This window comes from Pleurodeles waltl, chromosome 1_2 (assembly GCF_031143425.1).
Source record: "Pleurodeles waltl isolate 20211129_DDA chromosome 1_2, aPleWal1.hap1.20221129, whole genome shotgun sequence".
Classification (NCBI taxonomy): domain Eukaryota; kingdom Metazoa; phylum Chordata; class Amphibia; order Caudata; family Salamandridae; genus Pleurodeles; species Pleurodeles waltl.
The window spans coordinates 87,646,494-87,718,582 of NC_090437.1; positions in this window are offsets into that span (position 1 = coordinate 87,646,494).

A 72,089-nucleotide genomic window follows, 5' to 3' on the forward strand; every position below is an offset into this window, starting at 1 on the left:
TATCACGACTCACCAATCCGCCACCTTTTCCGGGGCGGGAGCCCCGCCGATAAAATCACGGCGGAAACAGACATTTCCAATGGAAAACGCTCACCTCGACACACTCCACGCGGAATCGGGACAGCATGGAACCGGAACTCCACATCCTCCCAGCCATTGCCTTCCTGCTCTTCTTCCAGGATCACGAACGTCGCCGCAGACGACAACGGTGAGTACTGCACCTACGACACAGGGGAGGGGGGAGGAGGAAAGGTTACGGGCACACACATACGCCACACACCCACCCCCACCCTCACCCCCACCGAAATACCTACACACCAATGCAGATTGAAAAGTCAGAGTGACACCCCCAAACCCCCAAAACAAAAATGCAAAGACAAAAGGCAATGATTGTAAAAATAGAACTATATTATATCATTAATTAAGTATAGCGAACTTAGCAATATATAAAGAATTATTACACATCTAGAACTATATATATACAAGTAGCAAAAGTCCGGCACAGTTTTGCAAAGTCCAAATGTCCGTGGGCCAATGTGCAGCAACACATGGGCAAAGCCCACACACGAGATCGAGTCCATTGGAGAGAACACTGCTGGGGCATCACAAAAATAAAATACTGGCACCTCAGGGGGAAGGGAAGGGGGGGCACCTCAGCCACATGAGTCCACGACGCCAGATCCACGAAGGGCCTCCATGCCCACTGTGCCATCCTGGGGAGTGCAAAGCCACAGTCTCTCAAGTCTCTACAGTGGGTGGATTGCCCACTGTGCCATCCTGGGGGGTGCAAAGCCACAGTCCATCAGGTGGATTACAGAGTCCACTGGTCATGGAGGAGGCATGGTGGGCAGCGTGCCTCGTGAAGCCCTGCCCGACACAGAACCGGGCCTGCCAATGGGCCAGCGGTGCTTGACAGGAGGGCCCAGCGGAGCGGTGCTTGACAGGAGGGCCCTGTTCAGCGGTGCCTGTCTTGGCGGGACCCTGTTCAGCGGTGCTTCTCACGGCGGGGACCTGTTCAGCGGTGCTTCTCACGGCGGGGACCTGTTCAGCGGTGCTTCTCACGGCGGGGCTCTGTTCAGCGGTGCTTCTCACGGCGGGGACCTGTTCAGCGGTGCCTGTCTAGGCAGGCCCCTGTTCAGCAGTGCTTCTCACGGAGGGGACCTGTTCAGCGGTGCTTCTCACGGTGGGGACCTGTTCAGCGGTGCTTCTCACGGCGGGGCCCTGTTCAGCGGTGCTTCTCACGGCGGGGACCTGTTCAGCGGTGCCTGTCTTGGCAGGCCCCTGTTCAGCAGTGCTTCTCACGGAGGGGACCTGTTCAGCGGTGCTTCTCACGGTGGGGACCTGTTCAGCGGTGCTTCTCACAGCGGGGCCCTGTTCAGCGGTGCTTCTCACGGCGGGGACCTGTTCAGCGGTGTCTGTCTTGGCGGGGACCTGTTCAGCGGTGCTTCTCACGGCGGGGACCTGTTCAGCGGTGCTTCTCATGGCGGGGCCCTGTTCAGCGGTGCTTCTCACGGCGGGGACCTGTTCAGCGGTGCCTGTCTTGGCGGGGCCCTGTTCAGCGGTGCTTCTCACGGCGGGGACCTGTTCAGCGGTGCTTCTCACGGCGGGGACCTGTTCAGCGGTGCTCCTCACGGCGGGGACCTGTTCAGCGGTGCCTGTCTTGGCGGGGCCCTGTTCAGCGGTGCTTCTCACGGCGGGGACCTGTTCAGCGGTGCTTCTCACGGCGGGGACCCGTTCAGCGGTGCTCCTCACGGCGGGGACCTGTTCAGCGGTGCTCCTCGCGGCGGGGCCCTGTTCAGCGGTGCTTCTCACGGCGGGGACCTGTTCAGCGGTGCCTGTCTTGGCGGGGCCCTGTTCAGCGGTGCCTGTCTTGTGTTTCGAGTGAACCACACCTGGCCAATACTTCCTGCTCAGTCAGCATCGGACCTTTCCGTTGCGGGGCCCTCCTGTGATGGAGTCCTGGGGCCCTGGGTCTCCTCCGATACCCCTGGAATGGGGCTGGTGGGGCCCTCATGGCCAGGTCGGCTGCTCCCTGCCTTTTGCGCTTTGCTGCCCTTGCCCTCCTTGGCAGACTCTCCGTGGCCCTTGGCTCCCTTACCCGATGTGGCAGGTGACGGTGCAAGGCTACCCTCCTTGGGGGCAGGCGTATCAGGCCTGTCGCGCCTGCCCTTCAGTTTTTTGCTCCTCTTCACAGGGGGGGGCTGGCTGTGCCTTTGCTGCTGGCCTATGTCCCTGCACAAGGAAAGGGCGGACTCCAAAAACCAGCCATGACGTTCTTGGGAGTTGCTGGGCTGGTGGTGGCTGAGGTGTTTTTGGAACTCTTACGAGATGGAGGGGGTGGGTCAGGTGAGGAAAAGAGGTCCAGTTTATAGAGGATTAGTTTTTTAGGAGCCATGGGAAGGGTAGCTGGAGTGGGTGTGGTTGTAGGAGAGTCAAGTCTGGTGTCTTTGGGTGCAGGTGCTTGGGCTGGAAGCTGACGTGAGGTGGATGGCTGTTGGTTGGGTGCCTGTCTGCGTTTGTGTGGTTTGGAAGCGGGGGTGACAGACACACTGGGAGAGGACACAGGGGACGTGTACATGGCAGTGGGGGTGGTGACTGCACGTGTGCGGACTGGTGTGGAGGGTGTGCTGGTGATGGGTGTACTGGCTGATGGTGGTGTGCACGCAGGTGTGAGTGTAGACGTCACAGGGAGGGAGGAGGGAGACGAGGAGGTGGGGGACAGAGAGGAGGTAGTGGCTGTTGGCATGTCTGCATCTGGATGTTGCTTGTGTGAATGCTTGTGTGTTCTGTGGTGCTTATGTCTGGATGAGCTTCCCTTGGGTGTTGAGGTGTGTGCAGGCTGGTCTGTAGGTGTGGATGGGATAGGCAGAGGAACAGGGGAGTGGGACTGGGTGGAGGGAGTTAGAAGAGGGAGGCTGGAGACAGGGACAATCGCTGCCGTCAGTGCTGAGGCCAGAGCGTTGAACGATCGCTGATGGGCAGCCTGACCCGAATGAAGGCCCTCCAGGTATGCATTGCTTTGATGCACCTCCCTCTCCACACCCTGGATGGCATTCAAAAGGGTAGACTGCCCAACAATGATGGTCCTCAGGAGGTCAATGACCTCCTCACTGAGGGCAGCAGGGGTGACTGGGGCAGGGCCTGAGGTGCCTGGGGCGAAGGAGATGGCCGCCTTCCTGGCCGTGCGGGCACGGGCCGAAGGCCGAGGGGCTGCTGGGAGGGCGGAGCTGGTGCGCTGGGTGGCGGCTGGTGGAGCCCCCCTCGCCCTCCATCTCACTGGTCATGTCGGAGTCCGTTGCATGGCCCTCCGGGGCCATGTGAGATGCAGCTCCCTCTTGCGCCGATGCCACTTCTCCTCCGCCTGATGATGCTAATGCACACATTCACAGAAAAACAAAGAAAATGGGGGGGGGGGGATGAAGAAATAAAGGCAAGTTGAGTGCATGCATTAGGGACACCGTTGGCGGAGAGGACAGACACAGAAGCCCCCTGCACTACGCTGCGTACTTGGGGTACACTACTCATTCCCTGGGACATGCCCTACAAGCCTATGGGCGACAACTGCCCACACAGAATACACAGGTCCATGAATAGCGTTACTAGGCACCCTACAGAGGTGGGGGCCGGGGGCACAGGACCATACCTCATGGAGGGGCCTAGCCTACAGAAATCGCCCTGGCCTAGGGATACCCACAGCCCTCCTCCCCCACCCAGGCACCTCCACTACGCGCAAATAGAGCTGAATGTGCTGCTACTCACCCCCTTGTGTCTGCTGTGATGTCCTCGAGCGCCCATCTAAATCGGGGTAGGCCACTGCCAGGATCTGGGACATCAGGGGGGTCAAGGTACGACTGGCACCCCTCCTAGGTTGGGAGGCCATCCCCAGCAGAGCCTCGGCGGTCTTCCTGCTCCCGCGCCGGATGTCCTCCCACCTCTTGCGGCAGTGGGTGCCCCGTCTGTTGTGGACCCCCAGGGCCCGGACGTCCTTGGCGATGGCACGCCAAATATCGATCTTTTGATGGGCGCTGACCTATGTGACATGTACAGGGGGGGAAAAGAAACATCATCACTTTTCTGCATGCTCGATGTGAGTGGCCCCCCCTCCCCAAACTTGCCAGGTGGCACATGCTCTCATCTGTCGTGCCATGCATTCGTAATTCGCTCCCCTCCCCTCCATCGTACATCCACCCCACTCATCACAGGCATTGCCCACTATGCATTGGCCCCCGTGTACTCACCTGTTGGTCTGGAGGACCGTAGAGTAGCGCATACTGGGGGAGGACCCCGTCCACGAGCTTCTCCAACTCTTCGGAACCGAAGGCGGGGGCCCTTTCCCCAGTCGCAGCAGCCATTATCACTTCCAGACCGAGGTCACAGCAGCACTTGCAGTATAGGTCCTCTCCTGTGGATGCTCAGGTCTCGTGTGATTAAGCAGAGAGAAAATGGCGGTCACGCCCGCGGCGGTGCGTACCGCGACCGCCGGCGCACATCGTCATTGGCTCCTGAAACCCATAGGGTTCAATGTTAACCAATGCTGCTTTGCGCCACGGTCTTCGACTGCCTACCGCCACGGCGTGCCATGCCAGCGCAATTACCTCACTTCACAATGTCACACTTCACAGGTCAGGCAGCCGCCATTTCAAGGGCCCACGTGGCTTAATTCCTACTGCGTCACACATGGCTAGGCCTTGCATCGACACTCATACAAGCTATTCAATCCAGAGAGATTCGTGTACTGTGCAGGCTGTGGGAACTTACCTGTGGGTTGATTGACTCTGTGCTCCATGTTGTCCTTCCTAGGCACCGTCCGCTGGGACTTGCGAGGAGACGGAGGAATGTTCCCGTGTACAGACCGCTGGTGGACCTGCCGACAATGGAAGAACGACATGTCATACTCACCTACAGACTCAACAGTGCCACTATACAGGAACTGTGTGCCCAGCTGGAGCCAGACCTGATGTCACCCATCCGCCAACCCACAGGGATTCCGCCTCTAGTACAGGTGCTGTCAGTACTCCATTTTTTGGCTAGTGGATCATTTCAAACTACAGTGGCCATTTCATCTGGGATGTCTCAGCCTATGTTTTCAAGGGTGTTGTCCAGAGTGTTGTCTGCCCTGATGAAATACATGCGGAGCTACATCATTTTCCCTGAGGTGGGTGACTTGCCTACAGTGAAGGGTGATTTCTATGCCCTTGGACACATTCCCAATATCATTGGTGCCATTGATGGTACCCATGTGGCTTTGGCCCCCACACAAGACAATGAACAGGTGTACAGGAACCGAAAAAGTTATCATTCCATGAATGTCCAGGTGGTCTGTTTGGCTGACCAGTACATCTTCTATGTAAATGCCAAGTTCCCAGGGTCAGTGCATGACGTGTACGTCATGCGAAATAGCAGCATCCCTTATGTGATGGAACAGCTACAGAGACAGCGTGTGTGGCTAATTGGTGACTCTGGTTACCCCAACCTGCCTTGGCTATTGACCCCAGTGAGGAATCCCAGGACAAGGGCAGAGGAACGGTACAATGAGGCCCATGGGCATACTAGGAGGGTGATCGAGCGGACCTTCGGCCTCCTGAAGGCCAGGTTTAGGTGCCTGCATATGACAGGTGGATCCCTAATGTACTCACCAAAGAAGGTGTGTCACATCATCGTGGCCTGCTGCATGCTTCACAACCTGGCTTTGCGACGCCAGGTGCCTTTCCTGCAGGAGGATGGTCCAGATGGTGGTGTTGTGGCCGCTGTGGAGCCTGCGGAGAGTGAAGAGGAGGAAGACGAAGAGGACGACACAGACAACAGGGACAGAGTGATACTGCAGTATTTCCAGAAACACACAGGTAAGAATCTACTCCTGCATTTTATTATATCTGCAACAGTACTGTCTCTCTTCTGTCTGACCTTTCACCCTAATGTATGGTAACTTAGTTGTGAATTTGCCTTCCTATTTCAGTGATGTGGTCCCCACGGAGTGCCCTCTGGTTTATTTCCCCATGGACTACCGCTGTGTGACACTGGTATGTTGTCATCACAATGTATTTGGACATTTGTGGTTGTTTATATCGAATACATTTGGTTTAAAAAAATAAATAGCAGACTCCAGATGGTTTTTGTGCAATAATTGTGTTTATTGAAGTGCAAAAATTGGTGTATAGTTCAAAAAGGGTGATGGGTGATGGTGGAGGCATGTCCATGGCAGAGTCCAGACTCACGTTCGCACAGGTGCATTGTCCATATGCCTGTGGAAGGTGGAGCAGGGGCAGTTCAAGGTTGGACAGGGTGAACAAGTGGGACAGTGGGATGACATCCGGGGGGATCCGTGCATGGCGGGGGTCTTGACATCCTACTCTGTCTTCTTCCTCGATCTCAGGCCTTTCTTGCGGGCTGGTTCATGTTCTGCAGGGGGTGGGGTCCGGGTGGGCCATTGCTGTTGTGTCGGGGCTTCCTGACCACTAGCGCCTGCGGAGGTGGTGGGCTGTTCTTCCTCCATGCTAGTGGCAGGGGCCCTTTGGGGGGCCACATGGTCCAGCAATGTGGTGACAATCTGGTTGAGTGCCACCACGATTGTACCCATTGCGGAACTGATGCTGCGCAGTTCTTCCCGGAACCCCATGTACTGGCCCTCCTGCATGGCCTGGATCTCCTGGAACCTGGCCAGGACCGTCGCCATCGTCTCTTGGGAGTGGTGGTACGCTCCCATGATGGTGGTGAGGGCCTCTTGGACAGTGGGTTCCCTAGGCCTGTTCTCCCTCTGTCGCACAGCAGCCCTCCCAGTTCCCCTTTGTTCCTGGGCCTCTGTCCCCTGGACGGTGTGCCCACTACCAGTGCCCCCAGGTCCCTGTTGTTGTTGGGGTGGTGGGTTGCCCTGGGTGCCCTGTAGTGGTAGACACACCGCTGCTTGACCTGTCCTGGAGACAGAGGCATGGGCCCGCTGGGTGGGTGCTGTGCTGGGGTTTCCAGAGGGGGGTAGGTCTGCTGTGGCCTGTGGCTGCCTGAGGGGAACCGACTGTCCAGAGGTCCCCGATGGTCCGGGCTGGTCATCAGGTTCTAGGTCGACAGAGCTGCTGTCATACTGGGGGCCTGTTCTGGGGGTGGGATGGACATTTCTGGACCCTCCGGGCCGGTGTGTTGGAGTTCGGGCCCTGCAGGGGTGAAAGAGTATGGTTATTGCTTCTGTGTGTGCCATGGCGTGCGAATTGTGGGGGCCCTTGTCCCCCAGTGCTGGCATTCCCTTGTGGGAGGAGTTGTGAGGGTGGTTTGGGGGGGGATGGGGATGTGCAGTGGTCATGCTTAGGTGATGGGTGTCCATGGTTTGTGTTGGCATTCAGGGGTTGGTGTTGGTTTGGGTGGGTTGTGCTGGTGAGACATTAGCAGGGAGGATATGTGCTGGGGGGTTGGGGTTGAGGGTGGGGGTTGGCTTGCTGGTGGTTGGGGGGGGAAGTAGTTGAGATTAGATTTACCAGAGTCCATTCCTCCGCCTACTCCAGCGAGGCCCTCAGGATGCAGGATGTTCAAGACCTCTTGCTCCCATGCTGTGAATTCGGGTGGAGTGGGTGGGGGTCCGCCGCCAGTCTTCTGCACAGCGATGTTGTGTCTTGACACCATCGCCCGCACCTTCCCCCGTAGGTCGTTCCATCGCTTTCGGATGTCTTCCCGATTTCTGGGATGCTGTCCCACAGCGTTGACCCTGTTGACGATCCTTTGCCATAGCTCCGCCTTCCTGGCTATTGTGGTGTGCTGCACCTGTGTGCCGAAGAGCTGGGGCTCTACCCTAATTATTTCCTCACCATGACCCTGAGTTCTTGGTCCGAGAACCTGGGGTGTCTTTGGGGTGCCATGGGGTGGTGTGGATGAGGTGTGGGGTGGTGTTTGTGGTGATGAGTGTAGTGGTGTGTGGTGTTTTGTGCGTAGATGTAGTGTGGGGGATGATGTTGGGTTCCTGTGTGTGTTGTGGTTTGCGTTCCCTGTGCTCTCTCTCTGTGTATTGCGCCTTGTCTCTGAATTTCGATTTGTGGGGGTTTGTGGGTGATGTGGGTGTGTGTTTTATATCGTATTGATTGTGTGGGAGTGGTGTTTGTATGTGTATCAGGTGTGTGTATTTTGAATTATCCAATGTGGCTGTGTTTTGTAAAGGTGTGTGTATTTTGACCGCGGCAGTGTGTACCGCCAATGGGATACCGCGGTTGAAAGACCGCCGCGTCGATTCGTGGGTCGTAATGGCATGGGCGTATTTCTGTTGGCGTGACGGTGGAGGTTTGGTCATCTCCAGTTTATCGCTGACCGCTGATGTGGCGGCCTTCAGTGGAGGTCGGGTTTTTGGCGGTTTGGCAGTTGTGGGTCAGAATGACCCTGGCAGGTTACCGCGGCCGCGGCGGTGTTATGGCGGTCTTCTGACCGGTGGCAACTGCCTTTTACCGGCAGGGTCAGAATGACCCCCTATATGATTTAAAGATCCAAATTGGGGGAGACGATGAACGCACCATCGGTGTGATCTTTTGGGATGAACTTAATTGTGACGTCCTATTGGCTGAAAGCGATTGGCCGCCTGAACACGTCCGTAAGCTCCCACATGGGGAACATGTCAATTTGCCTTCTTTCTCTAATCTTGTTCCGTCGGCGAAAAAGAAAGCCTATGCTGTCAGTTGGGCTCTAGTGCAAGCACCTGCATTATATTGCAATTATGTAGTTCGGGACAGGGACTCTCCATGTCATATAATATCTATCAGGTCTACACCCCAGCCTCAGACACAATGTCCAGTCAAACATGAGGCTAAAGCCCCGGTGAGGGAAATACTCACTCAGCTAGAATATCAGGGGGTAATTGAGCCTAGCGCCTCTGCAACGAATAATCCATTATTTCCGGTTACAAAGCCAGACCATTCCTATAGAATAGTCTTAGATTACAGACACTTAAACAGTCATACACGTACATATGCAATACAAAATTCACATAGCACGGCACTGATAAATAACATAGGGCCAGATGTATAAAAATTTGTTTTTGCGACTTGCAAATTGCGAGTCTGAGTGACTCGCAATTTGCAAGTAGCAAAAACGGATGCAGAATGGTGTCTCAGACACCTTCTGCGACTCGCTATGGGGTCGCAAAGACCCACCTCATCAATATTCATGAGGTGGGTCGCATTTTGCGACCCCATAGCGAGTCCCTGCACTCACAGGGATGGTGGCCTGCTGTAGTCAGCAGACCTCCATGTCTGTGACTGCTTTATAAATAAAGCAGTTTTAAAAAAAAAAACTGCAGCACGTTTTCCTTAAAGGAAAACGAGTTGCAAAATGAAAAATAAACCAAAACCATTTGGTTTCGTTTTTTTCAGAGTAGGCAGTGGTCCATAGGACCACTGCCTGCTCTGAAAAAATATTTTTATTGACATTCACAAAGGGGAAGGGGCCCCATGGGGACCCCTTCCCTTTTGCGAATGTGTTACCACCAGTAAGACACTGGTGGTAACTGCGAGTTGGTTTGCGACCGCATTCGCGGTCACAAAGCAACTCTGAATTGCGATGCGAATCACAAATACGAAGGGAACACCCCTTCCTATTTGCGAGTCGCATTCACAAATTGCGAGTCGGTACCGACTCGCAATTTGTGAATGAGCATCGCAAAAGGCTTTTTGCATGGCGCAAACTGCAATAACTGCAAAAAGCTTTCTACATCTGGCCCTTAGTGCGGAAAAAGTATAAAACAACGTTGGACATCTCCAATGGGTTCTTCTGCCAGAATTTAGCGGAAGAAAGTCGGGACCTGAGTGCATTCTCATTTGGTTCACAAAAACGATTATGCCATTTACCCCAGGGCTATAAGAATAGTCCAGGGCTGTTCTCAGCCCGAGTAACATCAATATTACATGATATTGATCCTGAGGCGTTATCCTATGTGGACGACATTTATCTCACAGACGATGCCTTGAACATTCATCTTGTGAGGGCTGATCCAATAATTTTGGGGTTTGTAGAAGTCGGTTATAAATTCATCTTTAAAAAAAGCAAGATCGCCTTTCTCAGTGTATTGTTCCTGGGATACGAGCTATCAAACGAACGAAAGAGCCTGGCCCCGCACTTCCTAGAGAAATGTGCACAACTGCACCCACCAAATACACTAAGGAAACTACAGTCTTTACTTGGTTTCTTTAATTTTGACAGAACATACATTCCAGACTATGCACAACTAATCAAGCCACTATACGACTTAATACGCCCAGATTTTTCTAGCAGACACTGGACAGTTGAACACACACGCATCCTTAAAGATGTGCAACACAACATGCTGGAAGCTAAACGCTTACACACCTGTGACAATAAAAAGAATTCGGTCATCAGAATAATTGCTGGTGCCCTTGGGTTTACGTATGTCACCTTCAATGAGGATGACACGGTGCCCATAGCATATAAATCACATTTATACTTGAATGCAGAGCAACGCTTTGCACCCATAGAAAAAATTCTAACTGCAGTTCAGATGGCTGTCATAAAAGAGAGGCCACTTACCCAGGGGAAACGCATCATTGCCATTACCCCGGTGCCAGCTTAAGAGGCCATCACCAAAGCAAGCGTTCCTAACGCTAAAGCATTACATCCACGCTGGATTCAGTGGGCGACTTCTCTGACAGCTACTGATGTAGATTATATTTTTGATCCAAAACTTCAGACACAAGAATTTCTCCAATATGAACAAGAGTGCCCGCTCCTCTACTTCTTTTACCTTTAGACAACTATGATACTGTCATTTATACTGATGGTTCAGCCCAACCAGCTGTAGGTACCAAACTTCAGCAGCCGCTTGTGCAGCCGTGAGTGGAGTGGTGAAGGATGGGGTTTTCCACCCTCATAACACCTACACGCAGACCCTAGGGGACTGCACAGCTCAGTTAGCTGAACTCAAAGCCCTTATTTTAGCACTAGAAAAACAGAGACAGGAAGACTGACTTTGATAGTCTGTGATTCATATTACTGTGTTCAGTCTTACAATGATTATCTTAATCATTGGAAACTGAACGGGTTTAGAGATTCTAAAGGGAACACCATAAAACACAAGACATTGTGGGGGAGAGTGGCTGATCTTAAGGATAAGCTGCAGTGCGTCCATGTAGTACATACATTGGGCCACCAACGTGTAGGGGTACACGTTATCACTAATACTTTGGCTGATGAAGCAGCCAAATCCGCAGTAGCTACGGCTTCAGTAGCTGCAGTGACTCGTTCCCATACGAGATTGGATAGTGAAATAGTGACTGCTGTGAAAGCTTCAGCTGAAGGCAAGTCACTCCCAAAAGGATACCCTACAAAATATTCGTACCACATCAGTATACAGAAAGTTGCTTATGCAACACTTCGTGGTGTTGGAGATCGAGCAATCCCCAACGAAGACCAGAGATTAGATTTAGTAAAAGCAGCACACAAGGGTGTCACTTCTGCTCATGCTGGTATTTTGGCCACGGTAACACTCTTACAGAAGAGATTCTGGTGGCTGGGTCTCTATAAACAGACAAAGCAATATGTCCTTTGTGGTGACATCTGCCAACAGATAAAGAACTGTAATATCAAACGCCCACTGCAGATGTCCCTCGTAGTGTCCAGTAGGCCATTACAATGTGTGTACCTGGACCACTGTGTTCCACTGCAACAGGATGGTGCATACAAATACATCCTAGTAGCTGTAGATTCTTGTTCTATATTCCTGTGGGTATGGCCGCAGCGGTCGGCTGACGCTCGAACTGTTATAAAAGATTTGCTGATCTTTATCGGTACATGTCCGGTTGCAGCATTCCACTCAGACCAGGGCCCTGCATTTGCCTCTAAGGCATTCAGGGACACCATGGGGACGATGGGTGTTGAACTCCATTACTCCTCCCATCCCATCCCCAGGGAAATTCGGTTGTGGAGAGGCGGAACCGTGATCTAAAGCAGTCCTTAACAGCTAGAGTATTAGGTTCTGGCTGCAGCTGGCTTCATCACCTATATGGGGTCCAGGGAGCACTGAATAATCTGCCAAGACGGTCCTTGGGGGACGAACTCCCTTTGAGGTTCTCTTTGGGATACCTATGTATGTCCCAGATATTGATGGTTCTGGTATGGTGGCAGCAGAAACACCTTTTGACATAAATTAACGTCTCAATGTCTTACAGGAGCTTCAACAATTTTGAGATGAAATATCATCCAGCAGTGCTGCCACCTTAGGAATAAGGGATATTCCAACAACTTCTACTGGCTGGATTCCTAAAGTTGGGGATCTGGTTCACGAAAAGATTGCTGTAAAGAAGGACTTCAGTCCATCCTACAGAGCACCAGTCTCAGTCTTGGGAATACAAGGTTCCAGAACTGTAATATTTCCACCATTACCTGGTTCCTGAGGAAACAGATTTGTTTCAATTGGCAATGTCAAACTACACCATGTGGCCGATCCTGCAGAGTAGTCCCAGAGGTTCCTTGGGTAGTTCCCGGTCCCCTCTCACTACCCAACAGGAAATTCCTCTTCAGAACAGAGTGACCAACACTACTATGGACTATGCTACAATGTCCAACAATGCTATTAATTCCTCCTCGACCATGTGGAGGGGGGAGAATGAGCTCCTGCTGGTTCCAGTCACCACTTCCATGACAACACCTGGTCAAGAATTGGCCGTATTAAACACCAGTACAACACAGACTGATGGCACTATCTACTATGAGCTTCCACGTGAAGTGAACACATCTACAAGTACTGAACTTGCTCCTGTTTTTGCAGAGACTGGCTCTGGTTACTTCATCGACATTGATGACTTTTCTTAAGACTCATCCACTCAAGTGATTTAAAATGATTCAAAGACACGCAAGCTATATCTATGGCTTAGAACGAACTACTTGATATATCCCTGGAACTATTTATGGTTCTGCCTAACATTTTCTACCTTAATTCTATGGATTGATTTCGTGACTGTTTTTTTCTTACTTATAAATGGTCATTGCATTACTGAACGCGCTATTGTAGCACCAGTAGATGAAGTTTTAACTCCACATCATTCCTCACACAAGGTCCGCAGAGACTTGTCCCCAGTGAACATTTCAGCTGTACCCATTTCTGATGGGATTGTGTGAGACAAAGTTCCTTTTGAAATATACGGGCCTACTGAGGTCATTCAAATTGCTTATGTATCTATGACAGATGTTATCACACCCAGTGTTGTATCTGATGATTGGGATGTCCAGACAGTTGATTCCATGTTAACTGAAATGAAGTACTATTCAGTATTTGAAAGGGATGATGTATATATAAATACAATGAATTATGGGAAATGTTCTGGTATAGTAATTGGGGACACTACTACCTGCACCGTGCAACTAGAAATAGGCTTGTACTTAATTACACACAGTGGGAGCATTTTTCAAAGCCACCGGTGAGGAGCCCAAAAAATATTTAGAAAAATTCACTTATTTTTCTGTGCATGACACAAGAAATCCCGAGTCAATAATAACTTTATTTCGGCTAAAAGCCATAAAAGTATACAATAAACACCATATCATAATTGTACAGTAGACCAGTTATAAGAAAGAAATAAACAAGAAATACCACATAATACATTAAGAGACCCTGAATAAGTTATAAAATTACATAATTGGTAAAACAACGCAAAACAGACATCAATCTTAAAATCTTAAGATCCTAAAATATTAAAATATTAAGATATTAAAATATAATAGGCCATTGCATCTTAACTCCAATAAAAAATCTGCTGCTACATTAAATAATTCTAATCTAAAAACTATTTGTTAAAATGCACAATTATAACAATTCTCTGGTTCTTATAGCCCATGCATTTTGCAAGTATCTCGCAACTGAAAAGACTACCTTATCAGTTGTATCAGTTGCCAGAACGCGTAATGATGTATTGCATTCCCTTATCCCCATTGACCTGCATAGCGGGATAATCCACTTCTTCCTGGGGACTAGATATCTAGGACAAAAAAACATGAAGTGTGCAAGTGACTCTGATTTCTCCTGACAATGGTGACAAGAGGTCAGATTACGATCCTCCATACTCCACCTCGCAGTAAATGTCTTAAGTGGGAGAATCCCTAGTCTGAATTTAATAAAGATGGTTTTGGTGTAAGGAGGATTTACATTATCCATATAGGCCTCAAACTTAGGACTACATTTATGATTCAGAAACTGTAGGGTCCGGCTACCTTGGTTTTTTTTAGACCAAATTTGCACCAGAATAGTCTCCCAGTAGCACCTTGTTATGCGCACTTTTACTTCCTTAGTCAAGTTGCGAGGATCTCTCCACACCTCCTTCATTTTAAGGAGTTCACACATGTCTCTGATATGTCTAAACCAGGGAATATTTGATGCACAATCACCCACTAGGAACTCATCTGTTGCTATTTGGTAGGTGGACAAATATTCAGAAGTCCAGAGACGGACCCAGTACATAAGAGATCTTAAAGCAATTTTATTATGAACCTCGTTTAAAGCTAAATCAAATCTAAGAGGTATAAGAGGGGTACTCATCGGCAGCCGCAAGAAATTACGTATAAAGCGGTTTTCTACAGTCGTCAAACACCTAGAGTTAGAGTGCCCCCAAAGCTCGGCACCATAGATTGAAGCTGCCGCTGCTTTGTACACTGTAATAGCATGTGAGATCTCCCATTCCGAAATATTAGCAATTTCCCTCCCTATCACTGCTGACCTCTGTCTAAGAACAGACACACTCTTCCCAATCTGTGCCGACCACTGTTGGTCATCTGCTAACCTAATCCCCAGGTAGTCAAACTGGCTAACATTCTCTACCGAATGGCCTGCTATAGTCATTGTCCCCTTGAATGATTTATGTGGATTAAAAGCCATGAACTTTGATTTAGTTGGATTTATTTCAAGTCCTCATCTGGAACAAAAACTATAAAAAGCATCAGGTTCATTTTGTAGACCCATTGGAGTTCTTGAAATCAATAAAGTATCATCAGCAAACATTAAAATGGGGACAGAGGCTCCTGCTAACTTTGGAGCATCATGGTTACAGTGCATCAACTGGTCCGCTGCACTGTTGATAAAAAGATTAAACAATGTGGGGGCCAGGACGCACCCCTGCCTGACCCCCCATCAACAGGTATAGCTTCTGTTAAATCACCACTTTGAGACCAACGTACCTGAGCATAAGTCCCCTCGTGTAGGTACCTAATCAATCTTAGTAATTCTTTATCGAGTTGGTAGCTCTCCAAGACATTCCACAGTAAGTCCTGTGGGACCATATCAAAGGCAGCTTTTAAGTCAATAAAAGCCACATACAAGTGGCTCTTATTGAGTGACAGATATTTCCAGCAAAGAAGATTGAACCTGAACCCCTGATCTATTGTACTCACTCCTTTCCTAAATCCTGCCTGGAAGTCAGAAAGGATGTGAGAATCCTCTATCCATGTCTGTAGTCTGTTCAGTACCTGTTTGCAGAATATTTTTTGTCTGACATCAATTAAACTTATTGGCCTATAGTTAGTTGGTTCGTCCCTTGGTCCTTTCTTGAAAATAGGGACTATAATTGCTCTTTGCCACGTGGGGGGGAGTCCACCACCCCTCAGTACCTCATTACTAAGCGCATTTAAATATGAAGACCAAGTTGTCGGTCGAGACAAGTATAAATCGCCTGGGATGCCATCTAGCCCGGGGGCCTTCCCTTTACATACTGATTGGAGAGCCAAAGTTGTTTCTTTTAGAGAAAAGAGATCTAAGTCTAATTTAGGTAGTGTAGCTATCCCAACAGTTGGTGTATAGGAAATAGCGGGCCCATTGCATTTTAATAAAGGAGCAATAATGTTACTTATTTGGGCCACTCTATATAAGTTTTTAAAATGTGACACCCAAGTTTCTGGCTGGATTACAGGGTAGTTCTCCACGGTTTGGGAGCAACCTTTACCTGTCACTAATTTCCAAAACAGTTTAAGATCCTTCTCATAAAGTGCATCTACCAACCCGTTCCAGTGTTTAGTTTCCCACTCTTTTTTTGCATTTTTTAGTACTGTTTTGTACGCAGCCCTGGTTACTCTTATCTCTCGGCAGTTCCCTGCCTTCAGTGCTCCCAATAGCTGTTTTTTGGCCTGACGGCAGGGGTTAGAAAACCACCTCAATGTTCGGACCCCAGTTTAGACCCGCCTCCTTACTACCTGAAAATGTGGTCTTAACCGATTGATCAAAATGCTATGCAAATTAATCAAATCCACCGGTACAGAATCAGTGTGTTTCAAGGGTAAAAGCATTGACGTGACTATTTAATAAATTAATAACTGAAAGTTTGCATCATCTTCCACCAATTCCCATTTCACATTTTTATAGTAATTTGTCATGATTAGGGCATTGCCCTTGACCCACTTTGTCAATGTTTTACAACTAAATAAGGTAGTAGAAAAGGAGGTACACAGAGCTTGGTGGTCACTGTCATTTCGTGGAAGAACAACCATATCAATGAGAGATTTCCAGAGCGCATCATCTACTAAGACATAATCTAGATGGCTCGAGTATGGACCTCTCCTATATTTAGGCAATGCCGGGGTGTCTGACTTTGTGTTCCCATTTACTATTCTTAACCCCTTTGCTTTTATTAGATCCTCTAATAGATCTAATGCCCCCCCCTACTTTCTTAGTTATGTCCTGAACCGGCCCAGATCTGTCCCATGGATCTACAAACTGGGTTCCTTTTTGCTGGTGGTCGTCTCTGCAGTTCAATTGCATATTATAATCTCCTGCAACAATTAAGCCCTGCCCCCCTGGTAAACAGTTCAATAGGTCTGTAAGCATGTTTAGCAAAGCAATCTGAGACCTTTGGGGGCCGGGTCTAACATATATATTTACAAATACTATACGAACAGGTCCCCTTGGACTGCTAAGTTCGACCTCAACAGCTAGTATGTCCCTAGTGGGGGTTGATAGCTCCTTTACCTTTGGGAACAAATCGTGTTTTAGCCAGATTAACAAGCCCCCTGATGCCCTGCCAGATGGTGATGGGAGCGCAGCCTTCTGAAAGGTCCAATAACCTACTCTATTAATCGCAGAAGAGGCCCATGTCTCCTGCAATAAGATAATATGATGTTGGTCTATGAAGCTGCACCACTCCGGGTTAGTTATTTTTTGAAGCACACCTGCCACGTTCCAAGATAGAAGCTTAATTAGTAAGTCAGTTCCGTCCCCCATATCTTGCAGCTTCTCTTTATTCTCACTTAAATAAGGCGTTACTCCACAATCCATCTCCTCTGCTTGGTTACTACAACATACTCTTGGCTCTACTCCCAAGGTACCCAATGACTGGTTACTTAACATACGGGGGCCCAAAATCATTTTGCTGGGTATGTGGTCTCTCCCATCCTTCACTATGGGGGCTTCACGTCAATCCGTGGTTGAAATTGGGCTGCTCCTATAATCCCATCTTGAAGTACATGTGCTGGGGGGCATTGGGATCTTGTATCTCTCTTTAAAAAACAAATTAGCCAATGATTGGGGAATTGTTTGGGCAAGTGACATTTGGGATGAAGTACCAGGTCTCGATCTTTGATCAAGTGCCAAGAGACCCTTTACTAGGCTCTGGCTGCTTAATTTCAGCCCTATAAGGTCTGTTCCTGAGCATTCTCTTGAGTATCTCTGGACAGTTACTATATCATCCCTTATAAAAGACCTACACTTCTTTACCCCCATTATCCAGTAGATTACTTTGTTCTTAAGGGAATCCCCTGGTTCCTTTTGTCCATAGTTTAACTTAGGGACATTTGTCATATATACATCATACTGGCTATGCTTAGTCTGGCTTATTGGGGCACTTCGCGGAGGATCTATAATACTATTATCTAAAAATTCATTTCTGTGCGCCTCCTGATTAGCCCCTTTGCTCCAGTTTATGTCGCATTTATTTGCACCGACCACAATAGGAAGTACACTTTCTTCCCCATGGGAGTTTTGTGTTGCCACTCCAGCCCTCTTTCCCCTATGTGTTCCTGCTGTAAATGTTTCAACTTGTTGAATTTGCCTAGGTAGAGGATTAGGCTCAAGTTTAGACGAGGACTTCCTTATGCCCCCAATTACGGCACATATGCCGTCCAGCTTCTCATATATCATATGGCTGAAAGATGTAAAATACTCTCTGAGGTTCAGAATTTCAGCTCTTATTTGTACTAACTGTGCCTCAACAGGGTGTTCCCCCTGAGTAGCTGAATGCGTTGGTGGCTCCTCAGTTTCCCTTAGCACACTCCTCTCTGGGCCAGAAGGCGCCAAGGAGGCAAGACGTGAAAAACGATTAGAACAATTTATAAGGGGTAAAACACTACCCTGCTGACTAGGCAAACTCAGTTTGGGGCTCTCTGTTAAATTAGTCGAAGCTTCTGGCGTAATGAGTTCTAAGTTAGATCCTTGTGGTGAAGGTGACAGCAACTCTCTGTTCACAGGAGTAAAAAAGGTTTGTATATCGTTGGTAACGGCGGGAATCCCTTTCTTAAGGGACTTAGAGGGCTTGGTAGCTAACAAACTTTCTACTTCCTCTATTAGATCACCAATTTGAGTCAATGTACAGTTTTCGGCAGCATGTCGAGGTACTTTCTTTGCCCCTCCCAGCCCAGTGGGGTTACCACTGGCTTTCCTTTTCCCCATCCCGGTGGGTTATTGGGGACCCTCAGATTAAGTAACGTGAGGAAAAAGCCAAGGGAACACAAAGCAGGTTTATGGGAGATGGATCCCATCCCCAACACCCACGGGTGGAATCCGGTCTTTCAGAAGCTCAAAATAAAATTTGTAGGGACTTAGTCCCACCTCCAACAGTCACAAACAGAACCCAGCGTTTGTAATGTAAGCACTGCATCAAGTTTATAAGAATTTGAGTCTGCCTCAGTGACAGTAACTAAATACTGCTCTTTAATTTACTTTGCGTGGTCTAAGAGTTAAACTCAATCATGTAAGCAGCAGAAAAAAAAGAAATAAAAAAGGGAAAAAGGAGACGCTAAAGAAGTACCTCCTAGCAGCCACGCGCCTGTGTATCACCAAATCCAAAGGCCTTAGTGAAGATATCAGAGGGGGGGCCTTGCCCTGCCTCTTCCTGGCAATGACGGGCAAGGACGGGCCCGCCCTTGGCCCGGGCTTCGCCCGCGCGCGTCCTGCGCGCGTCCCGCGAGCAGGAGCGCGTGCAATGAATTTAAAGGGCCTCCTGGGTTGCCCCTCCTCCTCCGTCTGTCCGAACGCGCCTCCCGTAGAGCGGGAGCGCGAGCAATGAATTTAAAGGGCCTCCTGGGCTGCCCCTCCTCCTCCGGCTGTCTGAACGCGCCTCCCGTAGAGCGGGAGCGCGAGCAATGAATTTAAAGGGCTTCCTGGGCTGCCCCTCCTCCTCCGGCTGTCAGAACGCGCCTACCCGAGTCATATTTTTTTCAAATTGCCCCCATCAAAAATTAGGAAAATTTCCCTAACAGACACAAAACTGATGTATTCAGATGTCTTTGTTTCCCATCTTACCCTTGAAGGTTACGATCAATGGAAGAACAGTATTGGTTTAAAGAGTGTATTGGGACACAAGATTGGCAAATACAGGGTAGGGAAGCCTTGTTCAGAGTGTGCCTGATTCCCGTACAAATGATTTTTTTAAATGACACTGGCCAACAGACATCCTGCCTTGGGTTAGCAAAAATAAAAGAAATGAACACGCCCAGTATCCCCACACCGGCTAAATTTAATGATTAGCAATTCTTCCTGAATAACACAGAAGAAGAGCGAGATGCAAAAGTTCAGGCTGGTAACTATAATTCTTCACTTTCCAGTCCTGGCGGGTGGTTAGTTTGGCCAATAGACAACAATGGATGTCAGGCTCCTTTTTTAAACTCCTTGGGGGGTTTTAAGATTAGCTGGCTAGATCCTCGCTTCATCTCAGGACAACACACGGGATAGTTACTACGTACAGTGTGGGTAAACTTTGTCAACAATGGGTACAGTCTAACACGCTAGCCGCACTTAAAGAACACCTGAACACACTTTCTGAAGATATAGGGCCGTATTTATACTCCGTTTGCGCCGAATTTGCGTCGTTTTTTTCGACGCAAATTCGACGCTAAACTAACGCCAACTAACGCCATATTTATACTATGGCGTTAGAGGCGAATAGCGCCAAAGTTCCCGGAATGTGCGTCATTTTTTAGCGTGAACTCCTTCCTTGCGTTAATGATATGCAAGGGAGGCGTTCCCGTCTAAAAAATGACTCCCAGGCCTTTACGTGGTATTTATACTCCCGGGCAAAAGAGACGCCCGGGAGTGGGCGTGGCTAAAAACGGCGCATTTGCGCCGCTTTTTAACGCCTGGGTCAGGCATGGCGTTAAGGGACAAGTGGGCTCAAAATGAGCCCAGAGTGCCCTCCCCTGCCCCCAGGGACCCCCCCTGCCACCCTTGCCCACCCCAGGAGGACACCCAAGGCTGGAGGGACCCACCCCAGGGACATTCAGGTAAGTTCAGGTAAGTATTTTTTATTTTTTTTTAATAATTTTTTTTGGCATAGGGGGGCCTGATTTGTGCCCCCCTACATGCCACTATGCCCAATGACCATGCCCAGGGGACAGAAGTCCCCTGGGCATGGCCATTGGGCAAGGGGGCATGACTCCTATCTTTACAATGATAGGAGTCATGTTGATGGGGGATGGGCGTCGAAAATAAATGGCGCAAGTCGGGTTACGATGATTTTTTCGACGTAACCTGACTTGCCCCATTTTAAGACGCCCATGCGCCATTTTCCCCCTACGCCGGCGCTGTCTGGTGTACGTGGTTTTTCTCGCGCACACCAGGCAGCGCCGGTCTGCTTGCGCCGGCTAACGCCATTCAATAAATACGGCGCCCGCATGGCGCTTCAGAATGGCGTTAGCCGGCGCAAAACTTTTTGACGCTAAACTGCGTTAGCGCAGTTTAGCGTCAAAAAGTATAAATATGGGCCATAGACTTACAGGACTTCCTGTTAGGTCCTAGGAAACAGTGCTCTAAAAGATTTGTATATGCTATGTATAATGAGATATGGAAACTTTCTCAGAAAGAAGCTGCTGCACGTTTAATGCAGATAGATAAGGAAAACTTGGAAAAGGCTTTGGCAGTTGTCGATAACGGCATGAACACCCTGTCCAACAGAATTGATTCACTCACAAACATAGTGTTGTCTACGATTGATATCATTCAGTCAGACATGTCCCGTTTACACCATGGACAAAGTCAGCTGCGTTCTATTATGCAGCTTAGTTGGACATTGCAAACATTGAAAAATGTCCGTGTTCCATGGAGATGCATTAACGGTAGTGAATTGTTTGCTGCTTTTAATTTATCTGAGAAACAACAGACAATGGCTACAAGGGAAGCGAGTTTCACTATGCTTCATATAGGAAAGTTGAAAAAATTGCCTTTTGCGATAGCAGAGAGTCCTTCGACTGTCTGGCTCATACATGGCATTACTAATCTGCCCATATCTACCTTTCATTTTTCGAAATGCTTGAACCATCTTGCCAAGGACAGGTGTGAGCATTTGGGCGATAGCTATATTAAGGGAGAGTGGGTGTTGCCTTTTGATTATAAATGTTTGAATGTCGAAACAGAGGTCTTTCTTAGCGGAAGTGAATGTGAGACTACTGTTAGTCATTCGATGATCTGCAAGCAGGTGTCCCTTCAGGCCCACTGCAATGCGGGGGTCGCAAACTTGGCCTGTTTTCTGAAGGGTACTCTCATTTCTTTGATTCGATCAGCATTTTATGTACTTTCCATTGGCAGTTATGTGGTGCTGAGCGATCAAAGCTGTTGCGGTATGCGACCGGGCATTGCCTACACATTTTCAGTCTCTAAGGTCGTTACGTGTTGTGGACATGTTTTATTCCCCCCATACCAGAGATAAAGGTATCAGAAATGTAGCCTCACATTGATACTATTAATGTAAATTATGACAAGCTGAGTAGGCTAAAGGCGCTACTGTTTCAGAAACAGGTCGCATTGACATCTGCTAGAGAGACGTATGTTCTCCAGTTTGCGAGATCATCAGTCGAGATACAATCCCTATTAAATACCAACTTCTCCAAGCACTTTGGTGAGCTGGTATCCAGAATTTTCAACGCCTCGAGCACTACTGAGATTGTCCATTTCTTTAAGGCTGTCAGGTCTGGATTTGTGTCTGTCTTCCAGACTATCTTCGGAGTCAACCCGTCGCCCATCCATTCACTATTTTCAAGTGTGTTTGGTAGCTTTCCTGTAATTTTGGCATTATTTGGCAGAATACTACTGCTATTGTGTCTGATTCGCAGTGGTTGTTTCTTTACAGCTACACAGAGCAATGGAGCCGCTGCCACCAGCACAACTGTGCCGTAAACGCATGGTTCAGATCTTTGATGTTTCCTTGCTAGAGGAACTAGAGGGTAATTGGTCGTTGTCATTTGGCCACTCCTCTGGTGCATGCAGCCTGTCTTTCACTACGTATGGTGCTTCTTCGAACATTTGCCAACAGTGTGTCTTGCTTCTTGCCAGTTTCTCCTGTGGACCAAGAACTGCTGATGTCCCCGATGAGGGTTCATACATGGTCGTGCCCCATGATACTGAGGCTGATCCGCGAGGCCACTCATGAACACTCAGAGTTGGCTCTTCCATCTACGGACAATGGCACTGATGCAGGGGGACCTGCACATGAGACTATTGCGCACTTTGGCTCCGTGAATCCATCTGCCCAAGTGATCGATCTTACATCAGATGATTTGGCCTCATTTTTTGATGACTTTTTAACAGGTGACTTCGGAGCTAGTCTTCAAGATCATGACTATAGTTCCACGCCACAATGATTGGAAATTGTTTGTCTAATTAACATCCAATGTATGATCTTACTTTGGCCTGCTGTGCTTGTCATGGTTGACTTTAAGTCTCTTTAGTATGTTTTATTTTTTTAACATTTAATTTTAACTATGTTTTTAACTTTGGTTCCATGCTTTGCTTTTAGTCCAGAGCAGCTTTTTTTTAGCTTTTTGGATTCCCTCACCTTCAGTGGCGTTCAGTAATGGCATCATACTTGTTACGGTAATGGGGAGGGTGTAGTGAATCCTAGTTTGTTTTAATTGGATAACAGGAGTTAGCTTAGCCTTTGGCTTGCAGACTCGTGCCCCCGTCACCTAGTGACTTTTAACCTACTTATCTTGCTCTGTCTTAGACCATTTATTAAATTAATTCTTCTAAGATGGCTGCCTTATTTACAGTTAGACTGTTTTGTTTAGTGTTATGTTATCAGTGTCACCGCGGAAAGGCGTCAACTCATGCGACAAAGACAAACAAACTGTAGGTGCTCACATTAGAAATTACCGTCCCAAGCATGCAGTGTTATCTATTGTTTTGGAACAACCAAGGTCAGGGGTCCAAGTAGATCTGTATAAATACATCACATCATAATCAGAGGGATTCCGACCAGATACCATTGCTGCTATCGATGCTGCACGTCGCCTTGATGCTGACCCGGACTTTGTGTTCTTCCGAAGTCTGAGCTCGAGACCTCATTTCAAGGCAACCAGGGTTGGGGGCTCCTTACAGGGATATGGCATTGGCAGATTAGGTTTAACATACCAAGCTCTCCTTTAGGTAGGAGGTTAGGCTTATCACGATAGGGTATTGGGACATATTATACACTTTATGTCTTTCCATGCTAATGCAAGATGGTGGGGGTCTTCGTAATCATGACTCTCATCTTTACAATTCTATTTCTTACATTGTTCATGATCCTTATCATTGCAGCCCATGCAATTTACCATATTGTATTAAATTAAACATTACTGCATCTTCGTTATTGCCTGTGTTTGGATGAGACATGATATATATCTGTGAGAAAGGGGTAATCTCTGTTTAACCACGACATTCCCTGAGATGTCAAACTTCTGAGTCCATGCGTAACGGCTGCCACAAATCACCTTTAACTGTTTAGGTTATTGGTGAGGTACTGCTTGTGAGCCAGAAGGGTTGTGACTACAGTTGCGACTTGTTGTAGGATAGGCATAGTCATCTACAAACATAAGTACTGTCATCCTTGAACCAGCAGTCTTGCCCAGAGCAAGAGTCCAAACTACGACAATGTTGTTGACTTGGGGGACTATTGAGAGTGAGGAGTTGAGGATGATGCAGAGGTTGTGTTCGTGGTCAGTGGGTGAGGGGATGGCTACGAGGGCTGCGGGCCACCAGGAGTTGTCCCAGGTGGAGGGGGTGGAGCCCAGGATGAGGACCTCAGTCTTGTCTGCTTGAGGCAGTTGTCTTCAATCCAGGCGGCAATTGCCTTCATTCTATTGTGGAAGTTGTTCTTGGCTGTTGATGGTTCATCGGTGAGGGAGAGAATCAGCTGGGTGTCTTTGGGGTAGGAGACAATGTTGCGACCATGGTGTCTGACAATGTTAGGGAGAGGGGTTATGTAGATATTGAAGAAGGTGGGCTCAAGGAGGAGCCCTGGGAGACACACCGCAGCTGGTCTCCATTGGTTTCAAGGTGAATGGTGGGAGTCTGACTCTCTGGGTTCGGCCGATGAGGAAGGAGCAGATCCACTCAGGGGCTTTGCCATGGATGCTGGGGTCATGTAGTCTGGTGCAGGGGGGTGTAGGAGGCAATGTTGAAGGCAGCTTGGAGGTCTAGGAGGATGAGGGCCGCTGTTTTGTGGTCAAGGAGGTTGTGGATGTCATTCATGGCTGCTAGGAGTACAGTCTTGGTACAGTGGTTGCTCCTGAATTCGGATTGGGAGGGGTCCAGGATGTGGTTGGTCTCGACAAATTCAGTGAACTGGGCTTTGATGCCCTTTTTGATGACTTTGGCTGGGTAGGGGAACAGTGAGATGGGTCTGTAGCTTTTCAGTCTTCCTGGAAGGTGGCAGCCTCGATGGAGCAGTTGAAGGTGCGGCACAGTTCGGGGGCGATGGTGGCGCCGGCTCCATTGAGGATGTGGTAAGGGCAAGGGTCCGAGGGAGCCCCGAAGTGGATTGATTTCATGATCTTGAGAGTGTCTTCTGAGGTGACGGAGATCCAGAAGGGGATGGTCGGCAAGGAGGCGGAGTGTTTGGGTACAGTGGCGGTGGGCCGAGAGGGTGGGTCTTGGCTGGTGAATCCATCATATACGTCCTGGATCTCGTAGTGGAAGAAAGTGGCAAGGTTGTCGCAGAGGTATTGGTAGGGTGGGATGTCTGTGGTGTCTGTGCTGGGTTTGGTGAATTCTTTGACCATAGTGAAGCGTTCCTTGCTGTTGTGAGCATTGGCGTTGATGCATTCCTGAATGGCTGCTTTTCTTGCTGTTCTGATAAGGAGGTGGTGCGCGGTGACGGTCGTTTTGAAGGCTTTGTGGTCTGCTGTGTTTTTGTTGTTTCTCAACTTTCTCTTGAGTTGTCTGCAGGTGTGCTTGGATTCTTGGAGGTTGTGGGAGGATCAGCTGATTTTGTTGTGGTGTTGATTGTTAGAAGGTTTCCTGAGGGGGTCCAGAGTGTTGGCACAGTCGGAGATCCGTTGATGGAGTTTGTGGATGAAACTTTGGTGTCTGTGGTGTCTGGTGGTGGGGCGTTGCAGACAGCTTCAGTGAGTTGGGCTCCAGAGACCTTGCTACAGTCTCTGCAGGGGTATCGGTGGGCATGATGTCATTCGGTGTTCTTGGTGAAGGAGAAGTGGATGCAGTGGTGGTTGGTACAGTGTAGTTTGGAGGTGTATGAGACAGAGATGTTGCCTGTGGAGAAGACAGGTTCAAGGGTGTGTCTTGCTGAGTGGGTGGGGGGGTTGACAAGTTGTTTGAGTCAGAGGGTGGCGAGGTTCTCTAGTGGTGATGAGGTGTTCTGGGCTCTAGGTGGAAATTGAGTTTGCCAAGGAGGATCTAGCCAGTTAAGGTGCAAGCGTAGGGTTTGATGAAGTCAGCTATGGATTCGCTGAATGGGGGGGTACGGGAGGTCTGTAGATGAGGGTGCCAAGGAGGGTGGTGTTGGGGTTGATCTGAATCTTGAAGTGGAGGTGTTCCACGCCGGGAGAGTGGTTGTCGGACCTGGTTGTGAGGCAGAGGGTGTTTTTGTAGAATATAGCGATGCCTCCTCTTAGTCGGTTGATGCAGTCTTTGTGGATGATCTTGTAGTAGTCAGGGATAGTGGCGGCTGTGCCAGAGGCTGAGGTGGGGGTTATCCAGGTTTCCATGAACAAGGTGACATCTGTGGAGATGGTGTCAAGTAGGTCCCATATCTCTATGGCGTGTCTGATGAGGGAGCAGGTATTAAGTAGCATGCAGCTGAGATGTCTGGTGGGCGCGTGCTTGGTGGGTCTGGTGTGCGAAGGCAGGTGAAGGTGTAATTGCGGCAGGAGAAGGGGCCTTGTGTGTTCATCAGCGAGGCATGGCAGCAGTCGGTGGATGCTCCGGTGTTGAGGGTGTGGAGGGCGCTGGAGTCATACCATTGGGTGGTGTGGGAACCAGGGTCTGTGGTGCTAGGGACGGTCCAGGCACAGACGGGCGCAGACGGGCTTGCCTTTGCCACGCCTTCGGCATGCCAGTGGCCCGCCCACTACACACGGCCGCACAGCAGCTGCCATTAAGAAGCACAGGGAGGTGGGAGGGGCAGCTCTGGTGGGAGACAGGAAACATGATGCTGAGAGGGGGGTGGGGCTGCAGCAGCAGGAAGGGAGGTGAGCGTCAGAAGGAGGGATGAGAGGAGCAGAGGCAAAAGCAGAATAAAGTGCAAAAAGCTGAAATAAGAGGCAAAAGCAAAATAAGCAGAAAGGAGGCAGAGAGAGACAGAGACTTACCACTGGGCCACCAGTGATGAGGAGCAGGTTGGAGCCAGTGGGTGGAGGAGGGCCTCAAACTCACAGCAGCAGAGCTTGCAGAGCAGCGGCAGGGGCAACAGCACACTGGTGGAGCTGCACAGTGGGGAGTGGCAGACGCTGACCAGAGACAGTTGATGGAACTGTTGATATTGCTAAATTGCATGTGTTTGGTGTTTGGAGTGAATGGTCCCTTAGTCTGTAGAGTTGGGTGGATCTCTGCCAGTATCAGTTCCACTGTAGAACCTTGCTTTAAAAGTATTGGTGGTGGTGGGTTATGTTGGGTCTGTGACAAGTTGGGGAAGCTGGAGTGAGTGAAGAGAAGGATACCAGGAGGGGAAGAAAATGGGTTTTGTGGGCACAGCACAGGACATTGAGTCCAGTGACTAGACATGCACCCAAAACAGCAGGACACAGAGATTCACACCTCACAAACTGATCTCTGACACATGCATACATAAAGCACAATGCCTAACTAAAACAACATTATGATGGTTACATTTCTCTCTTCGAATATTCGGGGTCTCACTGACTCCAGGAAAATTAGGCAGGTATTGGTTTACGTCACCAGGCACAAGATAGATGTGTGCTTCAGACAGGAGACACACCTGAAAACATGGACAGTCAATACATATCAAGCTAAATGGGTGGAACATAGGTTTGTAACCTCGTATTCATCATATGCCCAGTGGTTAGTGATCTTGGTCAGGCATAACTCGCCATTTTGTCCGCTCAGAACCCAGGTCAATTATAGTGCACGCACTCCTATAAACCTAGCCGACCACACAGACCTGCACTTGCGATCCCATGATGATGATTCCTCATTCATCCATGACCAATAGCTCCAGATACAAATGGTGGGCCACGCCTTGATCATATGGGATTATGAATACAGTGCAAAACTAGATACACAGGTGGACAGATTTAGGGCCAGTATGAGACAACACCCCAAAGCGGCCCAACAGCTTCAGAGAATAACAGGTGAAGGGCAGCTGCTGGATGTTCAGCACGCTAGACAGCCAGATGCCCGCAAGGGCACTTTACTTTTCATTCCACAACTCATAGTCTTGGTTAGACTAGTGGTTGGAGTCAGACAATGTTCATGCTTGGACCACCCCTGTCAAGCATAAAGCCAAAACACTATCAAAATATCAGGATTCATGGCTGGCAAAGGGTCATAGGCAATATCTAGACAGACCCATAACAGTGGATGAAATTACAGATACTGTTCCCTCCCTCCAGAGTGGTAAAGCCTCGGGCCTGATGGACTTCCGGCATAGTATTGTAGAGAATAGGTACCCCTTTTTATCTCCCAGACTACTGCAAGTCTACGAAGAGGCCTTCACACAGGGGAAATTATGCTCCGCAGTGCAGGACGCCCTTTTGGTCATAGTACCCAAGTGGAGCAAACCCCTAATGGAGATGGACTCTTACAGACCTCGCTTCTTAATTAACACGGATAATAAAATTCTAGCAAAATACCCAATACGCATAGCCTGAGGCAACACACAGGGATATCCACTTTCCCTAGTCCTCTTTCCCTGGGCCATGGAGCCCCTCACAGCCCAACTGTGACTACTTCATAGGTAAAAAAGGGCTCAGTTTCACTGCCCAGCTCTTGATAGTGTAATTCTACGCAGATGATGTCACGCTGTATGTGAAAACCCGGTATCCAATGTGTAGTCAATAATCAGGACGCTCATATGATTCACTGGCCTCTCTGGTATTACCATTAGCTGGGCTAAATTGTCCATCAAGCCATTAACAGACTGTAATGTGGAGGTAGAATACTCACTCCAACGGAAAACGCTCTCCTCAGATAACTGAGCGTCATGGTGAGCTGGGACATACAGAAACTAACCCCAGAAAACTCTGGCACGCAAATGACCAACACAGAATGGCAAATTGACAAGAGGACTACACTCCTGTTGTGGCTTCATGAGTGCCTTGCGCTAGCAAAAACTGCAATCTTGCTGTGCTACCTTTAACGACATACCTATCCCTCTCACATTGCTGTTCTTTAATATTCTGCTGTTGGCCCTGGTCAGTCTGGCATAGTTGTGCTAGCAGCCCCACCTGAAATGGGAGATGCTGGTACTAGCCCACGAGGGAAAGGCATGGCAGCACCCGACTTCGAGCTATACCACCTGAGTGCACAGGTGCAATACATACATTACTCGGTGCATCCGCCAGCATTCCAACCTCACCTGGCAGTCAAGGCTAATGTTGCTATTCTGTTTTGACTGAACACAGTAATCTGGGCTGATCACAAGAAACTGGTGATATAAATTGATTTGGAGGGCTGCATGGTCTCGTCCCGGGGCAAACTCCTCCGCCATGTGGGGTTGACGCATACTTATACCTAGTGCAATACTAATATGCAATTCGGGACTTCCGTCGATGTGCAATGCTGGTTTATTGAAACAACTAAATACACTTGTTCTCACCTGCCTTGGAAATCTTCACTCAGGGAACATCTTCCTGACACTTAACATATTCACTCACAGGGCACATCATAGACCCTGATAGAGCATACATTTTAGCTTTGTTCCTCCTGTCACTGAAGTCAGCAGACTGTGACAAGTTTAAGTTCACACGTGTAAAAGAGAGAAAAACTAACATAGAAAGCTGCATTGACACACATTTTAAATGTGATATTTGCTTGTGTTTCACAAGATCGCTGTTTTTCTGATTAAGGGGCACATGTCCAAAAATCAGGTTCTGCAACACGCAAATTGCGAGTCAGAGTGACTCGCAATTTGCGAGTCGCAAAACCTGATGTATAACAGTGTCAATTTCACTGTTTGCGATTCCCAATGGGGTCGCAAATGACCTACCTCATTAATATATTCATGGGGTAGGTCGCAATTTGTGACCCCATTGGGAATGGCCGCCCTCACAGGGATGGTGGCCTGCTGGAGACAGCAGACCACCATGTTTGTGACTCCTTTTAAATAAAGCAGATTATTATTATTATTTTTTTTTAATGCAGCTTGATTTCCTTAAAGGAAAACGAGATGCATTTCAAAATCAAAAACAAAACGTTTTCTTTAAATTTTTTCTGAGCAGGCAGTGGTCCGCTCTGAAAACATATTTCTGCTACCATTCACAAAGGGGAAATGGGACCCCTTCCCGTTTGCGAATGGGTTAGCACCAGTTTGAAACTGGTGCTAACTGTGATTGTTTTGCGATCGTATTCGCGGTCACAAAACACTCATACATACCATCTGGATTCGGTATTAGGAAGGAATGCCCTTGTCATGCCCCTACCTAATACCGAATCGCAAAACCCAAACTGCGATTTGGTAACAAGTTACCGAATCGCAGTTTGGGCTTTGTACATCTCAAATAGCATTTTTCAAGTCGCAAACGGGCCGATTCGCCGTTTGCGACTTGAAAACTGCTTCGTACATCTGGCCCTTAATCTCATGCTAGAATGTTAAAGTTGATGTTAAATTGTAATTTAGATTCCAAACTAATAGCCAATGTCAAAACACATTTGAATCTCTGTTGTTTAGTGACAGATTAATGTCTTTGAAAATATAAATATGTGCAAGTGAGAAAATACACTTCTCTGTTATACCTAATGTAATGCAATAACAAAGCTTTTCTATTATAAATTTAATGATGAACTTATACTGATGAAATATTATTAATGCTGAATGTATATGTTTGCATATTATGTGTAGTTTATTAACAAGTATAAATCAATTGCATTTATATTTTCCTTGTGTTAGCATAACTGAGGCCTACAGAGCTTGCATTTCACAGTTGTGTAAAAATATTGAATTGTTTTTTCACAATGCAAAGCTTTCTTTCAGATTTTATTCCCATGAGAAGCAAAGTCCCATTTGTAAATGTTCTTATGTTTAACTGTAGAAGAACGGTATTCATTTTGCTCTAAGAGTCCTGTAATGTAGGAACATGGACTGAAATTGTATACCAAATGCTACAACCTATTGGAGTCACACAGAAAATGAGATGTTCTTATATCAGAGCTGGGAGAATGTTGGATTGTTGCAACCTGAAGTCAGTTGATTGATCCTAATTGGATGATGCCCATTTTTCGAAATATGAACTAATCTAGAGACCAATTAGAACATTTCATGTGGATTAACATACCTCTAGCTGATCAAACTTTGCTCAGAGCAGATGCAGAAGCAGTCTCGTCTTGACCAGAGACAGACACCTAACTTATGCTTGCAGATTTCTTGCTGACAAGATGTTTTGCTGATGAAGATTCCCTGAATGCTGTATCCCTTGGAGAGGTATCATCCTCTCTGCCATTGGCCATTGCTCCTTGAAATGTCCTTTTAGGTTAGAAACTCTACCATGCAGATGCTTATTTTTGTTTTTGTTTTTAGTTAGCATCCTATAGACTAAGTCATTCTTATCCAAATGATTTTTGCCCTTCTTGTAGTTTTGTATTTTTCCCTCATGTGTTTCCCTCCACACATCAATTTCCCTAATTTGGTAAGTTGTAGGGTTGAACTATGCCCAGCCAATAATTTTTTGCTTGATTGAAGTTGAATTGACTAAATGCTTGTGAAATCTGAGCACCATGTGATTTGTATGTCTCAGATATTTCTATTGACTTTCTGTAGTATTCTTATTGAATGCTTAGTTTTACTGATGTTAGGAGGCCTAAACTTATTTTGTTACCTTGGGAAACCATTGGTGATTATTAATCTCTATAAATTGGTTTTACGGATAATTTACATGGTTTTCAGCTTGTGTTTATAATAAAGCTTTGAACTATATTCCTGTTTGGAGTTTTCCTTCCGTGGCCAAATTGGTCATGGTGCCTAAATTGTTTGGGTGGTGCTGAAGTAATTGTTGATGGTTCACCACACATCTTTCTGGGTCAAAAGGTCTGTCGACCTCGTTGTGCATTTGATTCCTGTGAAGAATGAAAAATGTGTCAACAGTTTTGGTAGAAGAGTTACGGTTTTGTCCCATAAGAGGGGGAACCATATTATTCTTTAGTGTTATTGACCTCGTCATTGCCTGGTCAAAGAATTACCCATTCATAATGTGTTTCATGGTCCATTTAAGAGATTGAAGAAGTTTAAACATTGTGACTACAAGTGACGTGTATTATGAGTACAAGTAGGGATTTGCGCTTGCAATGCATTTTGCTTGAAGATTGCGGTGAAGTGTGATGTTGTGGAGTGTTTTGAGGAGTCGTCATACACAAAGTGATCATGACGCTTTGAGCTAAAAACATTTCCATGTTGTTGTTGTTGTTGACAGATCCATTGAGGCCTAAGATTTCAGGATAACACACAAGTGTAGACAACACTTGGTTAATTTATTGTCTGCAGTAAGGTACTTGTCATGAGATGTCGTTCATGGTGCCAATAGTTTTCCTTGAGAGAGTGTGAGTTGTGGTTGGTACTTAGTGAGTCCGAAAGGCCTATGGAGGATCTATATGAACTAGGAGTAAGAATTGCTGGTAAAGTTTCACTTGTTTCATAATTGTGAAAGCCATAGTTGGAAGTGTAGCCCGTACAACTTTTGGAGTGTTTGAGTTCCTGCCAGTAGTGTGGAGACAGGATGTTGTTTTTTGCTCGCAATATTTTGCATTAGCTGTGAGAGAGGGATTGTGTGAGAGAGAATTGTGAAGCAATTGCAGCTGCTGAGAGAAGTGAGTGTGATCTCATTTGTGCCGCACTGGTATAGGTCGGTTGGTGTGAAGCAGCGCTGGTATTGGTGGACAGTAAAGTGTTGGTATTGGTTGAGAACAGCTTGCAAAAAGGATTGTGGAATTGAATTTACTTCCTGATTCGATCAAAAATTGTTGTGGTTAATTGAATTTGAGCAAAAAATGAATTTCTTAAAGCATTAAGAAGTACACTAAGAGGTGTTCATTCCAGTTAGAGAAGGTGAAAACGTTGCACCCAAGGGAACACCAGCTTATGAAGTGTCAGAAATGAGAGGAGTTTCAGCATGGCTATGGGTTAAATAATGGTGTAAAACAACTGAGTACCATGATCCATTAGCTTTTCTTTGTTATGGAACCTTTAGTCTTAGAATTTTAGACAATTTGAGAAAAGTAATGTGCAATTCAAAGCCTCCTCCAAGACCCACAAAATTTGAAGTCCTTGCTATTTGGGAACTTGTTACAAGACAGAAAGGAAAGACAGACTTTGAGAATAGGATGCAGAAAGCAGTTAAGACGTTAGCGGAACATAGTTGGGACAAAGAACAAAAACTGTGGAAAGCAGCCATACTAGATGCAGCGAGAATGTTTCCAGCTATTACAGAGGAAAGTGCTGGGAGTACAAAACCTAAGACAAGGAAGAAACAGACAGCAAAAGCAGATCAGACAGCAGAAGATGAGGGCAAAAAGACAGCTACATCTGAGAGTGATTCGTAAGATGAGTTCATAAATCAACTTCTGATTAATTGTGCCCCACCATATCATTCAGTTGAGCAGTACAGAATGTAGTCCTGAATGTGCCAACTGCTCCAGTTAACACAGACCCCAATTCAGACAGTTTCAAGTATACCTGCACATTCAGTAACACAAGTGTCCGTGGTTCATCCATCAATTCTAACTGTTAATACAGCATAGTTTATTATCAGTCCAGTTGTGAATAAGGTAATACCGAGTTCTCATGTGAATCCAATGGTGCAGACGCCTAATGTGACTACACCTGTGCAGAACTGTAACCAGAATCAGACTATGCCTATGTATACACCAGTGCAGACAATGTCAAATGTTACCCCAAATCTAACAGGACAGACTTTCAGTCCTAGTTTAACAGGTCAAAGTACTGGAATGACAGTTCCACTGAGTCAGACAAATTTGATGGGTCCTAATACACAAACAGTTCCCTTGACAATAGGTTCAGTTGTTCCATTGTATGCTTAAAGTAATCCTGGAAATAATGCACAATCAATTATTGTTTCAATGGTTACTGAAACACCAGCAGCCTCTGCAAGGATATCACCAATTGGTATGCAGAGATCGGTATATTCAAACACTTCAGAGATGGAGAGAATAGCTTTTTTTGTCCCAACTTTGACCCCTACATGAATTGCAGAACCTAACCAGATGTTAAATCAAACAGGACTAGTCCTCGATACAAGGTTTACTTGCAGAACCCCACTTCCCTCCATACCCACACCAGATCAGATTGCGAATGTACACTGCAATATCTCACAAAATGTGCCATAGAGAAATAATATTAGTTTCTAAGGTCTTTCAGCACAACAGTTAACTGATTGGTTAAACAATCTGAGCCCACAAAGAGCAACAGGTGCAACAAATGGTAACATTAGATCCGAAGAGACACCAGAGAGAGATTGAATAGTGAAAGTGCCCGGATAAAAATTGGAATCAAACAAACTGATTATGGGAACACTTGAAATGGAACAATTAAAAAAAATACACAAATGATTAATTGTGATTTATGTGTAAATATGTTACCCTATGTGCTGGACTGACTTATGAGAAGTTAGCCAAATTGGCTGAGAAATATGAAGAAAAAACTAAATCTTTAAAGAGAAGATACTGATTAGTATTCAGCAATAAAAAGATTCATAACATGAGACCACCTGGAATGAGAATGCAGTTTAAGGAATTAATTCCTTAAACTTTCAAACATGGGGAGCATTAGATAAATGGGAAGGCAGATGGGCAAAGAAAAGAGATCAGAAGAAAGAAAAGCAGAATTTGCCTCGGGCTGGAGCAAATCAGGCAAAAGACAATGTGAAAATTATGCCACTGACACAAATACCAGGTGGAGTTTATGTACATGTACCTTGGTGAAGGAGTGATATTCTGTCATTCATAAATCATTACCCAAGATTGAAAGAGTAGCCAGTAGAATGGCGCAAGCAGACAGAAAGGTTTGTGAAACTTTCAAAATGCCTGTGGGAAGATCTGAATACATTATTTGACATTGTGGTTCCAGTTGATTTGTGAACTGAGGGCAAAAGAAGTGTTTATTGGCCATAGTGTGAACCTGTGAGGGATCCAGGAACAGGGACGCCGTCTGAAAAAAGTACCAATAGATAATTGACTTCCTGAAGAACAAAGTTTCCCCAAAAGAAATTGATTGACAGGACAGCACAGGGAACTTAACAGTCTATTCATGCATATTATGAGAGATTGTTGCAAGCTTTCAAACAGCAAAGTGGTACTGAAAATATTGAGCTAAAAGATATGGGTCATTTTGTGTTTAGATTTGTGAAAGGATTGAAGCCTGAGATTAGTGCAAGAAAAAGTTGAGGGAAAAGTTGATGGTGATGCAATTGAAGGCTGCGAGTAACGGAAATCAGAATCCATCAATGATGGTGCATGCAAGGAGCGCAACAGCAAAAAAGTAATATGGTTCAGGCTAGAAGTAGAGGATGTGGTGTCCATATAGATCAGAATGGAAATTTGCTTGAGGTTCAGTCATTGAAGAAAATGAGTCCATGTCATGCTTGCAGATATTGAGTTAATTGGAGGAGGGAATGACCCTATAACAATGTGAATATTTTGGTACAGAATGCTGGAGTTGCTTAGACTCAAGGTAACAATCAGGTTCAAATTAAGAGAGTCCAAAGACCAGAAATTCTGAATGTACAGGTGTCCCCAGTACAACAGATGAAGTTAGCACAAGCCCTGATGACGCATCACCAGGTGATTGTTCCTTAGTGAAACAGAATCAGATGGCAAATGTAAACACAAATCACTTGACAAATTCAAACATGATTCAGATAGCTTCACAGTTTCACTTAATTGACTTAAGTGAGGAAGACATTTTCAAGACGTTTCACAGTTATAGTTCAAATGATAATGACTGCATGTTAGCCACATCTTTAGAGGTAGATCAACGTGGTCTCTATGTAAATGCCAGTGTTATGGGATACGATGTGCCATTTCTGTTTGACACTGGAGCTACAAGTTCCACTGTTGGAATAGCAGAGGTGCCAGACTTGCCCCATAAGAAAGAAGAATTCAGATTATAGGAGTAGCAAGTAAGCAATTGACAATTTCTGGGATGGAACATGTTCCAGTAAAAATAGGTTCATTTAAAGACATGCACTAATTTGTGGTTTGTGATCCAAGTCCAGTAAATCTGCTGACCCGTTGTATAAGCTAAACTGTTCCATTAGCTGTACACCCAAAGGAATAGAAATCCAAACAAATGAAGAAGATGATGTCCCTTTGTAAATTGTAGAGCAAGACCCACTTGTCACTCTGTATCCAGTGATGACGTAATGATTTGCCCGAAGTCATTCATGAGGTTTGAGATTTTTCAGGAAAGAGCATGGGTTTCATAAAAGGAGTTGAGCCAGTAAAAATGACAGTGAAGCCTAATGCAGTGTATCCAAGGATACCATCTTACAACATGATACCAGAGATAGTTGCAGGAGTAACACCCTTGATTGAGAGTCTGACTGAGCAAGGTGTTCTGAAGGAAATTTTGGGAACCCCTTGTAATTCCCCTATTTTAGGATTGCAGAAGCCCAGTGGAAAATACCGCATAGTACAGGATTTGCAAAAAGTGAATGAGATTGTCATTCTATGTTGTCCTGTGAAACAGAATCGAGCAGTGATTTTATTTAAGATTCCTTGTGAAGAGGTGTGGTTAACAGTTATTGACTTGTGTCAGGCCTTTTTTTCCATTCACCTCCATAAGGACAACCAGTTCCTTTTTGCATTCACATTTGGCAGGCACAATTTAACATGGTGTCGTACTCCTCAGGGGTATATGGAATCACCATCAATCTTTAATCAGATTTTGAAAAAGAACATTTAGACAGATGTACGACCATTTCATTTTGCGCGCTTCTAATTGCGATTCATTGCGAATCACAATTAGAGACTCACAAAATGAAATGTACAAATGTGTCTCTGACACATTTAGTGATTCCCAATGAGGTCACAAATGACCTACCTCATTAATATTCATGAGGTAGGTTTCAATTTGCGACCCCATTGGGAATGGCCGCACTCACAGGAATGTTGGCCTGCTGGGCTCAGCAGACCACCAAGTGTGTGACTGTTTTTCAATAAAAAACTTTTATTTCAGTGCAGCCTGTTTTCCTTAAAGAAAACCGGGATGCATTTCAAAAAGAAAAATGAAAAGCTTACTTTTCATTTTTTCAGAGAAGGCAGTGGTCAGTGGGGACTGCTGCCTGCTTAAAAAACATATTTTCACATGCATTCACAAAGGGGAAGGGTTTCTGCGGGGACCCCTTCCTGTTTGTGATTGGGTTAACACCAATTTGAAACTGGCGTTAACTGCAATTGTTTTACGACCACATTCACGATCACAAAACTATCATACATACCACTGCAGAACACAATTAGGAAGGGAGGCCCTCGGCATGCCCCTTCCAAAGTGCGAGTCGCAATCCCTATTTTGCCAGATGGTAACTGTGTACCAACTCGCATAATAGGGATGGTACATCATACCTGGCCTTTTTGCGGTTGCAAACAGCAATTTTTGCATTTTGTGACAGCGAAAAGGCGTCATACATCAGGCTGTTAGAGTGCCTTAAAATGCCCTACCATTCAGTCATGGTGTAGTTTATTGGCGATCTGTTGGTTACGTCAAATACTTGAGAAGCATGCAGGAGAGATACCATAGCTCTCTTGAGTTATTTAGACAAAAATGGACATAAAGATTTCCCAGCAAAGTTGCACTACTGTAAAAAGGAAGTCCAATACTTAGGTCACTACATTGAGAAAGGTGCAAGAAAGGCGTCCCAAGAGAGAATTTCAGTAATCATGCAGATAAATCCCCCAGTTACTCAGCGGGAAGTCAGAATGTTCCTGGGAATGGTTGGCTAGTGCTGCCAATTGACTGCAAATTTTTCCCTATTGGCTAAGCCCTTTTAGAGATTGACATACAAGGATGTATCTGATCCGGTACCATTTGATGATGAATACATGAAAACTGTCACTGAGCGGAGAGGAAGCTTGTGCCCAGTCCCAGCTCTGGGAATGCCTGATTACAACAAATGATTTTCTTTGCTTTGCTGCAAGAGGGGTGGAGTGCTCTCTCTGTTTAGCCTGTGGTTTATTTTTCAGCCACACTTGATCCTGTAGCTGCTGCTTTGCCTGGGTGTTTGAGAGTTACCGCCTGTTGGACCTGGCTTTTTTGACAGGGTCATCCCCAAACTTTTTGCCTCCTTCCCCCTATTTTTTCTGACCTGTTGTTGTTGGCTTTTGACCTCTGGGCACTTTACCACTGCTAACCAGTGCTAAAGTGCATATGCTCTCTGTGTAAATGGTACTATTGATTGGTTTATCCATGATTGGCTATTTAATTTACTTATAAGTCCCTAGTAGAGTGCACTATATGTGCCTAGGGCCTGTAGATTAAATGCTGCTAGTGGGCCTGCAGCACTGGTTGTGCCACCCACTTCAGTAGCCCCTTAACCCTGTCTCAGGCCTGCCATTGCAAGGCCTGTGTGTGCAGTTTCACTGCCACTTCGACTTGGCATTTAAAAGTACTTGCCAAGCCTAGAACTCCCCTTTTTCTACATATAAGTCATCCCTAATGTGTGCCCTAGGTAACCCCTAGAGCAGGGTGCTGTGTAGGTAAAAGGCAGGACATGTACCTGTGTAGTTATATGTCCTGGTAGTGTAAAACTCCTAAATTTGTTTTTACACTACTGTGAGGCCTGCTCCCTTCATAGGCTAACATTGGGGCTGCCCTCATACACTGTTGACGTGGCAGCTGCTGATCTGAAAGGAGCAGGAAGGTCATATTTAGTATGGCCAGAATGGTAATATAGAGTCCTGCTGACTGGTGAAGTTGGATTTAATATTACTATTCTAGAAATGCCACTTTTTGAAAGTGAGCATTTCTTTGCACTAAAATCTTGTGCCCTTCAATCCACGTCTGGCTAGGTTTAGTTGACAGCTCCTTGTGCATTCACTCTGACACACCCCAAACACAGGGTACTCAGCCTCACTTGCATACATCTGCATTTTGAATGGGTCTTCCTGGGCTGGGAGGGTGGAGGGCCTGCCCTCACACAAAGGACTGCCACACCCCCTACTGGGACTCTGGCAGACAGGATTGAACTGAAAGGGGGCTTGGTGCATTTCTTAGACACTCTTTGAAGTCACCCCCATTTCAAAGGCACAACTTAGTATAAAACAGGGCCTCTGCCCTACCTCATGAGACACTTGCTGGAGAAGAAACCTGAACCAGAAACTACATCCTACCAAGAAGAACTGCCTGGCTGCTCAAAGGACTCACCTGTCTGCTATTCTACAAAGGACTGCTGCCTTGCTGTTGGCCTGCTGCCTTGCTGAACTCTTGTCTGGCTGTAAAAGTGCTCTCCAAGGGCTTGGATAGAGCTTGCCTCCTGTTCCCTGAAGTCTCAGGACCAAAAAGACTTCCCTTTTTCACTTTGACGCTCCGTGCGCCGAAATTCTCGACGCACAGCTTGTTCCGCGGCAAGAAAAACGCCGCACACCTACGCTGATCAACGCGACGCCTTCGGGACGATCGAAACTTTGACGCACGGCCTCGCAAGGACAACGCCGCCCGACTTCCAAGGAGAAATCGACGCGACGCCTGCCGTGAGATCAAAACTTTGACGCACGGCCTCGCAAGGACAACGCCGCCCGACCTCTAGAGGAGAAATCGACGCGATGCCTGCCGTGAGATCAAAACTTTGACGCACGGCCTCGCAAGGACAACGCCGCCTGACCTCTAGAGGAGAAATCGACGCGACGCCTGCCGTGAGATCGAAACTTTGACGCACAGCCTTGCAAGGACAACGCCGCCCGACCTCTGGAGAAGAAATCGACGCAACGCCTGCCGTGAGATCGTAATTTCGACACGCAGCCCCGCAGAACGACGTGCAGACGGAAAACAAGCAGGAAAATCCATGCACAGACCCGGGACATGTGGTAATCCCCGCGACCCACAGAAAGACACTGTCTGCGCGCCGGAAAACGACGCACGACTTCCCCGCATGGAAAATAACGACGCAAGTCCGTGTGTGCTGGGGAGAAATCGATGCACACACCCTTTTTCCACGCACCTCTTCCTTTGTGGCCCTCTGAGGAGATTTGTCCACTCCAAACCAGGTACTTGTGCTTGAAAGAGACTTTGTTTATATTCTAAAGACTTAAGACACTTTGGCCCTCATTCTGACCCTGGCGGTCGGTGATAAAGCGGCGGCCAAGCCGCCAACAGGCCGGCGGTCTAAAATATGCAATTCTGACCCTGGCGGGAACCGCCAACACAGCCCGCCAACTTAACACTCCGCCCGCCACAGCGGTACAAACAAACAGCGCGGCGGTTCCCACCAACAGCCCGGCGGCAGACAAAGTACCGCCCACCCTATTACGACCCACCAATCTGCCACCTTTTCCGGGGCGGGAGCACCGCCGATAAGAACACAGCGGAAACAGACTACGAACGGGAAAACGCTCACCTCTACGCACTCCACGCGAGATTCCGGCAGTATGGAGCCAGAGTTGCAGGTCATCCCCGCACTCCTATTCCTCCTCATATACCAGGAGCACGCCCGGCGGCGCGGAAGACATCGGTGAGTACGGCACCTACAACACAGGGGAGGGAAAAGATTACCGGCACACACCCACCCACCCACACCCACTACAACACACACATCAATGCATTCCCACAGATCACTGTCACAACCCACAAACCACCCCCCTCCGAAATAATGCAAAGACCAAAAGAAGAGATCATAAACGGGCAGATATATTGAAATATGTACACCATTAATCCCAATAAATAAATAAACTATGTACAAAATATATACAGCTACTAAATGTAGTCCAATCACTGTCCGTGGATCACAGGGGTCCTGTGCAAAGGGGCAAGGCCCAGTCCCACGACAAGAACTCCACGGAGAGAACACTGCAGGGGCATCAGAAAGAAAATAGGACAGGCACCTCAGGGGGAAGGGAAGGGGGGGCACCTCAGCCACTTGAGTACACGACGCCAGATCCACGAGGGGACTCCATGACCACTGGCCCATCCTGGGGAAAGCAAAGCCACAGTCCAAACAGTCCATACAGTGGGTGGCCTGCCCACTGGGCCATCCTGGGGAGAGCAAAGCCACAGTCCATACAGTCCATACAGTGGGTGGCCTGCCCACTGGGCCATCCTGGGGAGAGCAAAGCCACAGTCCATACAGTCCATACAGTGGGTGGCCTGCCCACTGGGCCATCCTGGGGAGAGCAAAGCCACAGTCCAAACAGTCCATACAGTGGGTGGCCTGCCCACTGGGCCATCCTGGGGAGAGCAAAGCCACAGTCCATACAGTCCATACAGTGGGTGGCCTGCCCACTGGGCCATCCTGGGGAGAGCAAAGCCACAGTCCATACAGTCCATACAGTGGGTGGCCTGCCCACTGGGCCATCCTGGGGAGAGCAAAGCCACAGTCCAAACAGTCCATACAGTGGGTGGCCTGCCCACTGGGCCATCCTGGGGAGAGCAAAGCCACAGTCCATACAGTCCATACAGTGGGTGGCCTGCCCACTGGGCCATCCTGGGGAGAGCAAAGCCACAGTCCATACAGTCCATAACAGACCCCACTGCCACTGGAGGAGGCAAGTTGGCCAGAGGACATCCTGCAGCCCTGCCCGAGATAGATCCTGCCCTGCCACGTCTGCCAAAGGGCCAGCGGTTCTTGCCCTGAAGGGCCCAGTTCAGCGGTTCTTGAGACGGCGGGGCCCAGTTCAGCGCTTCTTGCCTTGAAGGGCCCAGTTCAGCGGTTCTTGAGACGGCGGGGCCCAGTTCAGCGGTTCTTGAGACGGCAGGGCCCAGTTCAGCGCTTCTTGCCTTGAAGGGCCCAGTTCAGCGGTTCTTGAGACGGCGGGGCCCAGTTCAGCGGTTCTTGAGACGGCGGGGCCCAGTTCAGCGCTTCTTGCCTTGAAGGGCCCAGTTCAGCGGTTCTTGAGACGGTGGGGCCCAGTTCAGCGGTTCTTGAGACGGCGGGGCCCAGTTCAGCGGTTCTTGAGACGGCGGGGCCCAGTTCAGCGCTTCTTGCCTTGAAGGGCCCAGTTCAGCGGTTCTTGAGACGGCGGGGCCCAGTTCAGCGCTTCTTGCCTTGAAGGGCCCAGTTCAGCGGTTCTTGAGACGGCGGGGCCCAGTTCAGCGCTTCTTGCCTTGAAGGGCCCAGTTCAGCGGTTCTTGAGACGGCGGGGCCCAGTTCAGCGGTTCTTGAGACGGCGGGGCCCAGTTCAGCGCTTCTTGCCTTGAAGGGCCCAGTTCAGCGGTTCTTGAGACGGCGGGGCCCAGTTCAGCGGTTCTTGCCTTGAAGGGCCCAGTTCAGCGGTTCTTGAGACGGCGGGGCCCAGTTCAGCAGTTCTTGAGACGGCGGACGGTCTATGGCCAACTGCTAATTGCCTGGTGGTGCCCTCCTGGGCAGCGGGGATGGTGCTCCTTCACTGCCCACCTGGGCTGTGGGTGGTGGGGCCCTCCTGGCCAGCTGGGCTGGGTCCTCCCTGGGCAGCGGCTATGGGGGTGGTGGGCTCTCCCGGGGCAGCTGTGCCAGTTCCTCCCGGGGCAGCGGCTATGGGGGTTGTGGGCTCCTCCTGGGCAGCAGGCCTGCTGCCTGACCTCTCCAACTTGCTGCCCTTGCCCTCCTTAGTCGTCGGCCTGTGGCCCTTTCCTCCCTTTGGAGCTGTGGCTGGTGACTGTCTCTGGGTGGTGTCCGGGGGGGATGTAGAAGGCGGGCTCCTGCGGCGCCCCTTCCGCCTTCTGCTCCTCTTCCCAGGGGGTGGGCTGGCTGTCCCCTTGCTGCTGGGCGAAGATCCAGACATGCGGGCTGGCGGGCTCCAATACCCCTGCACCCTTGTCAAGGGGGCTGCAGGGCTGGTGGTGGCTGAGGTGCTCTTCTTACCCCGACGAGAAGGAGGGGGGGGCTCAGGGTCAGGAAAGAAGTTAGTAGTGGCGAGGAAGAGCTTCTTGGGACAATGGAGAGTGGTAGGTACAGTGGGAATGGGAGTGGAGGGAGAGGATGTGGTTGTAGGTGAGTCACGTTTGCTGTCTTTGGGTGCAGGTGCAGGAGGGATAGGCTGTCGTGAGGTGGATGGCTGTTGGGTGGGTGGGTGGCTGCGTTTGTGTGGTGTGGAAGAGGGGGTGACAGACACAGTGGGAGAGGACACAGGGGACGTGTAAATGGCAGTGGGGGTGGTGACTGCACGTGTGCGGACTGGAGTGGAGGGTGTGCTGGTGATGGAAACACTGGCTGATGGTGAGGTGAATGGAGGTGTGAGTGTAGACGTCACAGGGAGGGAGGAGGGAGACGAGGAGGTGGGGGTCACAGAGGTGGTAGTGACTGTTGGCATGTCTGCATCGGAATGTTGCGTGTGTGAATGTCTGCGTGATCTGTGGTGCTTATGTTTGGATGAGCTTCTCTTGGGTGTTGAGGTGTGTGCAGGCTGGTCTGATGGTGTGGGTGGGACAGGCAGAGGAACAGGAGACTGGGAGGAGGGAGTTAGTAGAGGCAGGCAGGAGACAGGGACAATGGCTGCCGTCAGTGCTGAGGCCAGAGCCTGGAACGATCGCTGATGGGCAGCCTGACCCGAATGAATGCCCTCCAGGTACGCATTGCTGCGATGAACCTCCCTCTCCACCCCCTGGATGGCATTCAAAAGGGTAGTCTGCCCAACAATGAGCGTTCGGAGGAGGTCAATGACCTCCTCACTGAGGGCAGCGGGGGTAACAGGGGCAGGGCCTGAGGTGCCTGGGGCGAAGGAGATGCCCGGCTTCCTGGCAGAGCGGGCACGGGGCGAACGCGGAGGGGCTGCTGGGAGGGCGGAGATGGTGCGCTGGGTGGCGGCTGTACCTGTAATGGCGGGGGGCACGGATGGTGCCACCCCCGCAAGGGAGCCCCCTTCCGAGGACGTGTCCGTGTCGCTGCAGGCTCCAGTCGTCCCCGTCGTGGAGCTCCCCTCGCCCTCCGTCTCACTGGTCCAGTCTGACTCTGTGGCATGGCCCTCCTGGGCCATGTGAGATGCAGCTCCCTCCTGCCCCGATGCCACTTCTCCTCCGCCTGATGATGCTGATGCACACAAGCACAGAAAGACAAACAAAAAGGGGGGGGGAGAGAGAAATAAAGGGATATTGAGTACATGGATCTCCGGTACAGTTAGCGGACATGACAGACACAGATGCCCCCTGCACTAAGTTGCGCACTTGGGGTACGCTACGCATTCCGTGGAACATGGCCTACACGCCTAGAGTTGACAACTGCACCCATGGATGACACGGCCCAGGGATGGCTGTACTGACAAACTACTGAGGGTGGTGGCTGGGGACACAGGGGCTTACGGGGGTGCCCAGCCTACAGATATCGCCCTGGCCTAGGGGGACCCCCAGCCCTCCTCCCCCACCCAGACACCTCCACTGCGCGACAACAGAGTAGATAATGCTTGTACTCACCCCCTTGTGTCTGCTGTGCTGCCCTCACGCGCCCATCCAATTCAGGGTAGGCCACCGCCAGGATCCGGAACATCAGGGGGCTCAGTTGACGGCAGGCACCCCGCCTACGTTGGGAGGCCATCCCCAGCAGAGACTCGGCGGTCTTCTTGGTCCCGCGGCGGATGTCCTCCCACCTCTTGCGGCAGTGGGTGCCCCGTCGATGGTGGACCCCCAGGGCCCGGACTTCCTTGGCGATGGCACGCCAAATCCCGATCTTCTCATGGGCGCGGACCTATGTGACACGTACAGGGAGGGAGAAATACCACGTTCAAGTTTCTCAGCATTTTCCTTTCCAGTGGCCCAACGCCCCCCATCCCCGCCAGGCCCCCCGCCATGCCCCCCGCCATGCCCAACATGCCCCCCATCCCCGCCAGACCCCCCGCCAGGCCCCCCGCCATGCCCAACATGCCCCCCATCCCCGCCAGGCCCCCCGCCATGCCCAACATGCCCCCCATCCCCGCCAGGCCCCCCGCCATGCCCAACATGCCCCCCATCCCCGCCAGGCCCCCCGCCAGGCCCCCCGCCATGCCCAACATGCCCCCCATCCCCGCCAGGCCCCCCGCCATGCCCAACATGCCCCCCATCCCCGCCAGGCCCCCCGCCAGGCCCCCCGCCATGCCCAACATGCCCCCCATCCCCGCCAGGCCCCCAAGCCAGCCAGTGGCCCCAAATCCATATTGAATTAAACTCACTTGTTGGTCTGGAGGACCGTAGAGTAGCGCATACTGGGGGAGGACCCCATCCACAAGTTTCTCCAACTCCTCTCCAGTGAAGGCAGGGGCCCTTTCCCCAGTCGCAGCAGCCATTGTCCCTTCCAGACCGAGGTCACAGCAACACTTGCAGTATAGGTCCTCTCCTGTGAAAGTTCAAGTCGCAAGTGGATAAGTAGATAGAAAATGGCGGTCACGTCCGCGGCGGTGCGTACCGCGGCGGTGCGTCCCGCCACCGCCGGCGCCCTTCGCCATTGGCTCCTGAAACCCATAGGCTTCAATGTTAACCAATGCGGCTTGGCGCCGCGGTCTTGGCCCGCCGCCCGCCGCGGTGTGCCACGCCAGCGCATTGACCTCACATCCCATTGTCACACTTCACAGGTCAGGCAGCCGCCATTTCCAGGGCCCACATGGCTCAATTTCAACTGCGTCACACAGGCCTAGGCCTTGCATAGCCACTCAGACACGCCATTCACTGCATAGAGAATCGTATACTGTGCTAGCTGTGAGTACGTACCTGTGGGTTGCTTGACTGTGTGCTCCATGTTGTCCTTCCTAGGCACCGTCCGCTGGGTTGGGCGAGGAGACGGATGAATCCTCCCGTGTACCGACCGCTGGTGGACCTGTCGACAATGGAAGAACGCCACATTATCCTGACCTACCGTCTTAACCGTGCCACTATCCATGAACTGTGTGCCCCGGCTGGAGCCCGACCTGATGTCCCCCATCCGCCAACCCACAGGGATTCCCCCTCTGGTGCAGGTCATGTCAGTACTCCATTTCTTGGCAAGTGGGTCATTTCAGACAACCGTGGGAATTGCTTCCGGGATGTCTCAGCCCATGTTTTCGAAGGTGTTATCCAGAGTGTTGTCTGCCCTGATGAAATCCGTGAGGAACTACATCATTTTCCCTGAGGTGGGCGAATTGGCTACAGTGAAGGGTGATTTCTACGCCCTTGGACATATTCCCAACGTAATTGGTGCCATTGATGGGACCCATGTGGCTTTGGTTCCCCCAAGAGACAGGGAGCAGGTGTACAGGAACAGGAAAAATTACCATTCAATGAACATCCAGGTGGTGTGTTTGGCTGACCAGTACATCTCGCATGTAAATGCCAAATTCCCAGGGTCAGTGCATGACGCCTACATCCTGAGGAATAGCAGCATCCCTTACGTGATGGAACAGCTACAGAGACACCGTGTATGGCTAGTGGGGGACTCTGGGTACCCCAACCTGTCGTGGCTACTGACCCCAGTAAGGAATCCCCGGACCAGGGCAGAGGAACGGTACAATGAGGCCCATGGGCGTACTAGGAGGGTGATCGAACGCACCTTTGGCCTCCTAAAGGCCAGGTTTCGCTGCCTGCATATGACCGGTGGATCCCTAATGTACTCACCTAAGAAGGTGTGTCACATCATCGTGGCCTGCTGCATGCTTCACAACCTGGCTTTGCGCCGCCAGGTGCCTTTCCTGCAGGAGGATGGTCGAGACGGTGGTGTTGTGGCAGCGGTGGAACCTGAGGAGAGTGACGAGGAGGAAGACGACGGGGCTGAAACAGACAACAGGGACAGAATCATTGAACAGTACTTCCAATAGGACACAGGTAACATTTCAAAGATAATTTAGTAAATGTTAACTACTCTGCAGCATCTCTGCTGCCTGTCTATTTGCCCCAGTGTATGATGACTGAGTTTTGGCTTTTCCCTCCCTATTTCAGATCTGGGGTCCCCACTACGAGTCCTGTGCTTCGTTTCCCCATGGACTACAGCTTTGTGGCAGCTGTTTGTTGACTTCACCATGTACAAGGACATATTTGCACTGTCATGTCAATTACAATCTATTGAAATCACAGCCAGACTCCAGATATTTTGGTGCAAAATAGGTGTTTATTGAAGTGCTCAAAATGGGATGGGTGGTTTCAAGTGGGTGGGGGCTATGGTGAAGGAATGTCCATGGCAGAGTCCAGAGTAACAGTCACACAGGTGCATTGTCCAGAGGCCTGTGGAGAGATGGAGCATGGGCAGTTCAAGGATGGACAGGGTGACAATGTGGGACAGTGGGATGACATCAGGTGGTATCCATTGCTGGCGGGGGTCTTGACATCCTACTCTGTCTTCTTGCGAGATCTCAGGGCCCTCTTGCGGGGTGGTTCTTCTCTTGCAGGAGGTGGGGGTCTGGTGGGCTGCTGCTGTGCGGGGGCCTCCTGTCCACTAGCGCCGGCGGAGGTGGATGGCTGTTCTTGGTCCAGGCTAGTGGCAGGGGCCCTTGGGTGTTGTTCAGTGTCCGCCCTGCTGTTTACGAGGTCCTGCAGCAGCCCTACCATGGTAACCAGGGTGGTGTTGATGGCTCTGATGTCCTCCCTGTACCCCCGATAGTGTTCCTCCTGCAGCACCTGGATCTCCTGGAACCGGGCCAGTACCGTCGCCATCGTCTCCTGGGAGCGGTTGTATGCTCCCATGATGGTGGTGAGGACCTCGTGGAGAGTGGGTTCCCTGGGCCTCTCCTCCCCCCCCTGTCGCACAGCTGCCCGCCGAGTTGCCCTGTTTCCCTGGGCCTCTGCCCCCTGGCCGGTGTGCCCACTACCACTGCCCCCAGGTCCCTGTTGTTGTTGGGGTGGTGGGTTATCCTGGGTGCCCTGTAGTGGTAGACACACCGCAGATTGACGCGCCCTGGAGACAGAGGCATGGGCCCGCTGGGTGGGAGCTGTGCTGGTGTTCCCAGAGGGGTTAGGGTCTGTAGTGGCCTGTGCCTGTGTGAGGGGAACCGACTGTCCAGAGGTCCCCGATGGTCCGGGCTGGTCATCGGTGTCCAGATCGACAGAGCTGCTGTCATCGCTGACGGCCTCTTGGGTGGGGGGTGTGGAGAATTCTGGCCCCTCCGCCGCGGTGTGTTGACGGTCGGGTCCTGCAGGGGTATAGAGGTATGGTTATAGTTTCAATGTGTGGCATATGGGTGTATCTGTGGGTTCTCGTGTCCCCAAGTGCTGGCATTCGTGTGTGGGGGCTTTGGTGAGGGTGGCTTGTGGGGGGGATGTGTATATGCATTGGGCATGCTTTGGTGATGGGTGTCCATGCTTAGTGGACGCATGCAGGCCTAGGTTTTGGGATGTGTGGGTTGTGATGGTGAGACATTGGCGGGGAATAGGTGTGCTGGGGGTGGGGGTGAGGATGGTGGTGGGGGTGAGGATGGTGGTGGGGTGAGGATGGTGGTGGGGGTGAGGGTGAGGATGGGGGTGGGGGTGAGGGTGGGGTTCGAGGATGGGGGTGAGGGTTGGGGTCTGATTTGGCATGCAGGTGGGGGGGAAGCAGTATTGAAGCTTCAACTTACCAGTATCCATTCCTCCGCCGACTCCTGCGAGGCCGTCAGGATGCAGGATGTTCAAGACTTCCTCCTCCCATGATGTGAATTGTGGGGGTTGAGGTGGGGGTCCTCCGCCAGTCTTCTGCACGGCGATGTTGTGCCTGGATACCATGGAACGCACCTTCCCCCGTAGGTCGTTCCATCGCTTCCTGATGTCTTCCCGATTTCTGGGGTGCTGTCCCACTGCGTTCACCCTGTCGACAATCCTCTGCCATAGCTCCGTCCTCCGGGCAATACTGGTGTATTGTATCTGTGTGCCGAACAGCTGGGGCTCTACCCGAACGATTTCCTCCACCATGACCCTGAGTTCTTCGTCTGTGAAGCGGGGTTGTCTTTGGGGTGCCATGGGGTGGTGTGTATGATGTGTGGGGTGGAGTATGTGTATTTAAGTGAGTTGAGTGTGGTGGTGTGTGTTGTTTTGTGTGTGGATAGTGTGTGGGTGATGGTGTTGAGTGGCTGTGGCTGTTATGTTTTGGATGCTGGTGTCTCGCTCTTGTCTTCTTTACGAATTTTTAAGCGTAGGGGTTTGTGGGTGATGTGGGTGTGTGTTTTATATTGTATTGTGTGTGTGGGAGTGGTGTGTGTATGTGTATCAGGTGTGTGGGATTCAAATCGTCCAATGTGGCTGAGTTTTGTTCGTTTGTGTGTATTCTGACCGCGCCGGTGTGTCCCGCCAATGGAATACCGCGTTTGAATGACCGCCGCGTGGATTCGTGGGTCGTAATGGCATGGGCGTATTTCTGTTGGCGTGGCGGTGGAGGTTTGGTCACCTCCACCTTTCCGCCGACCGCTGGTCTGGCGGTCTGTTGTGGCGGTCGGATTTTCGGAGGTGTGCCTTCTGCGGGTCAGAATGACCGTGGCGGCTTTCTGCGACCGCGGCGGGATTATGGAGGATTTCTGACCGGCGGTAGGCGCCTTTTACTGCCGAGGTCAGAATGAGGGCCTTTATATCACTTTTCAGTGATATCTTTACAAATTCATATTGCAACTTTGATCGTTTTGACCTGCAAATACCAAGATAAATATTATATATTTTTCTAAACACTGTGTGGTGTGTTTTTGTGGTGTTATATTATGGTATTGTATGATTTATTGCACAAATGCTTTACACATTGCCTTCTAAGTTAAGCCTGACTGCTCGTGCCAAGCTACCGGAGGGTGAGCACAGGCTGATTTTGGATTGTGTGTGATTTACCCTGACTAGAGTGAGGGTTCTTGCTTGGACAGAGGGCAACCTGACTGCCAACCAAAAACCCAATTTCTAACATTGGTGATCAGCGGTGAGGATAGGACTTGTGTTTGTGCAGTGACATACAGTAGCTAAGTATTTCACTACCTACCCACAGTTGAAGGTCAACTTGATTTTTCATCTTTTTTGGCTTTTGATTCTATGATGTCCTCCTGGATATACTATTGATATTTTGGACTTTGGATTTTGGTTTTTGCTGGTAAGATCTTATCAGAATGGGATTGCTTACCTACTCATTCTTTGTTCGTACTGACCACCTCACTAACGCTGACCTAAGGAAGCTTTGCAGAAAATGGGGCCTTCCTGTAGCAAGGAGATCTACTAAGGCGGAGATGCTACATAACTACATAGTCTGGGGGGAGGAAAGATGGGCAGAGAGAGAGGCTGAAAGAAACCAAATGACTAAGTACCCCTCAGATGAGGAGGAGGACTACGCACATGAGGAGGAAGACTGCTCACATGAGGAGGAAGACTACTCAGATGAGGAAAGAGACCCAGAGATAGATGAATGGCTCCGAGGTCAAAGGCGACAGGAGCAACAATTAGAGGAGTATCTTGCAAGGGTTGAGGCAAAAAGACTCTTAGCCCTGGAAGAAGAAAAGATTGCAGCTCAAGAGCTGAGCTGTAAAGAGCTGAAACTTGAGGCCGGAAGGGCTGAGTCCAGTTCAGATGGTGGCAGCAAAAATCTTGCATCCGGTACTGCTGAAGAAGGGCACAAGCCCAGAGATGTGGTGCCCAACTTGAAGAAGGGAGTTGACACACCCCAGGTGGTTCAAGAGTATGAGGTAGTTCCCGTTATGCACAGGGTCCCTGAGAAGGATTGGGGAACTGGCACAGGGAGTCATATTCCTACTGGGGGGAGGGACACTTTACTGACTCTAGCAGAGAGTGACAGAGAAAAGGGTTCCCCCCTGGTGGACGTCCTGGATATAGAGTGTAGAGACATCCCAGAAGAGTATGGGTTGAGTGTCAGAGACAGGCAGATACTGTCTCACCAGTCTCAGGAGGGTGATGTAGAGTGCTTTTCCAAGGCTGAGTTACTGGATGGTTGGGTGAAGGGTACTGTGGTTAATACATGTGAAGGGCAGAGTGATGTAATTGCTGGAGAGCATATGTCTGGTCCTTATTTTCCAGAGCTACGCCAACACCAGGTGGAGTGTGAGTTCTCTGACCCCAGGGAACTTACAATGGAGGCAGACTTCTGGGTGAGTACCAGAGAGTCTGAAGAGGCATTTGGGGGTGCTCCTGAAGGGAGTGGTCTAGGTGGTTCCCAACCAAGTGAGGTGGGAAAGGATTGTAGTGTCCCAGGTAGGTCCCAGGTCCTAGAGGGTTCCATGAGGGAGCACCAGGAGGGAAGCCTAGCCTGTACCGTAGGGCCACCTTTTGAGGGAAGCCCCGCACTGTCAGAAGAACTTGGGGGGGTGACTGTAGCCAGTATCCCAACAGGTCTGGTGTCTGGCAGTACCCCTCCTAGTGAGGGGGTGCAGAAGTCCAGACATAGGGTTGAGAGGGGGTTGCAGACCCCAGTGGAGGACCTTGAGAGTCAGGGGTCAGCTCTGAGAGCAGAGCCCCCCAGGAATGACCCAGGTGAAACCGTTTCTGGTTTGGGGGAAACCCAGACTCTGCCGGATGGGCAGAGGTCGGGAGACCTGCGCCAACCAGACTCTTGTATGGCCTTTGGGGACGGTGTGTCCCTTGTGGGGGGTGAGAGTGCCCCCCAGGAAGTCCTGGCATGCCAGGCAAAGATTCAACCTCAGGGTGGTGACTCTGGGTTGGATACCCAGGTTCAGAGGTTAAACTCTGACCTGGTGGGAGGTAGGTGTGCCTCCCAAGAAGTCCTGCTGTGCCAGGCAATTGTCCAACCTCAGGGTGTTGACTCTGGGTTGGATGGCCAGGTTCAGAGGTTAAACTCTGACCTGGTGGGAGGTAGGTGTGCCTCCCTGGAAGTCCTGGCCTGCCAGGCAATGGTTCAACCTCAGGGTGGTGACTCTGGGTTGGCTAACCAGGTTCAGAGGATAAACTCTGACCTGTTGGGGGGTAGGTGTGCCCCCCAGAAAGTCCTGGTATGCCAGGCAATGGTTCAACCTCACGGTGGGGACCCTGGGTTGGAGAACCAGGTTCAGAGGTTAACCTCTGACCTGGTGGGAGATAGGTGTGCCTCCCAGAAAGTCCTGGTGTGCCAGGCAGTTGCCCAACCTCAGGGTGGTGACCCTAGGTTGGAGAACCAGGTTCAGAGGTTAAACTCTGACCTGGTGGAGGGTCAGTGTGCCCTCCAGTAAGTCCTGGCGTGCCAGGCAATTGTTCAACTTCAGGGTGGTGACTCTGAGTTGGATGGCCAAAGTCAGAGGTTAAACTCTGACCTGGTGGAGGGTCAGTGTGCCCTCCAGGAAGTCCTGGCGTGCCAGGCAATTGTTCAACTTCAGGGTGGTGACTCTGAGTTGAATGGTCAGGTGCAGAGGTTAAACTCTGACCTGGTGGGGGGTAGGTGTGCCTCCCAGAAAGTCCTGGTTTGCCAGGCAGTGATCCAGTCTGAGGGTACAGACCCTGGGCTGGAAGACCAGGTTCAGGGTGTCCCCCCGGACCTGGAGGGAGGGGCTGCTGATAACAGTGCCCCTACCATGTTGTCTTCTGAGGAGGCCACTCCTAGTTGGAGGGGGCTGGACCCCAGAAGGGAGGGCAGGGGGAGGGAAGCCTCACCCCGGGCCCTAGTCCAACCTGAAGGTACAGACCCCAGGTTGGAGGGCCAGTTGCAGGTTAACAGCCCTGCACTGGTGGAGGAATGGTACAGGGCGACTTCTATAAGCACCCTGACCATGTTGGACTCTGGGGGTACCGCTCCAGGAGGGAGGGTACAGAGCCCCAGAGGGGAGGACCAGGTTCAGGCTGTCATCCCTGACCTGGTGGAAGGGAGAGTGGTTAAAGGGTGCCCAGCACCTGGGGCTACCGCCCCCCACTGCCCACAGCCACAGTGGTGGGAGAGCTTTGTGAGGCCTGGGGCCTGGCTCTCATCCCTGGCAGCTGTCAGTAACCACTGTGGCTTGCTGCCCGGATGGACAGAGTTATCCCTGGGGGGGGGGACAAGTGTCACACCCCGGGGGTAGAGTGGGCAACACCACTGTGTTGGTCATGGTGGTACTATCCTGCTCCTGGGATACATCTGTGAGCAAAGTAAGGTTAGGTGCTGCACAGATGGGATCCGCAGGTAAGGAGAAAGGTTCCCCATGGGTTGGCTTAGTGGGCCCTGAGAGTATGGACAGAGGGATCCAATTGGAGTCAGGAAGGCGAAGAACTGGAGCATGCCCCTGCTGTTGTGGGCCTGGGTCCTTGTTCTGTCGCCTCAAACAGGGAAGTACATCAGGATAGTGATTGTTCTCCCCTGGCTTTAGGCTGGTAGGGGGTCATGTTGGACCTGGCTTTTTTGACAGGGTCATCCCCAAACTTTTTGCCTCCTTCCTCCTATTTTTTCTGACCTGTTGTTGTTGGCTTTTGACCTCTGGGCACTTTACCACTGCTAACCAGTGCTAAAGTGCATATGCTCTCTGTGTAAATGGTACTATTGATTGGTTTATCCATGATTGGCTATTTAATTTACTTATAAGTCCCTAGTAGAGTGCACTATATGTGCCTAGGGCCTGTAGATTAAATGCTGCTAGTGGGCCTGCAGCACTGGTTGTGCCACCCACTTCAGTAGCCCCTTAACCCTGTCTCAGGCCTGCCATTGCAAGGCCTGTGTGTGCAGTTTCACTGCCACTTCGACTTGGCATTTAAAAGTACTTGCCAAGCCTAGAACTCCCCTTTTTCTACATATAAGTCATCCCTAATGTGTGCCCTAGGTAACCCCTAGAGCAGGGTGCTGTGTAGGTAAAAGGCAGGACATGTACCTGTGTAGTTATATGTCCTGGTAGTGTAAAACTCCAAAATTTGTTTTTACACTACTGTGAGGCCTGCTCCCTTCATAGGCTAACATTGGGGCTGCCCTCATACACTGTTGACGTGGCAGCTGCTGATCTGAAAGGAGCAGGAAGGTCATATTTAGTATGGCCAGAATGGTAATATAGAGTCCTGCTGACTGGTGAAGTCGGATTTAATATTACTATTCTAGAAATGCCACTTTTAGAAAGTGAGCATTTCTTTGCACTCAAATCTTGTGCCCTTCAATCCACGTCTGGCTAGGTTTAGTTGACAGCTCCTTGTGCATTCACTCTGACACACCCCAAACACAGGGTACTCAGCCTCACTTGCATACATCTGCATTTTGAATGGGTCTTCCTGGGCTGGGAGGGTGGAGGGCCTGCCCTCACACAAAGGACTGCCACACCCCTACTGGGACTCTGGCAGACAGGATTGAACTGAAAGGGGGCTTGGTGCATTTCTTAGACACTCTTTGAAGTCACCCCCATTTCAAAGGCACAACTTAGTATAAAACAGGGCCTCTGCCCTACCTCATGAGACACTTGCTGGAGAAGAAACCTGAACCAGAAACTACATCCTACCAAGAAGAACTGCCTGGCTGCTCAAAGGACTCACCTGTCTGCTTTTCTACAAAGGACTGCTGCCTTGCTGTTGGCCTGCTGCCTTGCTGAACTCTTGTCTGGCTGTAAAAGCGGTCTCCAAGGGCTTGGATAGAGCTTGCCTCCTGTTCCCTGAAGTCTCAGGACCAAAAAGACTTCCCTTTTTCACTTGGACGCTCCGTGCGCCGAAATTTTCGACGCACAGCTTGTTCCGCGGCAAGAAAAATGCCGCACACCTACGCTGATCAACATGACGCCTTCGGGACGATCGAAACTTTGACGCAAGGCCTCGCAAGGACAACGCCGCCCGACTTCCTAGGAGAAATCGACGCGACGCCTGCCGTGAGATCAAAACTTTGACGCACGGCCTCGCAAGGACAACGCCGCCCGACCTCTAGAGGAGAAATCGACGCGACGCCTGCCGTGAGATCAAAACTTTGACGCACGGCCTCGCAAGGACAATGCTGTCTGACCTCTAGAGGAGAAATCGACGCGACGCCTGCTGTGAGATCAAAACTTTGACGCACGGCCTCGCAAGGACAACACCGCCCGACCTCTAGAAGAGAAATCGACGCGACGCCTGCCGTGAGATCAAAACTTTGACGCACGGCCTCGCAAGGACAACGCCGCCTGACCTCTAGAGGAGAAATCGACGCGACGCCTGCCGTGAGATCAAAACTTTGACGCACGGCCTCGCAAGGACAACGCCGCCTGACCTCTAGAGGAGAAATCAACGCGACGCCTGCCGTGAGATCGAAACTTTGACGCATGGCCTCGCAAGGACAATGCCGCCCGACCTCTGGAGAAGAAATCGACGCGACGCCTGCCGTGAGATTGTAATTTCGACACGCAGCCCCGCAGAACGACGCGCAGCCGGAAAACAAGCAGGAAAATCCACGGAGAGACCCGGGACATCTGGTAATCCCCGCGACCCACAGAAAGAGACTGTCCGCGCGCCGGAAAATGACGCACGACTTCCCCGCATGGAAAATAACGACGCAAGTCCGTGTGTGCTGGGGAGAAATCAACGCACACACCCTTTTTCCACGCACCTCTTCCTTTGTGGCCCTCTGAGGAGATTTTTCCACTCCAAACCAGGTACTTGTGCTTGAAAGAGACTTTATTTATATTCTAAAGACTTAAGACACTTTATATCACTTTTCAGTGATATCTTTACAAATTCATATTGCAACTTTGATCGGTTTGACCTGCAAATACCCAGATAAATATTATATATTTTTCTAAACACTGTGTGGTGTGTTTTTGTGGTGTTATATTATGGTATTGTATGATTTATTGCACAAATGCTTTACACATTGCCTTCTAAGTTAAGCCTGACTGCTCGTGCCAAGCTACCGGAGGGTGAGCACAGGCTGATTTTGGATTGTGTGTGACTTACCCTGACTAGAGTGAGGGTTCTTGCTTGGACAGAGGGCAACCTGACTGCCAACCAAAAACCCCATTTCTAACACCGCCGCGCTGATCGTCAGCATTGAGCAGTGCCAAGATATTGTTATGGGCCACCTCCTGAACATTTTTATCCCCCATTCAGTAGAGATGTTGCGGTACTAAGACACAGTGCTCATCTGACCTGCTATGAGCAAGTGATCCTTGGTTCTCCTAATGTAAATCTTAAGAGATGAAGGGCCTGATTCTAACTTTGGAGGACGGTGTTAAACCGTCCCAAAAGTGGCGGATATACCACCTACCGTATTACGAGTCCATTATATCCTATGGAACTCGTAATACGGTAGGTGGTATATCCGCCACTTTTGGGACGGTTTAACACCGTCCTCCAAAGTTAGAATCAGGCCCGAAATGTTTTAAATGTTGCAACTCTTTTGCCATAGCCAGTTGAAAATGCAAGCAACCGCTAGGATGAGGTTGAGCATGACTGTCTTGAAGTGACTGAACTGTGCACCAAATCGAGACCTGATATTCAAGATGTCCTTTTGGACAAAAATGACTTTCTTCTTTTCATTGATGGCTCCTCTTTAAAAGTTTCTGAAGGTGCCTTCAGGAATGGTTATGCAGTTTGTACAGTCTCAGGTATAATAGAAGCTTCTTGGCTTCAAGGATTATTTTCTGCTCAAGTTCCCAAATTGATTGGCATGTTGTGTTTTTCCGAACAGCTCAAAGTGACCATATTTGCTGATGGTCAATATAGGTTTGGTGCCGTTCATGACGTTGGACGGTTGTGATCTCAGAGAGGCTTCATGACCTCTTCTGGATAACCTATCCAGAAAGGTGACAATGTTTATCAATTGCTGAAAGCATCACAGTTACCTGTGGAAATTGCAGTTGTAAAATGTGCAACTCACCAGAAATCAAATGATTACATATCATTAGGAAATACCTATGCTGACGAAATTGCGAGACATTGTGCCTTGCATTGCACTTCCTTTATTAACAAATTAAGCTATGGAAGTGACGATGAGACAAGTCAAAAAAAAATTATGACAGCCATTGACATTCAGGAAGAAGTCAAAAGATTGTAGGATGAGGTGATAGATGTAGAAGAGCAGGGTTGATCAGAACAGGATGTGTACAGAGGAATGAGGATGATGTTTAGGTTTCAAGTGATGGTAAAGCAGTGTTGCCAAATAGTTTATTGTACCTGATGGCAGTATATTACCATGGACAGGCTCATATTGGTAGAGACACAGGGGGTCATCACAACCCTGGCAGTCGGTGTTAAAGCGGCGGTAAAACCGCCAACAGGCCGATGGTAAAAAAAATTGAATCGCGACAGTGGCGGAAACCGGCAACATAGATAGCCACTTTAACACTCAGACCGCCACGGCTTTACAAACAATCACTGCGGCGGTAACCGGCAACAGACAGGCAGAAGACAAGGTTCCGCTCACTGTATTACAACAGTCCAATCCATCACCTTTTCCGGGGCGGATTCACCACGAACAAAAACACGGTGGAAATAGGACTTGGAAGGGAAAACGCTCACCTCTCCACACCCCACGAGGAACCAGGACGCTGTGGAACATGAGCTCCAGATGCTCCCAGCCTTTATCTTCCTGCTCCTCTACCAGGAACAACAAAGACGGTGGCGAAGACCACGATGAGTACTGCACCTACGACACAGGGGAGGGGTGGGTAAAAAGAGTGACACACACACGCAACACTCAACACTCCCACTCCCACCCTCACCCACTACAACACACATACAAGTAAATGTTGATACATTATATTAACAGCCCCCAACCCCCCCTGGAAGAATGCAAGGACAAAAGGAAATGAGTCGAACGTTTGTAATCTATTCAAATACAGTAATCAAAAATACATATATATATATATATATATATATATATATATATATATATATTTACACTATAAACAAACATATACACCAAGAAAACAAGTCCAACGTATTCCACCATCATAGTCCGTGGACCACTGGGCCCAAAATGCATGGGCGAGGCCCACACTCAATACTCGATCAAAACGGAGAGAACACTGCTGGGGCATCAGATAGAAATAAAACAGGCACCTCAGGGGGAAGGAAAGGGGGGGCACCTCAGCCGGATGAGTGCACGACGCCAGATCAACGAGGGGGCTCCATGCCTACTGCTGTATCCCGGGGAGTGCAAAGCCACAGTCTCACAAGTCTTTCCAGTGGGTGGGTTGCCCACTGCTGCATCCTGGGGAGTGCAAAGCCACAGTCTCACAAGTCTTTACATTGGATGGGTTGCCCACTGCTGCATCCTGGGGAGTGCAAAGACACTGTCTCACAAGTCTTTCCAGTGGGTGGGTTGCCCACTGCTTTATCCTAGGGAGTGCAAAGCCAAAGTCTCTCAAGTCTCTCCAGTGGGTGGGTTGCCCACTGCTTTATCCTGGGGAATGCAAAGCCACAGTCTCTCAAGTCTCTCCACTGGGTGGGTTGCCCACTGCTTTATCCTAAGGAGTGCAAAGCCAAAGTCTCTCAAGTCTCTCCAGTGGGTGGTTTGCCCACTGCTTTATCCTGGGGAGTGCAAAGCCAAAGTCTCTCAAGTCTCTCCAGTGGGTGGTTTGCCCACTGCTGCATCCTGGGGAGTGCAAAGCCACAGTCTCTCAAGTGGATAACAGTCTCCACTGGTTCTGGAGGGGGCATGGTGCCCAGAGTGCTTAATTCTGCCAAGGACAGAGGTAGTGGATGCCTTACTCCACTGGTTCTGGAGGGGGCTTTGTGCCCAGAGTGCTTCATCCTGCCAAGGACAGAGGTAGCGGATGTAACTATCCACTGGTTCTGGAGGGGGCTTTGTGCCCAGAGTGCTTGATCCTGCCAAGGACAGAGGTAGTGGATGTAAATCTCCACTGGTTCTGGAGGGGGGGCTTTGTGCCCAGAGTGCTTCATCCTGCCAAGGACAGAGGTAGTGGATGTAAATCTCCACTGGTTCTGGAGGGGGCCTTGAGCCCAGAGTGATTCATCCTGCTCATTGCGGCCTCAGTAGCGTCGGAAGCTTTTGCGCTTATTGGCCTGCAGTGCTTGTGGCGGCGGTGTCCTTGTCAGCGGTGCTTGTGGCGGCGATGTCCTGTTCAGCGGTGCTGGTGGCGGCGGGGTCCTGTTCAGCGGTGCTGGTGGTAGCGGTGTCCTTGGCAGCGGTGCTTGTGGCGGCGGTGTCCTGTTCAGCGGTGCTTGTGGTGGGGGTGTCCTGTTCAGCTGTGCTGGTGGCGGCGGTGTCCTTGGCAGCAGTGCTTTGTGGCGGCGGTGTCCTGTTCAGTGGTGCTGGTGGTGGCGGTGTCTTTGGCAGCAGTGCTTGTGGCGGCGGTGTCCTTGGCAGCGGTGCTTGTGGTGGCGGTGTCCTGTTCAACAGTGCTGGTGGTGGTCTTGTCCGCCGTGAAGGTTTTCGCAGACTTGCCTGTTTTTCTGTGCCCCTTCCGCACCTTGGATGGTGGCGCAGCTGTCTTCACACTCCCAACTGTACCCCTGGGAGAGGCTTTGGTAGTAGATGTTTTGCCTCTTTCCCGCCGGGCACTGGCCAACTTTTTAGTGGCTGAAGATGTAGTGCATGCAGGTGTGAGTGGAGACGAGACTGGGAGGGAGGAGGGAAACGAGGAGGAGGGGGACACAGTGGAGGCAGTGGCTGTTGGTATGTCTGCATGTGTATGATGCTTGCGTGAGTGCCTGTGGGATGTGTGGTGCTTATGTTTGCCTGAGCTTCCCTTGTGCATTGACGCGTGTGCATGATGGTCTGATGGTGCGCTTGGGATAGGCTGAGGTACAGGGGTTTGGGTCTGGGTGGAGGAAGTTGGAGGGGGGAGGCTAGAGACAGGGACAATGGCTGCCATCAGTGCTGAGGCCAGAGTCTGAAAAGCTCGCTGTTGGGCTGCCTGACCAGAATGAATGCCCTCCAGGTATGCATTTGTCTGTTGCAACTGCCTCTCTACACCCTGGATGGCATTCAAAATGGTAGACTGCTCAACAATGAGGGACCTTAGGAGGTCAAAGGCCTCCTCAGTGAGGGCAGCAGGGCTGCCTGGGGCAGGGGCTGAGGTGCCTGGGGCGAAGGAGATGCCCACCCTCCTGGGTGTACAGCCACGGGGAACACGCTGAGGGGCTGCTGGGAGGGCAGTGCTGGTTGGGGTGGCGGCTGTACCTGTTGATGCAGGGGGGACAGAGGGGCCCGCCACCGCAAGGGATCTCCCATCAGAGGAGGAGTCTGTGTCGCTGGTCTCAGCTCCTGTCCCCGCTGTGGAGTTCCCCTTGCCCTCCGTCCCACTGGTGACTTCTGACTCCGTTGTGTCGCCCTCCAGGGCCATGTGGGATGCAGTTCCCTCCTGCTCCAGTGGCACTGCTCCTCCGCCTGATGATGCTAATGCACACAAGAACAGGGTTTGAGGGACAAGGCGCTTAAACTTTTGAAGTCTTTTCTTACAAATAGATGGACCACAGTTACCTGTGGTGATTTCAAATCTAGACCTTATCTTCTGCCATGTGGGATTCCGCATGGATCTTCCCTCAGCCCCACATTGTTTAATGTGTATGTAGCGCCTTTGGATAGTCTAATTCGTACTTTTGGTTTCATTCCATCTTCCTATGCTGATGACTCCCAGCTTATTATTCCTATTAATCAGCCATGGGAGGAGGTTGCAGATCGGTTTAGTAAATGTATGGTGGAAGTGAGTAAATTGATGAAGACCAATTGTCTAAAAATGAATGCCACCAAAACTGAAGTTTTATGTTTTGGACCTGGAAAGAATTTATGAAACTCACAGTGGTGGCCCTCTCAATGTGGTAACTGCCCTGTGCCCACTACTGTTACTAGAAACCTAGGAATCTTGTTCGACGAACATCTGTCTTTTAAAAAACAGATTAATCATGTGGTAAACATCAGTTTATGGTCAATTAAAATGCTCAGAAAATGTTTCCCCTATCTGCTACATGAATGGAGAGTGTCGGCTATCCTGGCATTGGTAATGTCCAAGATAGACTACTGTAATGCACTGTTCCTTAATCTGGAAAAAGGGCTGATAAAAAGACTCCAATTAGTTCAGAATTCCGCTGTCAGAGCGGTTCTTAATCTCCCACAATGTAGATCAGTTAGAGAGAGTCTCAGGAAATTACATTGGTTACCAGTGGCACAGCATATCCAGTTTAAGTCGCTCTGTCTTACTTTTTAGGCAGTTCATGGAATAGGACCACAGTACCTGACTTCCAGACTCCTCCTGCATGTACCTAAAAGAAGCTTGAGGTCTTCCCAAGCTCACTTGATTCAGGTCCCTCGCGCACATAAAGCCAAATGGGGAGACAAAGCTTTTACACTAGCTGCAGCCAGAGGATGGAACTCTCTCCCACAGAATATTAGGCAAGAATCAGGTTATATGAAATTTAGGAAAATGGTGAAAACTTGGCTCTTTCCTCGTTAATTTTTTTGGTACATCAAGATCAGGGTCTTTGATTTAGGTTGTTTCAGTTTCTTCTATTGGATGTTTTTCTACCTTCATTATTTCTGTTATTTTTCTTACCCTCTGTCTATATTTTACTACGTGCTTTCTTCCCAGCGCTTCGATGCTCTTTGAGTAGGAACGCGCTTTATAAATCTCGAATTACATTACATTACATTACAGTTGGCTCTGAACACAGGTGAGTTTGGGTGCCACAGGGCCTGCCTTAAGAAGGGACCTTGCCTACTAAACTCGCCCTGGCCCAGGGGAACCCACTGCCTACCTCCCCCACCCACACACCTCTACTGTGCGCTGAATCAGCAGAATGAGAGTGTACTCACCCCCTTGTGGCTGCTGTGATGCCCTCAAGCGTCCATCCAACTTCGGATACGCCACCGCCAGGATCTGGAACATCAGGGAGGTCATGGTGCAACGGGCACCCCTCCCGCGTTGGGAGGCCATCCCCAGCTGGGCCTCCGCCGTCTTCTTGCTCCAGCGGCGAATGTACTCCCATCTTTTTCGGCAGTGGGTGCTCCATCTGTGGTGGACCCCCAGGGTCCAGACTTCCTTGGCGACGGCACGCCAAATATCCTTCTTCTGGTGGGCGCTGACCTACAGGAATAGTACAGGGGAAAAGGAGAATATATCATGACGCACATGCACTCACCGTCGTATCATGCATGCATCATTCTCCTCCCCCCCTATCTTTCATCAACACCACCCCAAAGAGGCATTGCCCATACAGCATACTCACAGTGTACTCACCTGTTTGTCTGGAGGACCATAGAGTAGCGTGTACTGGGGGAGGACCCCATCCACTAGTTTCTCAAACTCCTCTGTGCTGAAGGCAGGGGCCCTTTCCCCAGACATACGAGCCATTGTCTCTTCCAGACTGAGGTCACAGCAGCACTTGTAGTGTAAGTCCTCTCCTGTCAAAGATCAGGTATCAAGTGATTGAACAGACAGAAAATGGCAGTGACGTCCGCAGCGGTGCGTACCGTCACCGCTGGCATACATCGTCATTGGCTCCTGGGACCCATAGGGTCCAATGTTAACCAATGCAGGATCGCGCTGCGGTCTTCGACCGCCTACCGCGACGGTGTATCCCCTTTCCCCACATTACAGGTCAGGCAGCCGCCATTTCAGGGGGCCACATGGCTTTAATTTTGACTGCGTCACATATATCTAGGCCTTGCTTAAACACTAATACAGCCATATGTCGATTTTCAAACATTTTTCTATGAATTTATGTTTACGTACCTCAGTGTTGGCTGACCCTCTGATCGCTGTTCTCATCCATAGAGCACGTCCACTGGGGCAGGTGAGGAGATGGCGGCATCCTCCAGTGTACAGACCGCTGGTGGACCTGTCGACAATGGAGGAGCGAAATGTAATTGTCACCTACAGACTTGATCGTACCACAATCCTGGAACTGTGTGCCCAGTTGAAGCCAGACATGATGTCAGCTATCCGCCATCCCACAGAAATCCTCCCTCTAGTGCAGGTGCTGTCAGTACTCCATTTCCTAGCAAGTGGGTCTTTTCAAACAACAGTGGCCATTGCATCAGGGATGTCCCAGCCTATGTTCTCCAACGTGTTGTCCAGAGTGCTGTCTGCCCTGCTGAAACACATGTGCAGCTACATCGTTTTCCCTCAGGTGGAGGATTTGCCTACAGTGAAAGGTGACTTCTATGCCCTGGGACATATCCCCAACAACGTAGGTGCCATTGATGGGACACATGTGGCCTTGGTCCCCCACACAGGAGTGAACAGGTGTACAGAAACCGGAAGAGTTACCATACTATGAATGTGCAGAAGGTGTGTTTGGCCGACCAGTACATCTCCCATTTAAATGCCATGTTTCCTGGCTCAGTGCATGACACTTACATTCTGCGGAATAGCAGCATCCCTTATGTGATGGGGCAACTACAGGCACTGTGTGTGGCTATTAGGTGAGGACATGGACTCAATACAGTGTGACTAGGTGTCTGGGTTTGGGGATGTCCCTAAGAGTTAGTGTGTGTCTAACAGTTGTCCCTCAACATTTGCAGGTGACTCTGGTTACCCCAACCTGTCATGGCTACTGACCCTAGTGAGGAATCCCAGGACAAGGGCAGAGGAACGCTACAATGAGGCCCATGGGCGAACTAGGAGGATTATAGAGAGGACCTTCGGCCTCCTGAAGGCCAGGTTCCGGTGCCTCCATATGACAGGTGGTTCCCTATTCTACTCACCAAAGAAGGTGTGCCAGATCATCGTGGCCTGCTGTATGCTTCACAACTTGGCTTTGCGACGACAGGTGCCTTTTCTGCAGGAGGATGGTCCAGATGGAGGTGTTGTGGTAGCTGTGGAGCCTTTGGACAGTGAAGACGAGGAAGCAGAAGAAGAGGACATAGACAACAGGAACACGGTGATCCAACAATACTTCCAGTGAGACACAGGTAAGAAGACAACACTGCCTGCTACATCTGATTTAATTCTTCTACCTCTCATCTGTCTATCAATTTTCACCCAGTGTATGGACACTGAGTTGTCACTTTCCCTTTCGATTTCACAGATGTGAGTCCCACTGTGTGACCTCTGCTTTGTTTCCGCACGGACTAGAGCTGTGTGACATAGGTATGCTGACATTACATTGGATATAGCATTTTTCCACAGTTATTGCAAATACACATTTTCGAAAGCAGAGACTGGCTCCAGATTGTTTTGAGATTTAAGGGTGTTTATTTAAGTGCCAAATAGTGGAGGGGGTTGTAAAATGGTCAGGGGTGATGGTGGAGGAATGTCCATGGCAGAGTCCAATCTATTAGTCTCACAGGTGCATTGTCCAAAGGGGCATAGGAAGTGGAGCTAGGGCAGTTTAAGTATGGACAGGGTGACAAAGTGGGACAGAAGGATGACTATCAGGGTGGTCTCATTTCTTGGCAGGGGTCTTGGCATTGTTCTCTGTCTTTGTCCTGGATCTCAGGGACCGCTTGCGGGGTGGTTCTCCATCTGCAGGGGGTGGGGTGCTGGTGTCGTGGTCCTGTGGTGGTGCCTCCTGTCCACTAGCGCCGGCGGAGGTGGTGGGCAGTTCATCGTCCAGGCTAGTGTCAGGGGCCCCTTGTTGTGCCACAGTGTCCCTCCTGGTATTCACGAGTTCCTTCAGCACCCCTACAATGGTGCCCAGGGTGGAATTGATGGATTTGAGTTCCTCCATGAAGCCCAAATACTGTTCCTTCTGCAGCCGCTGAGTCTCCTGAAACTTGGCCAGTACTGTTGCCATCGTCTCCTGGGAATGGGGGTAGGCTCCCATGATGTTGGAGAGGGCCTTGTGGAGAGTGGGTTCCCTGGGCCTGTCCTCCCCCTGTCGCACAGCAGCCCTCCCAGTTCCCCTGTTTTCCTGGGCCTCTGTCCCCGAACAGTGTGCCCACTACCACTGCCCCCAGGTCCCTGGTGTTGTTGGGATGGTGGGTTAGCCTGGGTTCTCTGTAGTGGTGGACACACTGCTGCTTGACGTGTCCTGGGGACAGAGATATGGGCCCGCTGGGTGGGTGCTGTGCTGGTGTTTCCAGAGGGGGGAAGCTCTGTAGTGGCCTGTGCCAGTGTGAGGGGAACCGACTGTCCCGAGGTCCCAAATGGGCCGGGCTGGTCATCCAGATCCAGTTGGACAGAGCTGCTGTCATCACTGTGGGCCTCTTCTGTGGGTGGAGTGGACATGTCTGGACCCTCCTGTCCAGTGACATTGGGTAGGGGTCCTGCAGGGGTGTAAAGGCATGATTATTGCATCTATATGTGCCATGGTGTGCAATGGGTGGGTGACCCTGTACCCCAGTGCTTCCATTCTTTTGTGGGACCTTCTGTGATAATGGTTTAGGGGGATGTATGGGTATGTGAAGTGGCCATGCTTTGGTGATGGGTGTCCATGCTTTGGTGTTGCATGCAGGTTTGGGATGTGTGGTTTGTGATAGTGGGACATGTCTGAGGAGTTGGAGTGATGGGGGTGAGGGCGAGGGTGGGGGTAGGTGATAGCATGCAGGTAGGGTGGGGGATATGGTAGTTTAAGGTTTAACTTACCAGAGTCCATTCCTCCAGCTACTCCTGCGAGGCCCTCAAGATGCAGTATAGCCAAGACCTGCTCCTCCCATGTTGTAAGTTCTGGAGGAGGAGGTGGGGGTCTGCCGCCAGTCCTCTGAACCGCAATCTGGTGTCTTGAGACCACGGTACGCACCTTCCCCATAGGTCGTTCCACCTCTTCCTGATGTCATCCCGTGTTCTTGGGTGCTGTCCCACTGCGTTGACCCTGTCCACGATTCTTCGCCATAGCTCCATCTTCCTAGCTATGGTGGTGTGCTGCACCTGTGATCCAAATAGCTGTGGCTCTACCCGGATGATTTCCTCCACCATGACCCTGAGCTCATTCTCAGAAAATCTGGGGTGTCTTTGCGGTGCCATGGGGTGGTGTGGGTGATGTGTGGGGTGGTGTGTGTTGTGATGTGTGGGGTGATATTTAGAGGTGCATTGTGTGAGGTGCGTGGATGTTGGGTGAGTGATGGTGTTGAGTGCCTGTGGATGCTAGTGTTTTTTCTGGTGGTGTCTCTCTCTGGCCTTCTGTCGCAATTGTTGTCGAAGGGGTTTGTGGGTGATGTGGGTGTGTGTTTTATATTGTATTGGGTGTGTAGGAGTGATGTGCGTATGTGTATCAGGTGTGTGTAGTTCGATTTGTCCAATGTGGATGTGATTTGTAAATGTGTGTGTATTTTGAGCGCGGCGGTGTGTACCGCCAATGGAATACTGCGGTTGAAAGACCGCCGCGTGGATTTGTGGGACGTGATAGTGTGGGCGTATTCCTGTTGGCGTGACGGTGGAGGTTTTGTTATCACCAGTTTATCACTGACCTTTGGTGTGGCGGACTTGTGTGGGTGTCTAGGTTTTGTCAGATTCCGAGCTGTGGGTCATAATGGCTGTGGCGGAATTCCGTGGCCGCGGCGGTGGGTTGGTGGTCTTCTGCAGGGCGATAAGTGGCTTTTACCACCAATGTTGTAATGACCCCCATAATGATTAGAACATTCAGACAAACATCGCACAACCCTAGATTTAGAATGGTTGCAGAAGCAGTGTATCATAGGTGTGTAGCATGTCCAAAGATTAATGTAGGAAAACGCACAGTTGTTGCAATGAGTCATTTAGGCAGATCAGGAGGACCTTTCAACCGAATGCAGCTTGATTTCATCGAACTGCCAGTGTGCAGTGGGCTGAGATATGTGTTAGTGGTGGTGTGTGTGTTCTCCCAAAGGGCCAAAGCTTACCCAATTGGAAGAAATTATAGCAGCAAAACTGCTATTTAGGGAGTTGATACCTCAACATTGAAATAACAGTAGTGCAAAACAAATGAGTTGTTGCCGGAGATCAGTGGCTCAAGAAAACCACAGAGTCAATCAGAAAAGTGCCTCCTACTATTGCAGAAGTAACTGAAGAATCAGAGCAAAATGACACTGACACTTTGAAATCTCATTGCGGTTGATGAACAGAGACATTATTGCTGGAAGTGCTAATCAGTGATTACCCAATGGTTTATTATTAGAGACATTTGAACTTTCAGTTGGAACTTTAGCACTTATGTAAATAAGAGGAACTCTTGATGAAGTCTTAAACTTTTGAATTTTGTTTTTGGGAAGATTGTTTTTGAATTTGCTTTGCTCAAATTAGGAACAGACTGGAAGAGACAGGGAAATATTTGAAAGCCGCTTTTGCATTTTGTATTTTGTATTTTAATTAGATATATAGCATGGTCTGAATCTAGGAAAGCCATGAATTCTTACTGAAGTTAGAAGAGTAAATGTAAGTTTGTGTGCATAGGTTTAGCAGTAGCATGTGTGATTGTGATTATATTGATGATTATTGGGTTGAGTTTGCATGTTAAGGGTGAGATTGAGAATACTTCAGTCACAAGTGCCCTGATTTTAGGAGGTTCACTCAAAAATCATGGTTCCCTATATAAGGATGAGAAACTTTTATACACAAATAGTTCTAAGGGAGAAATTGACATCAAATGTATCCTTCAAATTATTATATGAGTACATTGAAACCATGGAGGTGCAGACCTACTATGACTGTACTAAAATGCCATCGTCCGTACAGGAAGGAATCACTTATCATAGCTTGCCATTAACATATGGAATTTCCTATAGTCTGTTACTAGCATGGCTGTATGATGAGGAATATTATTAATACTTCTATTCAAACTGTGATCTAGTGTTTTCTCTTGTGGCCATGATGGAGCAACTAAGTTGTATTGCTAAAGTGAACACCATTGACATTATGGGAGGATTCTTTGAACCTACCCTGACATTTGGAATGGCACATGCAAACAAGATTAATTTGACCGGCATATTTAGCTCACTAGAAAAAGAGTTCATTGGACAAGTTGGTCACAGAAGGAGGGCAATGAAAGCCAAAAGAGAGTAGTTTTGCAATACCGGGAAAAAGATGCACACACTCAATGTCTGAAAATCAAGTTTTCTTATCTTTAGATTGACAACATGTGGGGAAATTATGTTTATGAAGACCGAAGTCAAAGAGAGATATATGTTTTGTAGGTATTAGTGAATGTAAACATTTTTTTGTGTTCAAATGTACATGGACCTTTATGTTAAATGGACACGGAAATGGTTGCTGTGAGATCAATGGTTTTGCAAAATTGCCTTGTGTTAGACATCTTACTCACAAAGGAGGGTGGAGTCAGAAGACATTACATGTGCAACATTGTTATACATACATATCTCATAATAGTAAGGAGATAAGAAAGTACATTGCAAACATGACTGATCTGAAGAAAGACTTGAAAAGTCTGAGAGCCACAGGTGCAAGGGAAGCCATTGAAAGTGGTTTTAAAGCCATTGGAAATGCCTTAAAGACATTGGAAAGGGCATTGTAGGAATCATCTTAAGACCCCTGTTCATTGTGGCTTTGGATTTTACAAACTGTACACGATTCTGAATGAGAAAAGAACAAAGAATATGCAAATGAAAGAGGAGATTGAAATGTAGAAAAGGAGGAGCATTTATCATTATAATCTCAAGAAAATTGAGAATTACAGCAGACTTATTGAAATAAGACATCACATTTCTGGACTGTTACACTGAAATTAGAAATTGGCCTTTTTGTAATGGTGTATTTCGCCATCAAAGGAGGAGTTGATAGAGTATAAATTTTAGCTCTGTTCCTCATGTCACTGAAGTCAGCAGACTGTGACAAGTTTAAACTCGTAAGGATAAAAGAAAGAAAAACTAAAGTAGAAAGCTGCACTGACACGCATTTTAAATGTGATATTTGCTTGTATTTCACAGTTTGTCATAGGTGCCTTTCTGATTAAATCGCATGCTAGAATTTTAAAGTTATTGTTAAATTGTAATTTGGATTCTAAACTAATAACCAATCTTGTCCCACTTGACTCAAGTTGCACTTACATTTGTTAGAATTAATATGGTGAGAAGAGTAAATTGGCTGGGTGAGGGCCCTAAGTCCCTGAAGGGAGACTGTATAGTTGTTAACATTAATAGGGCTCATATAGCTGAACATGTATGCGCATTGGCTGATTTCAGAAAAGGCTAAAGGTCCTCCCATATTCAGGCCTTACCTTTGGGCTTTTTTATAGACCGCTGCAAGAAAGTTGACTCACTGGGCCCTCGGCGAGACCCCAAAATTGGGATGCATTCCATTGCGGTCTAACCCCCCCCCCAAGTAAAGTGCTCTGAGAGGTTTGCCTCATTGAACCAGCTGGATGCTTGCAATTGATAGGAACCTCCAGCAGCAGATACTTTGTCAGGATTAGTGCCCCGTAACTGTTTGGGCTCTGAAGCTCATAGGGTGAATGCCTTCCCTAATAGTACTGGAGATGACATAGTTCTGCTTGGCTGGAATATAGCAGGGCTTTCCTCTAAATTTAAAGAGGCCAATTGGATAAGCTTTGTAAAGAGCTATAATTTGATTTGTCTTCAAGAGTCCTTGGAGTGAGAAAATGTTTTCCATCTCGAAGGCCACAAAACATATTTTACCCTAGCAATTCACTCAGCTACAGATCAGGCTAAAGGGGATATGATTATTTTTGTTTCTATCAGGATTAATGGGCAGGTTAGGGAGCTAACCTCCACTGTTGCTTCTATACAAGCTCTCAGGATCACATTCGATGGGTCCTTAAGTATGGTGCTGCTAAATTTTTAAAATGCTAAAACCTGGTCTCTGGTTACTTCTAGCATTCATAGTTTGACCATGTTTATGGCCTTGTTAGTTCGCTAGTTGTGGGGGAAGATGACAAATTGTACATTGGTTGAGGATTTTAACACATATCCCTTTGAGTTGGGGAATCTTGGTGGTCTGGACTCTGAAAAGCAGGTTTCATCTACCAACATTTTGTGGAGGCATTGTTTGAATCCAGGGCACCATTTAGAACACACTCGTGAAGGTACAGAACTAATGTCATTGTTGAATGCTTTCAATCTTGTGTACGCTTTGGACATGCTCACGCTACCTCAATATGGGATACTCGCTCCAACTTATTTGGATAGGGTTTGTGCATCCACTATTGATTATATTTTTGTATCAGTTGCATTATTTCCTTTAATTTCAAACTTTGATGTTACTTGTCATCCTTTTAGTGATCATAACCCCCTAACGTTGAAGATGAGGGGTCCAAGGTCAGCAGTAAAGAATATCTTATACCAGCAAGTTGCTCCCCTCATTCAGATCCAAGCTCAGGGGAGACGTTTAAAGTGGTCTTCAATAGAGCCTGATATCTTTGTAACATTCCTATTTTGAAGCTGCTCGCACGACTTGGGAATCTGTTTAGAGCCTTCTTCCTTGGATGAAGATATTTCATCTGCTTTTTCAGACATTGCAGCCAAGGTCAGAACCCTTCTTTCATTTGCCTGTAGTAGACCCCTTATCAAGACTCCAAAATGGTTTGACCCTAGCTGTTTGAGGGCTTTGTGTAATATTAAAAAATGCCCTCAAACGTCCCCGAGAGATAGGGAACATGTGATTATGTGTTGGCATATATTTAAAGATGAGCTCCAAAGGAGGAAAGGGGTCTTAAGGGGAAGGGCGTGGGAAGTATTGGCACAATCTAGTACAAATAAAAATAGTGCAATGTTCTGGGGTACCATTAATCAGTCCTGGCTCACCCAGGAGAATGCCCCTAGTAAATGCTATCATATACTGGCCCATGAGTGGGTGAGCCACCTTGAGAAGTTTTATAATTGTCCCGTGCAGATTGTCCCAGGAGAGGAGGCCCAGGTGAAGTGGCAAAATTCTAATTGGGTTTTAACTTTAGAAGAATTCAGACAGGGTATTAAGGATCTCACTAGGAATAAGAACCCAGGACCTAACATTATTCCACCAGATTTCTTTGTTCATTATATGTGCTTTGGGCTTCCATGTTAATGTTGGTTTTGAATGTCGGTGTGAGGGTGGTCCCCCTGCCTTCCTGGTCTTTGTCTACTATTGTTCCAGTACAGTGCTATAGACCTATTTCCCTCCTTGACTCTGTAGAAAAGGTCTTGGAGAGGGTGATACTGGACAGAATGCACTCCTGGGCAGAAGAGAACAACATAATATTGGAGTACAAATATGACTTTCAGCAGCGCAAGTCAACAATTTCCAGAGTTTGAATCTCTTAATAGTAGCTAGTAATGTTGCGTCGCGAGCCGCTGCGGCTCAACCTAGTGAAACCGCGGCGGCCTGCGAGCAGGCCGCAGGGAAAGCCACAGCCCGGGTCAAGGGTCGCGGCACCAGCGGCGGCCCTTTTCTCCGGCCGCGTGCTGTTTTTAGAGCGCGGCAGGGCCGGAGACCCAGAATCGGGTCGCGGTCCTCGCCGCGCTCAGCGCGCAAGGTTAATGCTGTTCTAGGGTGCTCGGGCCCCCCTCCATAATACCACTCACCTGTCACACGCACGAGCTCCTCCTGAATACACATGCCTAGTTTATAAAGCATGCCTTTCTCCTTCCCAGCCTGCTGTGCACTTCCTTTCTTCCCTGCATGCATTGTTTCTCTTACACAGAAGCATGTTTTCTATTTTTAGTTATGGTTTCTTCCCAAACCAAGATGGTGGTGTTACTTCTTCCTGTTTATCACTTCCTGTCTAGGGGTATATAAGGGGAATCTTTCTTTCTTCTCATTGCGTTGCAACACTTCAGCGGTGGTAGTCACGCTCCGGCTGGTTTTCTTTTGAAACGGCAGTCGTTCTTGTTCTGTCTTCAGTCTTCCAGACTTCCAGGATCTTGAGTTCTAATCCTTGTGTCCTCCATCTGTTTCAGGGAGTTCCTGTTGGAGGTTTTTTCCCCTTTGGGGTTTTTCCTCTGGGACTCCTTCTGGAGGGCACGGACTGTAGACGATTACTATTGTCAAACAGCACCGTGGCTACTGGAAGGGGTCGCCCCTACCTCGGCCAGAGTAGGTCTTGCAGGAACCGGGGCCGCTCACCATCTCTCTCCAGTATCGACGGTAAGCCCAGGGTGAATCGTGACAGATTGCAATGCCCAAAACTCCAGTCGCCGTCCGGAACCATGGAGAATCTTCCGACAAGCCTTCGCCTCTAGAGCCACCGATGTTCCTACTGTCTCTGCAACCACGCCTCGCTTCTCTGGGGACCCTACCAAATTGAGAGAGTTCCTGGATGCCTTGACGGTCTACTTCGCATTCCGTCCTTCACAGTTCATGCAAGACAAGACCAAGGTTGAGTATTTGATCAGCGCCCTATCTGGGCCAGCCTTGGCATGGGCAACCCCTTTGGTGACAAGCAACGACCCTAGCCTGTCTAATTATTCAAGCTTTGTCACTGCCTTTAAACAGATGTTTGAGCGTCCTGGACTGGAGTCTTCAGCAGAGGAAGCTCTCTGCGATATTCAACAAGGAAATCAGGACGTCTTACAATACATCACACGATTCAGACAGCTGGCAGCTGAGACTTCCTGGGTGGAGTGTACCTTGGTGACCCTGTTTCGTAGGGGTCACAGGGATGACATAAAGAACGAACTAGTGCACTCTGCCAGAGTGGAGAATCTTAAGGGTTTAATGGATCAGACCCTAGCAATAGAATATCGTTTAAATGAGCGAAAGGTGGAGAAAAAGAGGAGTCGTTTACCATCACACTCGATGACGTCCCGCACCCTTCCTCATCGTTCCGAGGAGACTCGTTCTGAACCTAAGGGTG